Raw genomic sequence first — 72,089 nt, 5'->3', positions numbered from 1 at the left:
TTGTGTCACAGTTCACCTACCCAGATAGGAACTGATGCGATTACTGTATTTTTTGCTCTATAAGACTCACTTTTCCCCTCCTAAAAAGTAAGGGGAAATGTGTGTGCGTCTTATGGAGCGAATGAAGGCTGTGCAGCTATCCCAGAAGGCTGTGCAGCTATCCCCAGAAGCCAGAACAGCAAGAGGGATTGCTGCTTTCACTGCACAGCAATCCCTCTTGCTGTTCTGGCTTCTGAGATTCAGAAAATTATTTTTCTTGTTTTCCTCCTCCAAAAACGAGGTGCATCTTGTGGTCTGGTGCGTCTTATAGAGCGAAAAATACGGTACTTTCGCATGCAAATTGGCTAGGAGAAAGACAGGTGAGTCCCGGCACCGTGGGAAGGTGCATGGCATGCGGTGTTGCCTTTTGGGCACTGATTCCACAGACATATTCAATGTCTATGATATGCATCTGTTTTGAGATGGAGAAACCAGAAGCATGAACAGTACTCTAAAATGTGGCCAAGGCAGAGAGTTTTATAAGGGTGTTAGAGGAAATTCCAGGCATCGTAATCCGTAGCAAGCTCTTTGACATTTTCATAGCTGCTGCACATGTTGTTTTTCATCTACCAACAAGCCCAATGACTATTTTCTAGTTAGTCACTGTTGTTTCAGACCCTACTGACGTTGAAGCAAAATTAGGGGTTGTTTTTAAGTATTGGAGGGGTGCAATTTGAATCACCGAATAAATGTTGAATTTTTTTTTCAAATGGATTAGAGCTGTTCTGGACATTACACAGCTGCACCCAAAAGGTCAATCACTGCTGCTTTACCACCACATCTTTAGGATACACATACCCAAGGTTTTTTTTTCCAGCTGGAACTCAATTCCGGCATCTCCCAGTTGGGCACCATTGCCATTCTAAGAGAACAAGGGTGACTTCTTTTTCTAGAAAATAGCACTGCATAACAATAGCAAACATGCTTTATCGCTGCCTGCTAAAAACACGATTGTTTAGACAAGCCTACCTTTAGAAAGTTGAGATAATTTTTTTTTTGCCATTCTGTAATATTTTTATTCATTTTCAAATACAAATTTATATATAAAGTTGAGATAATTTTGATCTGTTTTCGTATTTTAACTTTTGTATGTTTAAACTAGGGTTGTGTTTTCTCTCTCTTGATTTTACTGTTTCATCCTTTATAAGCCACTTTGGGGACACGGGTGATGCTGTTCTTTAAACCTCTGTGCCGCTTGGACTTGCCAATCAGAAGCTTGGCAGTTCGAATCCCTGCGATGGGGTGAGCCCCCATTGTTTGGTCCCTGCTCCTGCCAACCTAGCAGTTCGAAAGCACGTCAAAGTGCAAGTAGATAAATAGGTACCACTCCAGCGGGAAGGTAAACAGTGTTTCCGTGCGCTGCTCTGGTTCGCCGGAAGCGGCTTAGTCATGCCGGCCACATGACCCAGAAGCTGTGCGCCGGCTCCATCGGCCAGTAAAGCAAGATGAGCGCTGCAACCCCAGAGTCAGTCACGATTGGACCTAATGGTCAGGGGTCCCTTTACCTTTAAGAGATGGGAGTTGCCCCCCCCCCAATCCCATATCATCCCGACCTAGCCAAGGACCTCTGTCTTTGAAGGATTTAACTTCAACCGGCTCCCACGTAACCATCCAGCCACAGCTTCCAAACATCTGATCAGATGCCAGATTAATTGTGTACTTGTGGTTAACATGTCTAGTTTTTGCATTTCAAAAGGAGCCACGGAAACGGGGGAAGAGAGAGAGGCTACATGTTACGAAGGCCTGACAGTATCTAATGGAACCCAAGCATGAAACAAGACAATCTGCTGCAAGGGAAAAGCAGTCACCAAATACTTGAAAGACTATATGCATGCAGAGGGGAGTTTATGCAAAACCTCAAATTAAAATAGATGCTGAATGTGTGTGATAGAGAAACCATTATTTAGGGAGGGAGGTGCACTCTAGAAAAAGGGATTTGCTGCTCTCACACAGGTACTGAGCACTGGAAGGAAAAAATAACACAGAGGAACGTTAGCGAGGAGAGTTAACCAGTTCCTTACAGTGGAGCAGAATGTTAGTGAACAAAAAGAATAGGTGGATGTCAGGGAACTGCCATCAGTGTCCGAGGGAGAGAGCAAGCTCCAAAGGGATCCCAAAGAGCGTCCCGGGAGTGGGAGAGGCAGCCCGTCTTCTGGGGAAGAGAATCAACGTAGCTCCAGTGGAGAAGGGGGGGAGATGGGGGAATCGGCGAGGCGGTCCCATGATTCCTTGCCGGGGACCAGTGGGGAGAGGAAGGGTCCTCCGCTGCCTACGCCCTCCTTGAGCAGAAGGCTTCCGCGCAGGGAAAGTAGGCGAAGACTGGGCGTCAAAGAACTTCTTTGCTGGAAGAAGTTTAAGAAACGCCCACTGACGGATTCTGCCAGCGATTGAGACAGTCAAGGGCGAGTGGCTGCCCGGACAGGAAAGGTTCACTCAGGTAACCCAGCCAGAGGTTGGGACAAGCTTACGCACGAGTAACCCCTAGAACCATTACAGTGGAGCAGTGGCCTTAAAAATTCACCTGCTATCCTTTACCAATGGCTCTCTTATATATAAATGAATGGTTGTTTTAGTATGTATTCCTTACTTCTGAGCACCTGCTTTTCTTTTCTTTTCTTTTCTTTTCTTTTAATATATCAGTTTTATTAGTATTTTTCCACCCAACAACAACAACATGAAAGATATCGAAAAATAACAATACACAAAACACAAAAACTAACATTCAAAAAACAACAACACCAAATCCATATCTTACGAGTTAATAATATAAACACTAAAAAGAAAAACAAACATTGACTTCCACCAATCCCACACCACCTCCTTTATCTCTTATTGTGTTCTCCTGTTTTCATGTTCATCTCTATCATAACATCTAAATATAAATCCCTCTTTCTTGTCCTTTCACTTCACAAGGTTATTCCAGACTCAGCCAGATTTCTGTCCTCAAACCTTGACTTTTAAGGTATTCATTTAGGCACTCCCATTCTTTTTTTAATTCACTTTTTGGTTTTTTGTCATATTATGTCTGAGAATTCGGCTAATTCTAAGTATTCTGAAAGCTTACATAACCACTCTCCCCTAGTGGGTAACTGATTCCCTTTCCAATACTTTTGGAAAAAGCACCTTCTTTCCTACACCTATTCCGTCTTCTCTCCCTTCATGCTTCTCCCTTCTATTCTCTCCCTCTTCTTCTCTTGAACCTTCTGGAGGATTCCTAATCCTTCTTTCCTAGCTCAGCCACACCAGAGTTCCCTGATCCCTTGGTCTGCTACTTTCTGGTCCTGACTCCTTCCCTGGATGCAACTCTCTAGCATCCAGGCAGCTCTGTCAATGGCAGGAACAGAGTCTGACCTCACTCAATAGCAAGCAGTTATCCTAAAAAGGAGGGACGCGGGTTAAGCCACAGAGCCTAGGACTTGCCGATCAGAAGGTCAGCGGTTCGAATCCCTGCGACGGGTGAGCTCCCGTTGCTCAGTCCCTGCTCCTGCCAACCTAGCAGTTCGAAAGCACATCAAAGTGCAAGTAGATAAATAGGTACCGCTCCGGCGGGAAGGTAAACGGCGTTTCCGTGCACTGCTCTGGTTTGCCAGAAGTGGCTTTGTCATGCTGGCCACATGACCCGGAAGCTGTACGCCAGCTCCCTCGGCCAATAAAGCAAGATGAGCGCCACAACCTCAGAGTCGGCCATGACTGGACCTAATGGTCAGGAGTCCCTTTACCTTTACCCTAAAAAGGGGAGAGAGCAGTCCAGCCAGTGGCTGCAGATCTATGGCTGACAGAGCCGAGCCAATCACTGCTAGGTGTTTCACGGCCCAAGAATTTTGCACACCATGAAGTGTCAGTGTACAGAATCTGTTACCCTTTTTTTGTGCTGGGACATCAAATCTCCATAAATTTCCTGCAATCTGGCTTGGATTTGGATTTGGATTTGATATCCTGCTTTATCACTACCCGAAGGAGTCTCAAAGCGGCTAACAATCTCCTTTCCCTTCCTCCCTCACAACGAACACTCTGTGAGGTGAGTGAGGCTGAGAGACTTCAGAGAAGTGTGACTGGCCCAAGGTCACCCAGCAGCTGCATGTGGAGGAGCAGGGAATCAAACCCAGTTCACCAGATTACGAGTCCACTGCTCTTAACCACTACACCACACTGGCTTGTCAGCTCTGAGCGGTCTTGGCATTAAGACAACTCTCCCAAGAACCACCAATGGAGAGGGGAAGTTTTATTTTCCAGACCAACCCCCCCAGTGTTCAAAATTGTCTCTTCAAATGATAACACGAGCCTCCTCTCCAACAAGAAAAGTTATCACATAAAGCTTTCAAAACCTAGTTACTCTGGTTGATTTTTTTTTTATATAATTACAGCAATTTGGATAGGTAAATCAAGTTTCATTGCTAAGACGCGTCTTAAAAGTGGATTCCAAGGAGGCTTAATAACAGGAAAAATATTGCCGCCTAGTTGACAGATTCTGTATGAACTCATCAGCAAATTGACTAAACAAAGCCTTCTTTAAATATTTTTCCTCTGTCACTTCAAGTTGAAGCTTATTTCCTCTAGTGCATGAAGCGATGAAATATTAATTTTAAAGCGTTTCTTTTTCTTTGAATAATCTGCAGGCTTTGCCTCTAGATGGATTTTAGACAACATTTCCCCCTCCTCTCCTCATTTTTTCTCCTAACCACTCCCCTGAGCTACTATTACCTAACTTTTACACAAACAAGCAGAGCTCAGAAGCTCTAACTCAACAGCTGCCTGGAACCTAGACTCGCTTGCTTGTCACCCTTTGCACAAAGAGACTGCACCCAACTGGAAAGTTTTTCGGGAAAACAAATCTTTGCAGAAGGAATCCCGCGCTGAAGGTAGGACGATCGCAATTAATTTTAGAACCAGCTGAGAATGAAAGCAGACATGCATTCTTAGGCTGTGTACACACTCCCATCCACCACTGGTTTGGGAAGCAGTTTGCATTCGATTCAGACTCTATTCTATCGTTTCTTATGAACCACTGAGTTTTTGTGAGTTTCCCCGCCAAAACCAGCTTCAATCTGAATCGAGAAAAAGAGAGTTCTGGTTGTATTTTAAGCCGACAACATGCACACAGCGTTAGTGTAATGAACATCTATTCTCTGCCTACGAAGGCAAGTAGCTTTGAAGGCAGCAAACACATGTTTAGACTACTTCCATTGCACTTAGTCTGTTTGTCTTGTCTTCACTGTGTATTAAACACCACTGGGAAAGTTTTTTTCAACTTTTGGGGAAACTGATGCCGTTTTGGGGAATGCTGAGGAAAACGGGTGATTCAGTGCTGTGATATTTTCCCAGCCATATTCAAGAGGGGTTGTGTTTGGGTTTTTTTAAAATAATAATATGGGACATTGCTAGTTCCATGTCAGAGAATCACAGAATTGTAGCGTTGGAATGGGTTCCCGAGGGTCATCTAGTCCAACCCGCCTGCCCCCCGCAATGGAGTAATCAATCAGGTGGTGATAAATTTTACAACCAAATATATCCTGTAACTAAGCTGCTATAGAGAGGTGGTGAAGGATCCAACCAGGCAAGATGAGGGAAGAATGGAGATTGGGTCTAATGAATACTTTTGTTATTACCTCAGAAAAGACATGGGCATAACGCAGCCACCTAATACGTTTTCGGCTGAGGGATCTGAATTTGAGAAACAATTGGGGTTTTTTAAAAATACCTCACCCCTGTTTTAAAACCAGAACACCCTGTTCCTGTAACATAAACATGACATTCTTGAGATCGCCCAAAGACAGCTCTAAAATGCTGAGCGGTGAACCAGAAAATCTTCCAAGTTCAAATCTCACCTCAGTCATTAATATTATTATCTAGGTCATGGGTAGGCAAACTAAGGCCCAGGGGCCGGATCCGGCCCAATCGCCTTCTAAATCCGGCCGACAGACAGTCCTGGAATCAGCATGTTTTTACATGAGTAGAATGTATCCTTTTATTTAAAATGCATCTCTGGGTTATTTATTGGGCCTGCCTGGTGTTTTTACATGAGTAGAATGTGTCCTTTTATTTAAAATACATCTCTGGGTTATTTGTAGGGCATAAGAATTTGTTCCTCCCCCCCCCCAATATAGTTCCCCCCCCCCACAAGGTCTGAGGGACAGTGGACCTGCCCCCTGCTGAAAAAAATTGATGACCCCTGGTCTAGGTGTCCCTAAACAAGGTGCAGTCTCCTTTACCCCAGTGGAGGAGTGGTAACATCACCTCTGTAATAGCCTTTTAAGGATTGAGATTGCATATGTGAAATAGTTTCAAAGAACCATCGAAAGGTAGAGTTGGAAGGGACTCTAAGGATCATCTAGTCCCAACCCTTTGCAATGCAGGAATCTCAACTAGATTCTACGTGACTGATGGCCAACCAATCGCTGCTTAAAAACCTCCAAACTCCCACTCTTGTGGGAGTCTGTTCCACTGTCAAACAGCTCTTACACAGAAAATCCCTCCTAATGTTTAGTCGGGATCTCCTTTCTTGTAGTTTGATTCCATTGTTGAAACAAAACTAAAAAATTCCTTCCAGTAGCACCTTAAAGGTAAAGGGACCCCTGACCATTAGGTCCAGTCATGGCCGACTCTGGGGTTGCGGCGCTCATCTCGCTTTATTGGCCGAGGGAGCCGGCATACAGTTTCCGGGTCACGTGGCCAGCATGACAAAGCCGCTTCTGGCGAACCAGAGCAGTGCACGGAAACGCCGTTTACCTTCCCACCGGAGTGGTACCTATTCATCTACTTGCACTTGGACGGGCTTTCGAACTGCTAGATTGGCAGGAGCAGGGACCGAGCAACGGGAGCTCACCCCGTCGCGGGGATTTGAACTGCCAATTTTCTGATCGGCAAGTCCTAGGCTCTGTGGTTTAACCCACAGCGCCACCCATGTCCCACCTTAGAGTAGCACCTTAGAGACCAACCAAGTTTGTTGTTGGTATGAGCTTTCGTGTGCATGCACACTTCTTCAGATTCTTGGTTTGAGTCCTACCCTCCAGAGCAGGGGTCAGCAACCTTTTTCAGCTGTGGGCCGGTCCGGCGTCCCTCAGACCATGTGGTGGGCCAGACTATTTTTTTTTGGGGGGGGGAATGAATGAATTCCTATGCCCCACAAATAACCCAGAGATGCATTTTAAATAAAAACACACATTCTACTCATGTAAAAACACGCCGATTCCTGGACTGTCCGTGAGCCCGATTGAGAAGGCGATTGGGCCGCATCCAGCCCACAGGCCTTAGGTTGCTCCATCTTCCATGCTACAGCCCTTTAGATATCTGAAGATGGCCATCATGTTTCCTCTTTACCACACTAAACACGGCCAATTCCCTCCACCATTTCTCATAAGGCTTGGTTTCTAGACCCTTGACCATCTTGGTTGCCCTCCTCAGCGCAATGTTATAAAATGCTATTATTTTTTTTCCTTTGGCGTTGGTGCTCTTACCAAAGCTGTTGACGCCACGTTTCTCTGCATTATTTTCATAGCCCTTTGCAGGAACTCTGCCATGTTCTCGCTGCTGTTTCTCGCCACCGGCGTGGCCCTTTGTGTAACTGACGCCCAGCCTAATGAAGAAAACGCACTCCAGGACATGCAGAAAAAAGTCAACGACCTGTGGCTGAGTTTGCTCTATCCGCAGCTGTACGAAGATATCGTGGCCTCCAACCGGACTGCTTATGCCACCTGCTTGGTGAAACCCAGCCCTAAAGTAGGTGCGGACAAGCCGCAGGTGACAGGACACGTTTTGTTCAGGCAGGCCTACCCAAATGGGAAACTGGAAGCTATTTTCAACTTGGACGGCTTTCCGGCAGGCGCCAACTTATCCGGGAGAGCGATTCATATCCACCAGTACGGAGACCTCAGCGACGGCTGCGACTCCGCAGGCGGACACTACAACCCTTTCAAGGAAAACCACCCTCGTCACCCTGGGGACTTTGGAAACTTCTACTCTAAGGAAGGCAAGATTAAAAAATATAAGGCCAATCTCGTGGCCACCCTGTTTGGCCCGTACAGCATCATAGGGAGATCGGTTGTGATCCACGAGCAAGAAGACGACATGGGGAAAGGGAACAACAAGGCCAGTTTGGAGAACGGCAACGCGGGCAAGCGGCTGGCTTGCTGTGTCATCGGAACGGGCACCAAAAACCTGTGGGAAAGGCAGTTCCCCGAGGTTAAGGAGAAGAGGAAGAAAATGCTCACGACCAAAGAGGCAAGCAGCAGTTCGCATGCCGTTGCTGCTAAACCGTAGGAAAGCCTTCTGGTTCTTTTGAGGAAGTGTAAGATACGCCTTTTGCTCTGTCGTAGTGCTCCGTTCCGTAAGCAGATTAATAATAAAAAGTAGCGGCGTATTATTTAAAGGTTCAGGCTTGCTCCCCACGCCAGCTCTAAAGTTTATCCTTGATATAGTAAGGAGGACTGTACGCTTCGCTACTGAAATCTTGAGCAGTCCTGCTTATTGTGTGCCATATCTCTTAGGGGGGAAATATCGAGAACAAGAAAGCTGGAGGAACAAACGGTAAAAATAAATGTCTCCAACTAAGATGGTGTGCTCTGTTTTCCTATATACCTGAAACGCATAAAGAAAATACTTCCCTTTCAACTGTATGAGGATGGGCTGGCAGAGAGTGATAACAGCTTTCCCCCCCAGAGCTCAGGTAGGAGTTTGTGTGTTATTTGTATTTTAAAACTTCAGATCCATTATTTTATTCTGCTTATATTTGCAGGTTTTACTTCCTAACTCTTTTTAAGCTTCTTAGCTGCTTTGAGTTATCCACAGTCCTGTAGCTGTGTCACACTGTTTATATTTGAAGCAAGTGTTTCCAAAACCATTCCTGACTTTTTCTTAGTCACTGAATAAATATTTGGGAAAGTGTGATTTGAATCACTTCTGGTTAAATTGTGTAATGCTGTTTGTGCAATGTTGATAAATGAAGGGGGATCTTTTTCTGCATGTTTTCCAGAGTGACAAATATGCCATGAACTATGCCACAGAAGCACGGCAATGTAGTTTTGTGCAGCTGTTGAGAGTACTGAACTAATAAAATAGAGCAAAATATATTTTTCATTCCAGTAGTTGTTTTGTTTTAGCAGTTCTGAAAAAAGGTTTCTGACAAGCGTTCAGGGGGCAAAATCTAGGTTTGTTTTTTTAAAAAAATCAACGAGTTTTTCCAGCGACAAATTCAAGGACAAGCAGACTAGAAAAAATATGAACTTTAGTATGCACTGGTGTACGTGTTTATCTCTTAAAACATTTGACCAATGATCTGACAAATACACACATAACCTGACATTTTGTTCTAAGCGATTGTGGTTTACATTTCTTTCTATATACCGTATTTTTCGCTCTATAAGACGCACCAGACCACAAGACGCACCTAGTTTTTGGAGGAGGAAAATAAGAAAAAAAATATTCTGAATCTCAGAAGCCAGAACAGCAAGAGGGATCGCTGCGCAGTGAAAGCAGCAATCCCTCTTGCTGTTCTGGCTTCTGGTATAGCTGCGCAGCCTGCATTCGCTCCATAAGACGCACACACATTTCCCCTTACTTTTTAAGAGGGAAAAAGTGAGTCTTATAGAGCAAAAAATACGGTATTTTTTAACAGAACCACCACATTATTCTAAATATGTGAGGATGCTTGGATAGGTTCTGAATTAGAACCCCACTATTGCCTGGATCTTTTGTGGCCAGAATCCTGCAGTCAAACTATATACCAAGTGAGAGCTGAGGGCAACTAAAAATTGGGTCGATGCTTCAGCATGTGGAATAAATGTCTAAAGAGAACATGTATACTCATAATATTCTCCCCTTGCTATTTGTACTGAAGTTGCACAAAGCACTTCAAAGTACACCAGCAGCTGCCATGCACCAGAGTTTAAGACCAAGTGAGTCACAGTCATGTTATAAAAATGAAGTAAAAACAACACAAAATATAGATAAATATATTAGGAAATGTCTTTATTACAATTGACAAAATATATATATTACTTGATGACAGGGTTGCAATGAAAGCAAGGCCTGCAAATAAATAGAATACACATTTTTAAAGGGAATTATTAACCAGCAGCAGAATTTTATAAAGCAATTAATTTATTGAAGGTTTTTAAAAAACATGATTTCCACCCGATTTATTAAAATACATTCTTGAGAGCTCTTGACTTAAAAAAACTTCTGGTGAATTATATAAAATGCCCTGTACATAAAATTAGCCTCCACTACCAAAAGATTGTTTTTTCCTTCAAAAACAGATGTTGTTTCCATGACCATTGAAAATTTGCACTGTTGAATGATTTATCAAACACCTTTTTAACATAAAAGGAGTCTTAAAATGTAACATTTGGGGTTTCTCCCCTGACATTACAGTGTTCATTGCCTTTTGCAGAAGGATGCGAGGGAATCCTTAAAAAAAATGCTTTAAAGAAACACCTGAACTCATGAAAGGACTCTTAATTTCTGAGAGCCTCCAGAACTGAGAAAAATGAAAAATGAGTCCTAGTGAGAGAAAGAAACAAAAAGCCAAGAAGAACTTTACATAGCAAAATCGTAAGACTAGACTTACAGTGGTGCCTCGCAAGACGAAATTAATTCGTTCTGCAAGTTTTTTCGTCTTGTGAATTTTTTCGTCTTGCGAAGCACCACTGTGCATTGACGGTTTCCCATAGGAATGCATTGCCGGTTTTTTTAAAAAGGCGCAAGCAAAGCCCATAGGGAAATTCGTCTTGCGCAGCAACTCAAAAAACGAAAAACTCTTTCGTCCTGCGAGTTTTTCGTCTTGCGAGGTGCCACTGTATTTCATTTTACAGCTGAAGCCTGATAATCGCAGCCCTGTGCTAGGTTCTGTCACTTTCTTGATCGAACTGGACCTTTGAAACTGGATTTTAATTTTTTCTATCGCGAATGGCAATATTCATGCCACAGCTCCCAGCCCCTGCTGATTGAACGCTCTCAGTGTCCTCATAGTATCCATGTCCCAGTGCGAAGAGCTTATCCCCCCGTGAAAGAGAATGGCAGCTACTCGTTTTATGGGAGAAATAATGGGGGGCATTCAGCAACACTAGGAAGGTTAAGGTGGAGCAGGCTAAAGCTTTCCCCCTTGAGCCAGACACGCTATCTTCATTGCATCCACACTCTCACCGCACACTGGAGGACAAAGCCCTGCAACAGATAGCCTGCTGCAATTCCCAGTGCAAGCTATAAATTGTGCAGGGAGATTTTACAAGTACAGGAGCTCTCCCTTGCAGTCATTTAACTTCCACTGGGAGAAAGACTTCATGGCACGAATGCCGGAATAGGGCTTAGGTTGCAACGGGGACGTTGGGAACTTGGCATGTAAAAATAATACGTAGATCCACTGTGGTGCACTTCCATGTTCAAAGGTGGTTATCATGGAGTTGGAAAGGGGCTCCTGGGATCATCTAGTCCAACCCCCTGCAATTATATACCACAAGTGATAAGGGGAATGGGCACTCTTGTACCCAGACGGCCAGGCTTCATTACCACTGGCACTGACTGTTTTCTGCAACTGGAAAATATATAGATGCAAGTGCAAATTTATGGGGCCACGTACTGGTTTCAACCAGCAGCTAAATGAATATAGCTGCAATGCTATAACCTGTGCAAGTGGCAATCAAAAACAAACAGGAAAGCTCTCTAGGGTTTTTGATAGCAAAGAATTAAGTCCCAACAAGGAAGCACAACTGATACTCGTAAGAGCCTCTGCAATAAATAGCATCAACTGTGCTGCTCTCAGATAAACAAGCCAATGTTTTTGAAACTGAAGGCTGCTGCTATAAGCACAGTAAGAGCACAGGGGGACTTAAAAAGGTAAAGGACCCCTGACAGTTAAGTCTAGTCGCAGACGACTCTGGGGTTGCGGCGCTCATCTCGCTTTACAGGCCGAGGGAGCCGGCGTTTGTCCGCAGACAGTTTTTCCGGGTCATGTGGCCAGCATGACTAAGCCGCTTCTGGTGCAACTGAACACCGAAACCAGACTTGTGAGTGAATATGCGTAGGACTGTAAGTTAGGTCTAAACTAGATGTCGTTGGATGTACCACCACTTTATCAGTCTGCCATCTCTTCTCTGTAAGCGTAAGACATGGAATGTAGCCCACTTGACCTTTAAATGGTTAAGGAAGCCAGCAAATCAAAAATTGGAATCGAAGGAGCAGAAGAACGGAGAGAAAGTAAACCAGGAAGAGTGTTATTGACAAGAATTCAGCTATAACATGGGGCCATCACATTGCCTAATAAAAAACCCCCCAAAATCTGTATCACCAGAAGTCTAAATATAAGATTACACATAGTTACAGTGAGTGGCGACACTGGAAGTAAAGAAAAGAGGGAACGGGCTACTTCATGGATTTGGATAGTGACTGGGTTTCGGAATTTCAATTATCACTTAACCTGCTATATCCCCTGTCGCTCTTTGCAACTGTGTAAGTAGTCACTGAATCACCCCCTGCTCTTTGGATTACTGAAGTTTTTAGATCACGGGGTTGAGGAATGTTTATTTTTAGAGAGCAGCGTATCTGTTACTAATACCTTAATAGCTACATGCATTGTTTAAAAACTTGGCTTGCTTCTTCAGGCTTGTACTTGCTTTTACACATATATGACCTTAATTCAATCTCTCCCTATGATAGCATCATTCCAGCTCACCGGAAGCTACTGAGCTCAAATGCAAACATTTCCACTAGTGCAGCTGGGCTCCAAACTAGACGCTACATAAAAAATGCAAATGGCAGCCCTCACTCCATAATTTAAAGCAATGCAAAACATTGGCCATTCATGGTGTGAACTTGTTTACGTTAAGCTGCCCTCCCTACTTGACTATTTTTTTCTGCGCTAGGACTTCATCAGCATTAGCTGTAGCCCTTATCAAGGCTGTGACAAAACCAGAAAGAAATATATGTCTTGAAATGAACATTGGGATGTGGAATGTCTTATTTATGATGAGCAAAATTCCAGAATTTCATATTCATAAGTTTGGTGCATATTCATTACTCTTCCCACTGTATCAGTTTTGTCATTCCTATAACAACAAATCGAGACAATAAGGCTATCTGTTATTTTACCAATAAAAGCACAAACGCTGTGCTGAGTCGATAACATTGTCAGCTACTCTATCAATAAAAGCAACAGTACCACAAATTCAAGAGATAACGTAATCCTCCCCCTTTTCCTCCGCTGCACTATGAGGAATGAAATTATGCAAACTAATAAATGGTTTCAACTTTTTTTCATATTAATGCAAGAGACAAAAGCATTTAATTTAGAATAAACCAGTGTTGCTCAAAAAGAATGGGATGCAAATAGCAAAGTGGTGCAATGCCCAAGATTAAGGGAGTGTTAAAGGAACACTGCAGAGTCTCCCCCCTCCCCCCTTGGAACAGAGAAACTGAAGGGGTTGAAAAAGTAAAGAAAAATTGAAACAAAACTCTCCGGCTTTGAAAATGCTGTCATTTGTTCTGTGTCCATGTGGAACCATTCCACAATCTTTGGCCTAAAAGAAGTCTCCACGTACTGTAGAAAGACGCCTAATGACTTCCTTGTTCCCTTGCTGTACTGGAAGACGAGCAAGTTGTACAGAGAGCGAGAGCGATCAAAGGGGGTTTTTCTAGCAGCCAAACATTTGTTAGAACCAGTACTTGTTCCATCTGGCTGGAGGATCCTGAAGCTCTTTTCAAGGTTCCTCCCGGTTCAAAGCCTGGGGTGCAATGCTTGTCCAATTGGAGTCCCTTCGTCAAAGCTATCTAGCTCAGTCGACTTTCAAGATTTGGGTCTGCCGCTGCTTCCAGCACGAACCTGCTAACAAGCAGCCTGTAACAATGTGCAGCTGGCAGGTATTTATTTTGTAAAACTAAGGCTCGAATCAGGAAGGATTTCCCTCCTTTCTTATGAACACCATTGTTAAATTTGGATTAATCCCCACTCCAATTGGGTTTAAGTTCTAGGAGTGAGAAATGAACATTTACAGGCAATTAGGTTCCCAAGCCAGCAGGAAAATTGCCTCTACGGCTGGAGGCCCAGACAAGCTCTACAGCTGCTGAGATTGTTTCTTATTGGGGGTGGGGGAAACCAAACCAAAAAACACAAAAATCAGGCCTCCCTTTAGCTCCACAGCTGCAAAATATCCACAATAAATATTACACAGCCATTGTCCTACCAGGAACCGCAAGGAAACACTTCAGAATCAGTGGAAGCAGGCTATGGAAAGCTTTGCTCAGCAGTCCCAGGAAGCCCTAAAGACTCTCTCCCACTGGAAGCTAATTGATTGCCACCACGGGAAGAATTGAAGAGAGAAAATGGCTACGAGAAAAGAGTAATTTCAACTATTATCCACAAGGCTAATGGATCAGAAGGGAAAGAAAAATATATACTTCCCTTCTGCACAGGTGTACCTTTTGAGCTTAAACGCTGCTCAAATGAAAGCAGAGAAGGCATCCGACTTCCAACTCTCCCCTGGTTTAAGCTCAAAAAGACGTCATTCTGACATGGACAAAGTTCAACTTCCATTTCTAGGCCAGATGAACTCCATTTGATACAACCCAAAGTGTGAGCTATAAGAGAGATGGGGGAAGAACTGAAGTTGCAGCAAAGTAGAGAGAGGGGGGAAGGAAGAGGAAGAGAGTGAGAGCTCACAGTTTGCAAGGAAGAGGGGACAGAATAAAGGGAAAGAGGGAGGGGTGGCAGTGCATACATAGCCAGCAAGGCCAGCCTTGTCAATACGCTGTTGTGCCTTAGTACTCACTGGAAAAAGCTCATTCAAAATAGAAACAGCAAAATAGGCTGTGTGTTTGTGTGTCTGTAAGCAATTAATCCGATGACCAGACACGGTGTATGTACAGCCACCAGTTATATCAAGGCAATTTGCTGTTTAGTATTAAACTGTGTGTGCCAGGAAGAATCACCCCCCACCCTGAGAAACCAAAAGCTTGTTCATTGAAGCCTTTATGTTTTACCATTTCTGATTCTGCCGGCTTCACCAAAGACAACTCTCCCCCCCCCCCCCACCCCTTTGACGTTCCAGGCTCTTAAGATACATTCAAACAGGCACTGCACCAAAAATTATACATACTGAAGAGACAGAGATGTAACTGACGTGATAAAGCATAATGATGGGGTGCTAACTCCCATTATTCTCAATTATGTCACTCTATCTAATAACGTTAATCGCAGCAAATAGCAGAGGGCAAAATTCTGAAAGCCATCATTTTAGTCTTGCTCCTTTTTTTTCACATTTCTCTAGGGTATGTTTGTTTGTACATACCAAAGTGTTGGATGTGTGTGTGTGTGTGTGTGTGTGTGTGTTAGGAGATCTTTCTTGACAGACAAACAAGGAAGCAGCTGGGAGAAGCTTGAAGAGACTGGGGACACATCCTTTCTGAAAACAATCCCACGGTCAAAGTGAGTCACGGTGAGCCCAGATCAGGAGCACTGTCTGTAACTGTCACAGCTGCAGGTACATTATCTGGAATGTCACTGAAATCTGGAGTTGGGGGAGTCTGCTTTTCATCACCCTCGGCGTTCCCTGTGTCACCGCTTTCATCCTTTTTGTCACAAAGATTCTCGGTGTCGCTTTCCGAGGTTCCTGTCTCTTCTTCCACGGCCTGCTTCTCGTTCGTGTGTTTGTTCTCCCGGAGGTTGCAGGGCTCTGTGGAGTCAAAGGGAGGAGGGCTGGGCAAGGGGGATTCGCCTTCGGATGAGCTGCTGAGCTCTGGCTGACCTGCTGCCTGGCTCTCTGTCAAACATTCTGCTCTGCTCCCTTCCAGCTCTGCAGCTGCCTGCTCCTCTGTCAGCTTAATGATTTCATTCCCAAACCCATTTGCACCGTCTTCCTCAGAAGGAAACTGGGGTAATGATGGATGAAAATGATTGGTTTTGTTACCGTTGTTTTGGTTTGTGCAGGAATCATCAGAAACTGCAGCTGTTTTTTCTGGGAGTGTCAATTCTGTTTTAACGGCACACGTTTCCTCTTGTTCTCTGGTTTCTTCTAGAAGAGAAAAATGGGGAAACATCACATTTATGTAGATATAAAGCACAGTTCCAGGTTTGGAGGGGACCAAGAAGCAGGCACCTCCATAACACAAGACAGTGAATTGTCTTTAAGCCTGTCCTCAGGCATTACATCCTTTTCAGGAATGCCCTCTTTAGATATTTTGAACTAGGCAGAAAAGGTCTCATCCACAATGAGATGTAGGGGCAAGAGTATAAATCTCAACACAGAGGATTTGAAGAAGATCTCTCCCTTCAGACAATACTCAGAAGAATGAGGAGGGTTACACACTATTCAATCTTTTCTTATTGCTGCCTTTGAATGTCCAAAAAAGTCTCTAAGAATCACCTAGTCCTTAGTCTGCTATTTCACTCAATGGGTGGGTTCAGATGCAACAAGAACAAGTGTTGTGTTCATGCATTTCCTGCTCTTGGATCAGCATCTGGTTTCATATCCTGGTAAGTAGCCTTGAGATTAAACCACAGTTTCCCGGTTCAAATATAACGGTTTAGCAAACTGTGGTTTAACAAACTCCAGGGAGTTTTAAATTGTGACACGCAAGAGAAAGGAGGAAGAAGTGGGTGGGCATATAATTCTCAGTTTAAAACTCTATGGTTTATTAGAGCAATTATCAGCGGCTCACAATGGCATTTCCCATTCAATTCACTTCCCCACTTACACATTACTCTCAGAAGCATCTTCTATGTGGCTCCTTCAAAGTTACTCCACAGAAAACATGTGCCAATGATTTTGTTCCTCATCCCACTACATTGTGATCTCTGTCCTGCCCCATGGAAGCGAAGCATATAACCAACCTTGCCATTCCCAGAAGCGTGGGAAGAAGTGATGAGAGAAGGAACTAGACTAGACCTTAAATTTTCAGGTTGGGGGGAAGTTTAGTATGGAAACAAAGCTGAACTGACACTTACTTGAATTCATGTAACACACTCTTTAAAAAACAAACCCAATTACATTGAGTCTGGAGACAGCCTGAAGTTACAGTCAAGATGTCTGAATCTCTTGAGTGTTAATTAGTATGGCCACCGTTTAAGTACTGTATTTTTAATATTTGGGGGCAGATAAAACAGGGGAGTGTGGAGGAAAAAATGAAAAGGAAAAACAAAGTAGAGGGACAGAAAAAGTATGAGAAATTAAGGGAAGAAAGTTTTATTTCCCATTGGAAATGCTAACTGCAGAACAGAACAACTTAATAAATAATAAGCAAAGGATAGCAAAGAGCATCACAGTGTAATGAGGTGGTTGGGAAGGCTCTATTTCTGCCACTACCTTCTGTATGTTGCTCTTCAAAACAACATGAGAATTCAGAAAGAGCATAGGACAGAGGTTTTCAACCTTTTTGAGACCACAGCTCCTTGAACCAACTACATTCTTTCTGCGGCACTCCTGTGGGGCTCGGGAACTCATTTATGTCATCCCTTGCCTGCAGAGCTGGCAGCCTCTCACCCTTTTTCAAACCCTGGTCTCAGAGATGCCACCCCCCTGCCCTCAAAGAGAGGTGCTTCCCAGAGGCACCATTTGCCTGCGGAGCTTATAGCCAGGGCTCCTGCAATAAAGAGCAGTGCAAACCTTGAGGAGGCAGAGACTTGAAAGGGCATCAGATGAGGGAGGGAAAGAAAGAGGGACAGAGGCCAGTGTTGCCCACAGCACCTCTGGCCATCATTCAAGGCATTCCAGGGTGCCATGGAACACTGGTTGGAAACCACTGGCATAGGATATCAACTCACACACTGTAGCACCTCAGAAAACAAGTGCAGGATCTGCATTTTGAGCCCCCTCTCACAGCATTAACTCTCTCTGTGTGTAAAGCTAACAAACTCCAACTCTGAAAAGTTCTAATTTTCCATATGCAGAGCTGTTTTGAAGGGGGGCGTTTTGATATCTGATCCGTCACCTCAGTTCTGAAGCAGAGAAGGTCTTAGGAGAATTGTGCTGAACCCTAAACCCTCAGGTTTCGTGTTCCCCTTAACAAGTTCTGACGCCTGAAAGCTGCTGAGATTCTCAGCAAGCTGAATTCAAGATCCAACACCTCTGTGCACTCTGGCAGAATGACAGCACACATGACACCGATTTGGGCATTCAGTTCTCCAATGGGATTAGAATCACGTGAGAAAGAGCAAAGAAAGGCTGGCTGGCTGGCTGGCCCCATCCCCTCCGCCCTGTCCCCAATATTTAGCCCTCCTTCTGCTCGCATGCTAAAGGACTGAATACTTGCAGCAGGGAGCCCGCTGTACTCATCAGGGCCGACCCACCAATGAGGCAAGGTGAGGTGACCGCCTCAGGCGGCAGCAGATCTGGCTTCCAAGGGATGCCTCGCCCACTGCTGCTGTGAGTGCACTCCTGCCTTATTCCTAATAAAAAACTTTATCCCCCCACTTGTTCCTGATGTAGGTCTTTGCCTTTCTTCCCTGGCCAGTAGGGCCCTGCCATTTTCTGCTTTGCCTCAGGGGCCAAAATGCCTTGGGCCAGCCCTGGTACTCCACAGGCTTTGCTGTGAATAAGAACCATTATTTTACAGGATTCTAAATCTGGCACAGAAGTTTCCATGAACTACCACAGGCTTCTTCTTTCCAGTGCATGGAGAGAGGTGGACCTGCAGATCTGACAGAAGGAGTAAGGCTAGCAAGTGCATCTCTGCTCTGTCTCATGCACTTTTAATGGAGCAAGTGGACCTGAGCATACACAACACATAGATCTACTATTTGGGTAAGTTCACATGTGATTTATCAACACAGAATAAATTATGATTGCAAAGGTTGATTTGGTTCCATGAACTTGGCTGAGGGCAGCATGGGTAACGGGAACAAGCTGCCTGTGGGATCTCTCTTTATCCACAAGTTCCACTACATTTGTTGTTGTTGTTTAGTCATTTAGTCGTGTCTGACTCTTCGTGACCCCATGGACCAGAGCACGCCAGGCACTCCAGTCTTCCACTGCCTCCCGCAGTTTGGTCAAACTCATATTCGTAGCTTCGAGAACACTGTCCAACCACCTTGTCCTCTGTCGTCCCCTTCTCCTTGTGCCCTCCATCTTCCCCAATATCAGGGTCTTCTCCAGGGAGTCTTCTCTTCTCATGAGGTGGCCAAAGTATTGGAGCCTCAGCTTCACGATCTGTCCTTCTAGTGAGCACTCAGGGCTGATTTCCTTAAGAATGGATAGGTTTGATCTTCTTGCACTCCATGGGACTCTCAAGAGTCCACTACATAGTTGGCTCCAAAAGAATAGCCAAGCCTAACCACTTTTAAGATGAAAATCCAGCCCATTCACGGAATTAAAAAATAAAAATCGTAACTCTGATCAGATCAGAACAGCTACTGAAATGCATAGGAAGTATGTGCTTGTGGACCCTCACTTCCCATTTCTGTGTATCTTCTATTTAATTTAAAACATTTACAATCTACTTATAGTTATTATATGTATAGTCTTATTATACGTATAGTTAAAGCCATGGTTTTCCCAGTAGTGATGTATGGAAGTGAGAACTGGACCACAAATAAGGCTGATCGCCGGAGAATTGATGCTTTTGAATTGTGGTGCTGGAGGAGACTCTTGAGAGTCCCATGGACTGCAAGAAGATCAAACCGATCCATTCTGAAGGAAATCAGCCCTGAGTGCTCACTGGAAGGACAGATCCTGAAGCTGAGGCTCCAGTACTTTGGCCACCTCATGAGAAGAGAAGACTCCCTGGAAAAGACCCTGATGTTGGGAAAGATGGAGGGCACAAGGAGAAGGGGACGACAGAGGACTAGATGGTTGGACAGTGTTCTCGAAGCTACCAGCATGAGTTTGACCAAACTGCGGGAGGCAGTGGAAGACAGGAGTGCCTGATCTGCTCTGGTCCATGGGGTCACGAAGAGTCGGACACGACTAAACAACAACGTAATATACATAATATTTTAAAACTCTCTAAGCAGTGTACAGTATAATATTATGTGAGAAGTATCCTTGAAGATTAATCTTAAAACGAATAAAACAGTGATATAAAGTCATACAAAACAGGATTTAGAATTTATTCATATAAAGGCGTTCTATCCCAAACCTTTCCTGCCACAACATTTCAAATTCCAATACTGTGATCAGAATGGACTATGCAAAACTGAATAGCAGTATGCAAAGTAACCACATGCTCATATTATTAAATGCTGAATTTCTAATTTTCTTAGTGCAAAATGTGTGCTTAATATACGAACAGCCTTGATTATAGCTGATCCAAATGCATTAAGATACATGGGGGACCTCCAGATCAGACTCTGAGAGGGCAGTAAGGTGTGGAGAAAAGTTTGCTTACTTGTTAGTTTGATGGAATGATTGTCCCTGGAGCCTGTTAGATAATTGGGGTTAGTCTGCTTGCAATATTTTATGATGGAATGGTTAATAGGCTACTTCAAATTACGCTTATTTTCAACTAGAGGAGAAAAGAAAATCAGTTTGCCAGGTTCATGGAACTAAATCAACCTTGGAGTCAGATTTTATCTGACATTGCAATAGATTAATAATAAAAAAAAATCAAAGAAAAGCCATGTTCTAATTACTGTGAGGAAGTAGTACGACCTGCGTGAATAAGAATTAGAAAGGAAGGCCAACATTGTATGAACTTTAAATAGTGTTGGCCACATATAAATAAAATATTTGTATTTTCCCATTCAGACTTGCCCATTCCCTTAACTCATGAAGACAATAGCTGAGCTGTGGGAGACAATCAGCTACCACTGCCTGACAAGGCCCTCTCTGCTCCCCAACCCAATCAAACTGGAACTATCATCCCCATGCTAGTGTTTTCCTGTTTGTGCCCGTTTTTGGTACACCCATAATGTGTCTCAACTTCCTCAATTGCTAATTTTAAATTCAAGGAAATTGCAAGTACGGTTGGATGAAAATCTGCTTTATTTACATACTTGGGAGTAGCTAGAATACCTCACCCCTCAAACAATCCGATAAATTCTTGTTCTTTAATCTGACCTAAACCAGTCCTTTTGACCAAACATGGATTTCTAGTGCAAGACATCCTATACATGTCTTGTCAGAAGTAAGTAAGTGGGAACAGGAAGAAATGCCGAAGAGGGAAGAATGGAGAATGAAACTGATGGAATATGCAGAAATGGACAAATTAACGGGGGAAATTCGGAACCAACGCGATCAGAGATTCACCGAGGACTGGAATAAATTTACAGAGTATATCAAAAATGTATGTGAGGAGCAATTAACGCTTCTTGGCTTTCAAGAAGCTCTGTGAAAATGATTGATAGAAATGTTGCTTAAAAGATATGATAAGATTAAGATTGTTAAAGAGCAATATAAATTTAAGAAATGTGAGTAATAGTGATAATATGGGAAATTGTCAGATAGGCTGAGGGAAGTCTAAAAGATGTTTATGTTAGAAGTGGATGTTAAACATGGATGGAATGTATATTGGAAATTGAATAAAAATTAATTATTATATAAAAAAAGAAGTAAGTAAGTGGGACTCAATCCCAGGTAAACATGTATAGGATTTCAGCCTCTGTTAACACACCCCTTTTACACTTTGCACAGAATGAGGTGATACGGTTCTGGATTGCACTACCTCAGACCAGAGATGGGGAGTCAATTTTTATTTTTAAACAGTTATCAACATTAGAAGATTTCTTCTGGGAGAAGCTACCACATCATGGGGAGGGCCATGCCAAACCGTTCTCGCTGATGTGGTGCTTTACTTTGTACAGGGACTTTTCCGAAGTGACGTCCTGCCTCTGGGCTAAAGCAGCATGACTCAGAATTCTACCCCTTCCAGACCGCCATGCCATTGTGCAGAATGCAGTTTCCTTAAACCGCAGTGGCAGCAGGAGAACTGCTACAGCACGGCTACGACAAGATCAGCATGAAAAGCCCCAACCCACATGGGAGGAGTCTGTTCTGCAGTTCCTGCTCTTGCAAGTGATCACCCAAATTCTGGATTGGATCATGCAAAAATTAGGCACTCTGTGTTAGTTTCTGTTCTTATCACCGTGCAGCTGCTTGGAGTCACAAGGCTCTGTTTACATTCCAGAGACCTTCCAGGCTGTTGGAAGCCTCACGGGAGAGGAGACGGGATGGGACGTTAGTGGTTTCCTGTTCCTTTGTTCAGTTGCTCTCTGCTTTCACAGAGAGAGGATGTCTTTTCTGTCTGCGTAGCTTAGAAATAAAACTCTCTGCAATGTAGCCCAAACCTCTCCTCTCTTTCCTGTGCTGGAAACTCTGCTGAAGAATGTGCCTGAGGCCTTATCAAAGGCTCAGGTTGTTAAACACGTTGGGAGGCGATTCCGAAGGACTCGGGGGAAGAAAATGAGCTTTATCAGCTTGGCCAAGCGGAGATCCCGGCACTCTGTTGCTCTCCCATCTTCCCAACACAGTGACTCGCTGCTGCTTACAGAGAGGCGCAAAGTTTGGGAACCTCACTGTGGTACATGGTGACAGGAGCTACAATGCTGCACCATACCTCACCCTCTTGGTAGGTGGCAGTGACCCACGGTGTTGGAAGCCAGGACATAGCTGTCAACTTACAGATTTGAAAATAAGGGACCGGCAGCCTTGAAAATAAGAGATCAGCAGCCAAAATAAGGGATTTTCCAGGCACAGGTATGTTCAACTTCTGAGCCCCTCTGAGCCAAAGGCTTTAGAAAGCCCAGCCAGCAGCCAGATGAAGCCTCATCAATAAGGGGCAGCAGCGGGACATGGCACTGGGATAATAATAATAATAATAATAATTATTATTTTTATTTATACCCCGCCCTCCCCAGCCAAGGCCGGGCTCAGAGCGGCTTACAAGCAATAATAAAAACAAGATGAATGATTACAACTTAAAAACAAAAGTAAAATACATTAAAATAATGGAACATTAAAATATTAAAATGTAGCCTCATCGTAGGAGGAGAAGGAAAAGAAAAAAGAGAGGGAGGGAGGGAAAAAAGAAAGAGAGGGATAAGGGACTGTCCCGCCAAATAAGGGACACTTGACAGCTATGAGCCAGGAGAGTGACAGACACACACACACACACACACACACACACACACACACCAGCCACCACTGAGTATTGTTTCCTGTCCCGTGGCCATGGGCTTGTTTCCCATGCTATTCTGGTGGTGCAAAAATGAGACAATGCAGGTATCTCTAAACAGCTTCATCCTTATTTCCCCTTACACATTTAAACTCGGTGGCACAAGAGACGAATCACCCTACGCCAGCCTTTTGTTATGACTCCAGATGCTTACCTTCTGTCTTCTGCTGTGGTTTATCTGCGAAAGATAGCAATGGTGATCGAGACCTCTGGATAATAGGCATAGCGGGGTCACTGAATGTAATGGTATCCTTGCCACCTGCGAGCAAGAGGGCATGGAAACATTAACTCTCCAACACAACTGAAAAATTTACTAATGCAACGTTTTAAACAGTAAGGCTACATTTAAATAAACACGTTGTATACACCCAACAGGCATATTTTAGTAGCTCTGCTCTATAGAAAAGGAAAAGCTATGCTATGAGCCAAAATATGTACTATAGTTCAACTGCAATAAAACCAATGAGACCATTTTGTATGAGCACATCTGGTTAAAAGATGCGGTTTCCTCATTTGACAATAATTTAAAGAAATAAATCACAAGCTAGATACGTTCAACTGCAACCCAACCCTATCAGAAATTATGGAAGTATCTTCTGTGTAAAGAGTAATACTGATACAGATAATATATCTGTTTAGATCTTAGGCTCACAGAATTCCTCTTCAGGCATTCAACCTACATGATAAGCAAACATGGGGGTGGGGAATGGGAACAAACACTCAGGGTCTGCTTCTCAGTTGCTGCTCTGATTCTCCAGGTTTCTAAAGCACGCAGGGAACCTCCATTAGAAACAGGAAGTTCCTCCCACTGAGTTCCTCCTTGAGTTGGAGGTTGATCAGAATGGTGTTAACATGCTCATTCAATGCCTCCCTCCCACATGTTTACTTAGCATGCCGGAAGAGGAACAGAGAAATGACTTTCCTGAAAAACGAATGTTTTTTGAAGTCAGATCCATGGACAGGAATTCATGCACATATATACAAATGTGTACAAACATATATCTAGGATCCTTTTCTTACAACCATCCTGGAAATGCTGAATTTCCAATATACAGGGCCCATTTTAAACCGGAAACTGGTGCAAAAGCATTATTCCTGTGACAATTAAAGATACTGCTTTGGGGCTGCTCCTATTTTGACCTACCTATGATTTACACATCTTGAGGCACTTGTGTATAGTTCATATAGGGTGGGGGTAGGGAACTGGACAAAAATGTAGCCTTAGGAAAAGGAAAAAGCGGTAATAGGCAACATTTAGACGGGAGGAGTGATCTGGGTATACCTCCAACGGGTATATTTCAATGGGTATTCAGCCAGGGGGCTACTTTGAAAAAGCAAACCAACGAGCACAAGCTGATTTATCAGAAGAGGCCTGAAAAACCAGACTTGCCTTTACAGAAGATTAGAATAAGATACCAATCTGTGTAAGAATATATTGCAAGAGCGTTTTGGGAAATTTCTACCACAGCACCTACTAATACAAGCATCTTAGGCGAAATATACCAGATATTATCAGGATTTATAAAAATCATTTTAATGGACGATGGATATCTGACAACTGCAATATAGATTAGCAAATTCAAGCTGGGGGTGGAGTGTGGATGGGGAACAGCATATGCTATGGATTTCAAGTACAAATATCATATCACCTTTGAACTCGCTGGGTGGGCTTAGGTAATAATGGATTTTCTGGGTTGTTGAAGAGATTACTGAGATAATGGTGCTGTAAGTATTGTTATTTTACTGCTACCACCTATTTATTTAGACCCACTGTCCAATTAATGAGAATTTCTTATTACAGCATTACTTGGACCTTTTTAACTCCTCATTTTTGTAGGATGTTTGACTTTTGCAGGCCATGATTTCTAAAACCAAAAATTGTTTTCTTCTGCTTTTGTCTTGGAGCATTCTGAATTGAGTCCTTCATTAAGTCTGTATTGGACTTTGCCCTCTTAAAAATCAGCTCATTTCATTCCCAAGCCTTCATTCCCAAGCCTTCTAATAGAGAAACAAGAAAATGCCTATGCAGCTGGGGGAGATGGGTCAACAGTATTTTTGTAGCGTGCCAAAACCCTCTAAAACTGACATTCAGTTTTACCTTTTAAAATGTTACTGTTCCTATGTGTCTCCCAATGTGTTGCAAATTTTGTGGTCCCTTAAAGCATGCACCATTTAAACCATGGGTAGGAAAACTAAGGCGCGGGGGCCGGATCCGGCCCAATTGCCTTCTAAATCCAGCCCGTGGACGGTCCGGGAATCAGCGTGTTTTTACATGAGTAGAATGTGTGCTTTTATTTAAAATGCATCTCTGGGTTATTTGTGGGGCATAGGAATGCGTTCATTCCCCCCCCCTCAAAATATAGTCCAGCCCCCCACAAGGTCTGAGGGACAGTGGACCGGCCCCCTGCTGGAAAGGTTTGCTGACCCCTGATTTAAACCATTAAAAAAAACCTGCTTCCATATGCCTCTAACCATGATACTGTACTAGGAGGCCAAAAGTGTGTTTATATATATATATATTCCTCTGCGGAAACTACTTCTTCTTTTTTTAGGAACAAAGTGCACCATCTCTGTTTCATGTGTTTGCATGCAACAGGTAGCTAGTCCCTCAGAATAGCTGTACTACTGTTTCTATATTAAAACAGTGACCCCGAAAGTATTCTAGGGAGAGCTATTGCCTGACAATGCATTATGCCCTCTCTCCATCAATGTTTATTGACTCCAGTAGAGGCTGCTATACCAGGGCGTCACCCCTTCCTGAAAGTGGGGCAATGTTGGCATGGTGTAGAGTCCTACAGGCTTCTCATTTATCAACTCAAAATGAGAGTAGAAGGCTGAGTAGCTTTACTTTTCTGTTGCCTTGTTCATTATGTGTGCCTATTCTGTGTGGTTTAGCGCATGGAAACATAGTTTGGTAACTTCATCAGAAATCTAAAGGGAAATTCCCTCTACATGTGGAGGGGGGGAACGCTGAAGGGCAGGTGTTAATCCTGGTCTGCAAAGAATAACGAGGTTTTTCAGCTTTACTACGTAACACATTATACGGGATGTGGGTGGCGCTATGGTAAGGTTACCAGATGTCCCCGTTTCCCGGGGACAGTCCCCAGATTTACCAATCAGTCCCCATACAAAATCCATTGAAGTTGAAAAGTGTACCCGGATTCATTGAAAAAAATCTGGTAACCTTACACTATGGTCTAAACCACTGAGCCTAGGGCTTGCCGATTGGAAGGTTGGTGGTTTGAATCCCTGCGCTGGAGTGAGCTCCCATTGCTCGGTCCCTGCTCCTGCCAACCTAGCAGTTCGAAAGCACATCAAAGTGCAAGTAGATAAATAGGTACCGCTCCGGCAGGAAGGTAAACGGCGTTTCCGTGTGCTGCTCTGGTTTGCCAGAAGCGGCTTAGTCATGCTGAACACATGACCCGGAAGCTGTTTGCAGACAAACACCGGCCAGTAAAGGAGATGAGCGCCGCAACCCCAGAGCCATCCACGACTGGACTGGTCAGGGGTACCTTTACCTTACATAACACATTTCCTTTACAAGACTGAATGGAGGAACATACAAGAATCTGGTCCTGATTAAAATTAAAGATCTAACAAATGAAAGAGGAAAGCAGGAACCAACTCACGAATCTTCAAAAAGAAAAGTTAAATTGGCTTGATTCAAACGCTTGGATAAAAGGAGACTTTTTGTTTTTATCTACATACTTGCTTAGCATGTGTCGCACTCCAAATATCTGAATCAGTATTTTGAATGGCTAAAATAAGAAACATTTTAACTCAAGTATTAATTAAATTAGGTTCCTCTTATCTCATCTTTGCTATGATCTGTTGTACATTAAGTTCCTGACACAGGGATACTGTCAAAAACGGCATCACCAAAAGGGTGACTTTGCCACCTTCCCTATACAAGCTTTGAAATGCTCCTACTAAAAAAATGTGTACATTAAAAATGTGTACTATATTGAGCAACACCTTTGCTCTATCTACTCTGGTTATTTAATTGGTCGTGCGAGGGATAAATCCTGGAACTTTCTACAGGCAAAGCTTGTTCTCTACCATCCCTGCTGTCCTTCAATGCGTGAGGGATGTAGAAACCCTGAATGGATTTGGCATGTCCGCTTTCTCCATTTACTATCAGTGTCTTTGTGTTCCATGATGTTTGGATCTGAAATGCATAAACCAGATAACAACACTCACGGAATTAAAATGTAAGTAGTAACACTGGGTGATATCCATACTCATAATTGCTGAGTTAAAGGGGGGGAATTGTCTCGACTTACTGCTTGTCATTTTTTTTTTTTAAAAAAAGCTACAAAATCACATCGTTCTGCACAACCCGTGATTATATTCAGAACTAGCTCGTATCCTTCCTTATTACCATTTCTCCCAATTAAAAATAATTTTACAGTGTTCTGTATTTCTCTTGTGGCCATCTAACTTACTCGGTTGAACATCTTAATCTGACAGATATAGAAAAACATTCAGATAACATTTCCATTTATTTACATGCAGTGACAATATTTAATGCACCGCTAAGATTAGTTACTAAAAATACATATGTCAAACAGAACCTACTCCCAAATCCCACTGAGACATTGTAGCTCAGGCCTTCAGGCAGCAAGAAAAAAAAGGAAGGAAAGAAAAGTTATTATATAAATATTAATTTGATGCCTAAACAGAAATAATAGAACAAAGGTATTCTAAAATGATCATCTTTTTTTTGCTAGTGTTCTGTTTTAAAGGCCAAAACACTCTATTTAGTGGATTATGAGCTACTTGAAACAGAAGACCAAACCCTAGAGTGTGAGCAGCAATTGACTACAAGCCAAGATGAAAAACCATAGTTTGAGGTGGGTCTACATACCATGCTCTGCAGTCACCATGTTTAAGCATTGAACCTCTACCAAGCAAACCATGGTTAAGGCATTTTCGCTTGCAAGATACACATACACTGGGAACAGGGCATGTGTGAGCAAGCTCAACTTTGGTTTCAATCCATGTTTGGGATCTTAATCAAGATTCAAGGAACAATGGTTGTCAGGCCATGGAAAAGGTCAAGCTTCAGGAAGACGGGTTCTGGGGTGAGCTAGCTAGCAGACCAAGTGGGCCAGGAAGCAGCTGTGCAGATCAAAATGCACACGGGTTCAAACATGTATCAAAACAGGCAGCAGTCTGGGCAGAATCAGAGGGGTCGGAGGAAGGTATATAATCAAAACCAACCAAGTAAGTTACTGTGTGGGAGGGGTGGCAAAAGTGGTGGTGTGCTCTCACAAAGTTCGTACAGGACATTTTTTTCCTGGCCAGAGATTTCAACTACAAATCCCAGAATCCTCAGGAGGAAACTGATGCCATGTGTGCCATTCTCAACAAGGTTAAGACTCCAAAGGAAATGAAAACACAGTGTCAGTTTTCAGCTGAAGATTCTGGGATGTAGTCTTGGTCCACAGCAAGAAGGGATGATCTGCTGGGGTCACCGAGCAGCTCTGTGTTCCCCTGTCCTGACCTGTTGTTGTGTCTAAATTTGCACCCTGTCTTTCCCCCAAAGGAGCCCAGGTTAACTCCGTTGGCCTTGGGGCAGAGAAAGGTGGAAGCAGGAGTGGTCATTAGAACTGGGTCAAAGTACAGCCCTAATTGCAAGGCTGTCATTGCCCTGATCCCAATCTCAAGCATCCAAGAAGGGGCTCTCACTAATGTGAGCACAACTTCACACTCATTAGCCTAGTTGGAAGCCTCAATCAATGCACAAAGTTCAGTCCAGCAATCTTGCAACGGAAACAAAGAGTATAGATGGTGCAGGAGGCAAGGCACCAGACCCTGGCTGCAAGGAAATGCAATTTCACAAGGCCTGTAGGAGCTGGCACCAAGAAGACCTGGGCTATAATCTACAGACAGGGAAACATGGAGTTTATTAACAAAGATGAAGCTATCTGGAGGAGTGGCACTCTGGTTTACTGGAGGGAGATTATGTCCCTTGTAATCAATTATAAAATGAAGTATAGCAGCAGAAAAGACATAACTAAAGCAAGTGGAGTAGAATTAAAAGCAGAAATATATACTCAAAATGATCACGTGGGCTATCTAAATTTCCTGGTATGTATATTCCAGTCTTCAGGGGAAGATCATAGGTGTGAGTGTGGTCTGAATTTATGTTTTGGGGTTGCTGGTTGTTGTTTCTTTCACTTTTTTTTTTTAAGCAGCAGCAGCAACAGTATCCTAGATGCACATAGAAGACCACAATTCAATCCTGCTTGCTATGGGCACATATCCAGTAGCTGAAATTAGCTGCCTGAATCCTGCATAAATCGAGACTTGAACTCACTGTGCATCAGCTGGTGTGTGGGAAGTTCAATGCTGCTTTATGTAGTTATCACCTCTCTACTCCAGCAGTACAGCTTTGTCAGGTGGATGGGACCCCCAACCTAGCAATTGCCCAATGTCAATATGACAACAGATGCTTGACAGGTGGCTGGTCCCACCCACTTGTCGGTGAGGTGGGGAAGATAAGAGATCTAGTCCACCAGGCCAAAAATATTTCCCACCAGGGCACTGTGGGAAATTCAGAATGGCAGGTGGAAACTAGAGCAGGGGTAGGCAACCCACGGGGGCCGTTTAACCAGCCCACGAGCTGCCCCTGAACCAAGCAGCCTGCTCAGCGAGTCCCCACGTGCTGCACTAAACAGGCGCAGCGTGGCGCCTCACTTCCGTGGCACAGGAAATCACGCCTGCACATGCACAGATGCCAAAAATCACGTCTGCGCAGTCAGAAAATTGCATGCGCATGCACTTAGGCATGCGAACGATCCAGCCCGCGGAGGGATCTCCACTGGAGTTAACCGGCCCAGGCGAGGTAAACCTTGCCAACCCCTGAACTAGAGCATTACCACAGCTACCAGGTAAACCCATAGCCAGGAGACTGAATGGGCTGTTAGGGTTGAAAGCAGCACTGCTGAGTCCTGCCAAGGTACATGTGGGCTGACAAGCTACTGCATGCTGTGTGCCACTGCTAGCCCTATCATTGAGTTCCAGGGTAAGGTTGCTTAGGATTGCTATGGCTTCCTGCTTTCTTTCCTCTAAGCAACTGAACACACATCAAATTAACGATGGGGAGGCTAACACCTAATTTTAATCTTACTCCTGCTCTGAGCATCTATGCTTGCAGAAGAGAGAACATAGTTCAGAAGTGATAACAACCAGTCAGTCCAGTAAAACAAAATTCGTTTACTGGATCTGCATTTCTCAACCTCATCTAAATATTCTTTTTTTTGGATTTATGAAAGCAAGCGGCAGAAGGGATTTACGGATGTCATAGCTTCTGAATAGACCAGGGACAAAACAAAATGCATTCAGGCATGCAATAAAATATGCTAGGTAAGATATTCTTAGTCATATGCTAACTTTTGATATTAAATACCTTAAAGGCAGAGAAAACTGTTTAGGAGTTATGAAAAGAGTCTACAGTTTAGTGAAAGCATTTTCTTGGAGAAAAATGTCAGTTTCAATAGTTTCCAGACTGAAAAGTTCAGCAGTTCCACACTGATAATATTTTATATACCTTATTATAGCTATATTATATGCCCTATTCCATCAATTTGAGTGTTCTTACATAGTCAACCAATAGGCAATTACAGCAAGGCTCTTGATTCTGAGGTCCACTGAGATAGTGCATAAGCAAATTTCTAGACCATTCATTATTTATGCTTGATAACCATCATGGTGATGAACTCGATAGAGGGAAGTTGTGATCAGCCAGTTTGAGATCGCTATCTGACCAGGCCAGAAAGGACTTGACCTCACTCTAAATGACCTCACCCTTCTTTTGTCACTGAGATAAGCACAGAGTTATGTTATCACACCTTCTATATGTTCCCTGTTGGTTGGGGTCATGCTAAAAAAAAAGAAAGTAGTTTTTCTTTTTTTAAAAGAAAAGGACTGAACCTGTAGCTGACCAGAGAAAATGGCTACAAACACAAAAGGTGAATGATTATGGGTGATCTTTCCAAGAAGAAATTTACACACACATAGCCAACATTGCTTTTGTGCTGAAAATCAAGAGTCAAACATTCAGCATAGCCATTAACTGTTAACTGTTCCGTCATGTGAACTAAACACTCCTCAAAATGCTGATGTCCTCCATAGACACGACAATTCTCAAGGATGTGCATACTATGCAGCAAAGTTTATCAAAAAGTCTGTGCCATGAACAATATACATTCTGCAGACTACACTGACTATGCTAGAGGCAGCCAATGTAGCACTCTCCAGACTGCAACAGAATAAAAATAAAAATGTTGATATGCATAGCAAATACATTGTCCTAACAAGAAGGCACAATTTCAAAAGTGAATTTCAGGAATATGTTTAAAGTAGAATAAAATTGTAATAGGGGGGACACACCAAATTTTATTAATAAAATTTCAATTGTGTTATTGAAACGTATCTTTTAAAATAATAGATTTAAGCTGCAATCCTATACAGGCGGTGACCATTTTGCATGGGGATTCCGTTCCTGAGCCCTGTGCATGTCAGCGGGAGGGCTGGGCAATGCCAGGTTTTTGTTGTTTTTTTATAAGGTATTTATTGAAGTTTTCAATATATTACAAAAATTAGAAAAAATAAAAAAAATAAAAAGGAAAGGAAAATACAAAATGGGAACAGTTAAAAACAAATCAGTCTTTCCATGTCTTATCTTTCATTTACTTGTTTCCCTGACCTCCCCACACCTCCCTTTCTTGCATTCCAGTTCAATTGGTTAATTCAGCAAATCCTTTCCCTCTTTAATTTTATCCTATCCTTTATCTTAATATATTATAACTTTAAATTATCACCTGTTAACAATCCCTTTTTTTCATATTCCTTAACACTGCTGCTAAAAAATCCCACTTAACTTCAATCCAGCATCATTCTAACATTCATTAATTTTACAGTGTTTCTGTAAATAGTCTTTAAAGGCAATGCCAGGTTTTCAACATCGCGATCTATCGCCAGCCATCGGGATCTGCGGATACACCGCAATGTTAAAAGAACAAGTTGCATCGGCCGCAGCACGCAAGGTGCGGGGTGAAAACTGCCTCAGCTCTCACGGGGGGGGGGGGGGGCTGAGGTGCTTTCACCCCAATGACTCGTGGGCTGGGAATGGTGCAGCTTTTTTGTGTGGCTCAGGTGGGGAGCAGGAAGGGTCCCCGCCTCCCCAGCTGAGCTTTCCACTGTTCTTGATTTGAGTTTCTACTGAAATGAGGCTGCATTTTAATGTTCTATTTTAATCTTGTTTTTAAGTTGCATTTTAATCAATTGTTTTTATACCTGGTGTTAGCCGCCCTGAGCCCGGTCTTGGCCAGGGAGGGCAGGGTATAAATTATTATTATTATTATTATTATTATTATTCCTGAACCCCAGCTGAGCGAGCTGCATGCCTCTCGAGCTTGCACACAAGGCATCAAGGCTTGCTCACCTGGGGGCTGCGCGATACTGCTTGCTCTTCCCTCTGCGGTATGAGGGGCAGATTGCAATGGCGGCTTCACCTGGCAGTATATTGTGGGTGAAACCACTGCTGCTCCTGTCCCTCTGCTGCTAGAGGCCTGATGTTGAAAGCGGCGCTGATCACAGAGGGAGTCAGGAGTGGTGCTGGTTTCATCTGCAATATACTGCGGTTGCGCTGTGGGTTAAACCACAGAGCCTAGGACTTGCCGATCAGAAGGTCGGCGGTTTGAATCCCTGTGATGGGGTGAGCTCCCGTTGCTCGGTCCCTGCTCCTGCCAACCTAGCAGTTCAAAAGCACGTCAAAGTGCAAGTAGATAAATAGGTACCACTCCGGCGGGAAGGTAAACGGCATTTCCGTGCGCTGCTCTGGTTCGCCAGAAGCGGCTTAGTCATGCTGGCCACATGACCCGGAAGCTGGACGCCGGCTCCCTCGGCTAATAAAGCGAGATGAATGCCGCAACCCCAGAGTCAGCCACGACTGGACCTAATGGTCAGGGGTCCCTTTACCTTTTTTAAAGCTGCCACCGTGGTCTGCCCCTCATACTGGTCCCGGGTGTTGTATCAATACGTCGCACAGGCCTGTTCTGCTCTCTTCCGGGTCCAAAAGGACCTGTGTGTCGGTAGACACGCAAATGGTTGCTGTCTGTAAATACCTGCTGGGAAGTTAAGTCTCACTGAACTCAATGTACTTTGTCCAACCAATTCGCCCTCAGAGCCACTGAAATCAATGGACTTCAGTGAGAAAAGCCTACTGATTACAACGGCTCTACTTTGAGCATCACAACCCGGTGAGATTCAGTTCCAAATGCACATGCGTAGGGACTGCATTGTTAGAATCGTTTTAGCTTTCATTTCCCATGTTCTTACTATGCTTTAGGGACATCTGCATGGTGACGAATTTAAAATAAATCCTAACTCACAGCTCTCCTGAAACTAAACTACTACAGAATTGTATGTTTGAAGTCTTCTGTGTCAAAAAGACCCTTATCCTTGGAAAGCTTTTATTGGAAGGACAAAGTTTTCACATAGAGAGAGAAATCATGGGCAATCTCCTGGTGGCATTCCCAGGTAGTTTTTCTCCTTAAGTCTGAGAAGCCTACATGTTCAGAAAAATTATGTGGCAAGATGTGATTGATAAATGTAACACATCATTAATTATGTTGTCAAAGAACCTTTAAAAGGCTTCCATTTCAGAAAAATCTAACTGTTATGTGTGAAAGAAAACAAAGATTTCTTGTTCAGTAAAAATATTTCCATATTACTTTTCTTATAGAGACTAAAAAAAACAAACCCTGCAGTAAATGAGAACAATGCATTTTCTAATGTAAACAGCAGCTTTCTTATGAAATACACATTTAAAACAGCCCTTATGTTCAGATACTCCCAAATTAAGTACGACTATGAATTCTGACTTACCTGGAAGACTCCACAAACCAGAGACTTCTAAAGTCCTCAACTTTTTCTCCAGTTCTGCTACACGATTGCCTAAGATTCTGAAATGAAGATAAAATATTCCATGAAATGTAATTAAAAGTATAGTAAGCAGGGAACGCACCACAGATGGTCATGTGCCCTGTTTATATTTGATGGGTGATATCCAATGATAGGTGATGTCGTGAGAGAAGACATCCGCTTATGATACACAAATTTACATTTAAACGTATGGGATAGATTAATTCATGTGAAATACATACAGTGGTGCCCCGCAAGACGAATGCCTCGCAAGACGGAAAACCCGCTAGACGAAAGGGTTTTCCGTTTTGGAGGTGCTTCGCAGGACGAATTTGCTATGGGCTTGCTTCGCAAGACGAAAATGCCTTGCGATTCCTGGGGTTTTTTTCCCCTCCCCCCCTTTTTCCCAAGCCCCTAAGCCGCTTAACAGCTGTTCGCTAAGCCGCTTAACAGCTGATTGCTAAGCCGCTTAACACCTGATCTAAGCCGCTTATCAGCTGATCTAAGCCGCTAATAGCCTTTTAGCAGCTAATCCGCTAATCCCTTAAACCTTTAATAGCCGCTAATAGCCGCTAAACCGCTAATAGCGCTAATCCGCTAATGGGCTTGCTTCGCAAGACGAAAAAAACCGCAAGACGAAGAGATTCGCAGAACGGATTCGTTTCGTCTTGCGAGGCACCACTGTATTTTTTTTTCCACATCAGGTTAGAAACGTCTCCAATATATCAGAAATTATTCTGAAATAATATATGTATGACATGCCCATGCAATCCACCCACTCCTGAAATAGGTGTACAATCTCAGGACTTGCTTGTAATCTGCACATTTTCAGACTACATTAAAGGGTTCACTTCTCCTTCATAATTAATCAGAATGCCTTCCTGCATATTTGCCGCAAATCCACTGATCTCTTGTTACCATGCATCCAGTCTACATATGAGCAAATCCTATGGAATCTGCAGTTTACTTGACTTAACTACTGTAACAAGGAATATGTAGTATTATTGCGATATGTATTTACTAGTGACTGTAATTAAGGATGTGTTGAGGAATTCAATTTTTGTGAATTCCAGTGTGCCCTGACCTAATCTATACGTCTCGTGCTAATGTGTACGTCTCACTGCAACTTGATTTTACACTTCCTAAATTGTTTCAATGCAGCTAGTGAGTAAAAAAACAAACCCCTATGGTTTAAAAATTGTGTATTTTGAAAGAAAAGCGTTTTAAAAAATCAGTATTTTGAAATAAAATATCTCTGTGATGCTAATGGAACTGTACAGTACACCTTGAAGGAATGCACATTCGTGTTTATCAAGCCACAATTGTGAGTAACTTTAAAAATGTAACGTCAAGGGTTAACATAATATGTTCTGGTAACATATTATGAAACCATGCTGCTGCGTCAGAGCCACTTAAGTTTCAGCATCCTGCTTGACTTAGCCAGTAGTGAAACCTAAGCACTTCCCTTGAAATACAGTGGTACCTCGTCTTGAGTCCGCCTCATCATGCAGCCATGTTGTTGAACATCCGCAGCACACCTGGAAGTACCGGAACGGGATACTTCCAGGTTTGCCTCTCGCGCATGCGCAGAAGCGCAAACCATTCCGCGTGTCTGTGCAGAGCAGCGCTTTGTCGTGCGTCCTTTTCGTCTAGCGTCCGGGGCTCTGGAACGCATCCCAGTCGCAAAACAAGGTACGACTCTAACAGCATATTCTTTCCTTTATTAACCCTGCCACTGAGTCCTTCCTGTTTCTCTATGTTGGATTTTAGACCATAAGCTTCGTAGGGCACAGACCTGTCTTCTTATGCTTTGCTAATAATGCTGGTGATGTCAGCAATATGTATCTCTCAAAACTGATGAAATTGGGTTAACGGCAAAATAACTACAATTTCACAATTACATAAAGATGCACACCCACATTCACATTGTTTGGCGTTTTTGCTATACCCCAAGATAAAAGCCTTTAAAACGAAATGCAAAACAGATTTTGAACTAAGTCAACTGAAAGTTCAAACCCCGTACGGGACAACCGCATATTCTTGCATTACAGAGGGGACTGGAATAGATGAACCTCAGGATCCCTTACAACTCTGCAATTCTCTGTTTCTGTGAAAGTGCCTACTTGTTGGTTTGCCTTTGATGCTGAATGACCATGTTTTTCTCATGGATTGTCTCCAGCAAAGCAGTAGCCAAAGATTTAAGGTCATAAATGGACTGTGGTGTGGCTGGCAGGCTGCATCCATGATCCTCTGATAACAGCTCTTGGACTGGAAAAATCAAAACAAAAGAAATACTGACTTAGTTTTATGGAGATAGAAGTCTGGAAATGACACATCAATAGACATCGGGGGTGGCGAAAGAATCAAATTCTATTCATTATTACTGCAACCCCGTGATCTGTTTTCATTGAAGCCCCGGAACAGCAGTTCTTAGCTTCCCTCACAGAAATGGTGACTTTTGAGGGTGTTCATTGTATTGCTCAAAGTTATTGCAATATCTCAGAGTGAGAACATGAATACATGAACACAATCTTCGCTGTTTTGCTGAAGTCTCAGAATAGCAGTTCTTAGTTTTCGGAGAGAAAAGGCAAGACAAAAACCAATGCAGTACCTTGCTTAGCAGAAAGGACTCCAGTTAGTGCACTGCTATTTGACTTGCTGTGAGACTTGGAATTTTTCCTCCTCTCTAGTGCATTCTAAAACAAACAGCAATCAAAGAATGGTAATTTGTTTTATTATATAAAAAAGGGTTTTTTGAGTAGAAAATGTCGACGTAACTTTTGATTAGACTGAGAGGTTAAGAAATCAAACTTTGGTCCCTCAAACTGTCCAAATTTATTTCTTTATTTTAAAAAATTGCGTGAATATGTAACCACCAGCAAAGAGTAACTTAACACAGCATCCATGTTGTCTGTAAGGTTTCGCCAAATGGAAGATTATTTTGCTACATATTCACACCCAACTTAAGTAGAAAACAGAGGTACATAGGAAGAGATTTCAGACATCCTGGGCATTAGTCTAAAATAAATATCCCACTATATCACAATAAAAAGTATTTTTGGTGTTTTGATATTGTAAACTACCCTGTGATCCTTGGAAGAAGAGTGGCATATAAATTAAATAATAACAATAAATAGAAGTGTCATTTTCAGAATACATAAGCAATATTAATGGTTGCTTTCAACTGAACACGATGGATAAATCATTTTATTGTTGAAAAAAATCTAAACAGATTTGGGCAGCTGAAGAATTGTACAGAATTCTTTTACAGCAATTTCTTCTGTAGCAATTGCATTCTCGTGGGGGATAAAGCTAATTGAAATCTATCTTTTGTAACAAGCAAATAAAACATGTTTTAATCACTATGGGTATGTGATTAAACCTTCCAATACTAGCAGAATGTATAATGTTGAAAACCTTTATGTAAAAGAAAATAGGTCAATTACAGGTACTAAAATCACCCTGCAGGTCTCTATTAACACAGAAAAGGTGTGGCACTGTATTTTTGTGAATGAATTAATCTTCTAATCAACTCTCTGAATGTGTAACAAGACGGAAAACAAATGCAGGTGCACACCACAAACACATGAGTGAAACTGATTGCATATTATATCATAAAAACAAAATCTACCTTATACTTTACAATATTTGATTTGAGAATGTTGACCTCTTCTTGAATTTGCTTTAATCTCTCATGAAGATATCTGGAAAGTCAGAAAACAGACAATATTACTTTCATGAAGCTGTTTATCCACTGAGCCATTTTAAAAGGTAACAGAAAGTAATGCAGAGATAGTGAAAGAGCTGAAGTTTGCAATTTGCTTATTTAATTAATTAGCAGGATATGTGTACTGGTTAAGCATCAACAATCTCTATGTGGTTTACAAAAAATATACATAAAAAATATAAATAAAACCAAATTTTAAAAACAAGTTGACCTAAACATTTTCAAAGCGTAAGTAAAATCAGCAGCTTTAAAAAAATAATACCATAATAAAATAAAATCTCATGATCAAGTATATGTCAAGTTTACACGGATGGGTAGGCTTGCCCAAAAATGTTTTTTAGCAGACACAGGAAACAATACAGGGCACAATATCAATGGGGAGGCAATTCCAGAGTGTAGAATCAACTCCTTCTAAGTGCAGAGCGGACATTGTGTGGCACTTGTAAATATGCCAGTTCTGCAGAGTGAAGAAGTCAAATGGACAAAAATGGGGGAAGGTCATCCTTCCAGTAAACTGACTGCAAGCTTTAAAAAGTTTTATGCGCTAAAAGCAACATCTTGAACAAACAAGCAGCTCAAAAAATGAGGGGACTCTAGCTGCAATGGTGAACTGAAGGATTCACCCATCCCTTGCTAAGCCCATTATAAAACAAGCCCACCAGGGACCTGGCTCAGTTCATGATGGTCTTGCTACCAGCTAGACCCACCCCTTAAAATTTAATGTTGAATAAAATTGGTGACAGTGGACAACTCTGTCGGGTACCTCACTGGAGTCTGAATTTCTCTAGGTAAAAGTAAAGGTACCCCTGCCCGTACGGGCCAGTCTTGACAGACTCTAGGGTTGTGCGCCCATCTCACTCAAAGAGGCCGGGGGCCAGCACTGTCCGGAGACACTTCCGGGTCACGTGGCCAGCGTGACATCACTGCTCTGGCAAGCCAGAGCCACACACGGAAACGCCGTTTACCTTCCCGCCGGTAAGCGGTCCCTATTTATCTACTTGCACCCGAGAGTGCTCTCGAACTGCTAGGTTGGCAGGCGCTGGGACCGAACAACGGGAGCGCACCCCGCCGCGGGGATTTGAACCGCCGACCTCTTGATCGGCAAGCCCTAGGCGCTGAGGCTTTAACCCACAGCGCCTTTTATTGACCCAAATTGAAGGAGTCAGATTAGTGACAATCAATTTAATCCTTGAGATAAACTTCACGACTAACCCCGTATTTTATAAAACCTGAAAGTATTGCCACACTATTCTATCAAATACCTTTTCCACATAATTAAACATCTGGGTGGGACTTTTTAAGAAACAGAGATAGTATTTAACAGCTTCTTCTACTTGATGGTATGTTACTGGCTTTATTTATTTTATTTTATTTTTATTATTTGTAGTGCAAATTTGGCTCCAAAGTCTCTGGAATATCCTATTGCTTTTAAACTAAAATTTAGAACTGCAAAATACTAGCAATGACTTAATTTTTGAGGTGACCCTTGTGAATGCTATGTGGCCCATTCTCCCGATAACTTATAACAATTTCTAAACAAACTCACCTGTTCTCCATACAAAGAGCATCAATATCGATAATGCGGTTTACATGTCCTCCAAGAACATGGTTAAGCTCCTGGTTTAATCTGTCAGATTTATCTTGGTAAGAAGAGCGCTCCTCTTTTACATCCTGTAGTTCATCCAATGCTGCTTGAAGATCGTGTTGCAGAGTCTCAATCTGACAAAAAGCCAAAACTCAAATGCATCACTGTATTCTGTTGAATATTATATTAACCTATGTGCAAAATAACCTGTTTTTGCAAGCAAAGGTTTTAAAAAGGGAAGCTAATAACCAAATTAAAGGTAAAGGGACCCCTGACCATTAGGTCCGCTCGTGGACGACTATGGGGTTGTGGTGCTCTTTTCGCTTTATTGGCCGAGGGAGCCGGCTTACAGCTTCCAGGTCATGTGGCCAGCATGACTAAGCCGCTTCTGCCGAACCAGAGCAGCGCACGGAAACACTGTTTACCTTCCCGCTGGAGCGGTACCTATTTATCTACTTGTATTTCGTGCTTTTGAACTGCTAGGTTGGCAGAAGCAGGGACCAAGGTATGGGAGCTCACCCCGTTGCGGGGATTCTAACCGCCAACCTTCTGATTGGCAAGCCCTAGGCTCTGTAGCTTAACCCACAGTGCCGGCCGCGTCCCAAATACCCAAATTACATCTCTCCTTATGGTAGGGAGCCTGGCTGAGGCAAGGGAGGAGGCTGAGCAGAAGCAATAGGCAGGAGGGGAATTTAGGCAGCATTTCACCCCCATACCCTTTTAACTATTAAAACTGAATTATGTCCCATAAGGAAATACTGCTTCACACAACACATTTATTTATGAAATTCAAAGCCCAGGTGTAGCGATGGCCATGAGAAAGGAACTAGACAAATTCTGTTAGGAATTTGGAGAGGATTTTGGATTTCATGCTTTGCTTGTGGGCTTCTGGGTAGCATCCAACTAAATGCTACAAGGTAACTGGAAGTCAGACGAGGTGATGTCTGGCCTGATAAAGCAGGCCTCTTTATATGTTTTTACTTCTGCCCTACAAACATCTCAAGATACAAAAATATATTCTAGAGGTACCAGGAATGGATGTACAGTGGTGCCCCGCAAGACGAATGCCTCGCAAGACGGAAAACCCGCTAGACGAAAGGGTTTTCCGTTTTGGAGGTGCTTCACAAAACGAATTTGCTATGGGCTTGCTTCGCAAGACGAAAATGTCTTGCGAGTTCTGCGGGGGTTTTTCCCCTCCCCCCCTTTTCCCCCAGCCTCTAAGCCGCTTAACAGCTGTTCTCTAAGCCGCTTAACAGCTGGTGCTAAGCCGCTTAACAGCTGATCTAAGCCGCTTATCAGCTGATCTACTAAGCCGCTAATCCCTTAATAGTCGCCAATCCCTTAATAGCCGCTAATAGCCGCTAAACCGCTAATAGCGTTAATCCGCTAATGGGCTTGCTTCGCAAGACGAAAAAACCGCAAGACGAAGAGACTCGCAGAACGGATTCTTTTCGTCTTGCGAGGCACCACTGTACAATTATAAGCCAAGCTCATTGGTAAGTACTTGTTCTCGTGCTTTCTCCAATTGCTGGACAAGGTCTTCACGTTCATGTGGTGCGAAGTGGCGTGCCCCAACCTCCTCATCTCCGAGTCTTTGTTTAGCTATTGTCATCCTAAGGAGCTGAAAGAAACACCAGCAAGTTAGTGCTTGAATTAAGGCAGTTTAATGAGGATTAATGAAGGCAGTATAAGGGATGTTCCACATTGTGGCGTTTGCCCTCCTAGGTGGGTCATAAGGGTTACATAAGTGTGAAGTGACTGGCCAGTGGGAACCCAAGGGGAGAAGTTAGAGTTAGAGTTGTTGGGAAGTCAGTTGGGAGTTGGAGAAGGAAGAGGGAGGATAAGTCTGTGGGTTGGTCTAGTTTTGATGTGAGAGAGTGAGTGAAACTGTTAGGAGGAGTCAGACAGACAGTTGGGATAACCAGTTAGAAGTTATTAGGAAGGTATTGGCTGGTATAGAAACTAAGGATAAGAAACTGACAAGAAAAATTATCTGAAACCATAAACCTGTTCATGCTTATAAAATAAACGTGATTATTTGTTTTAATGTTAACAACTGTCTGGACTGGGTGTATACCCGAGAGAAACGGGTTGGTGGCAGCAGGGAACCAATCACAGTGGTGGCACAGGGATTAACAGACCGTCAAACGCCCGGGGACCCTGTGTGATCACCACACACATATACAGAGATAAACCTAGGTTTACCACCAACAATGTATTTAACAGGCAGTTGTAGCCAATCACAGGCCCCCCAAATGGGCTCTTGATCTGTGATATCCATATATGCCATCAGACACATTTCTCTAGCCAGCTATCCTCTTTGGTTGGTAGAAGAGTAAGTGAGAACTGCATAACTCTGCACTACACACTACACACCTCATACATTACCATATGGCTGGGTGCAGGTATAGCCTCATACATTACCATATGGTGCACTGAAGGACTATGTTCATCTACCATACAAAGAAGACTGCTAGGTGGTTAAGTCTGTCCCATTAGGCAACATCAAGCAATGGCTTCCATGTGCAGAGTACCAATCATAGACCGAAGGAATAGCTTTAATATCGTCTCATACAAAATCCTTTTTACATTGTGACAGTTCAGATGTTCTGCTGTGATGAATCAATGCACATTCATGCATGAACTACTCTCAGTTTTGCCACTAATGTCCCTTTTTCTCACTGTTGTAGTGGAAGCAGAACAGTGCGTTTAAAGCCAAATCTGTCTCCAATATGTACAAAGCATGTGTAATATTGTTGGTTTTGTTTAAGCACTTATTTCTATTGTATTTTATTATTGGACTTTCTTTTATTTGTGCTGTTAGGTTATGTGAGTACATCAACAGAAGAACAGGATATAGAAATATATGATGATGATACAGATCGGTATGTCTGTGAGTCCTGTTTTATAACAAATGTGTGCACATGGGAGGGGCAATCTTTTCACCACTTACAACTTCCCTATTCAAATCTTACCTGCCCACTCCCCATTTTCCCCTTGGGTGGGTTACGGTAACAGAAGCAAGCCTGACTACAAGTAAAGCACATGGGGAGAATGGATTCAGTTTGAGGGTTAGGCCAGAGATGGTAACTTGCAGCTCTCCAGATGTTTCTAAACAACAATTCCCATCAGCCCCAGCCATCATCCCAGGAATGATGGGAGTTGTAGTTTAGCATCACCTGGAGGGCTAGATTCCCCTCCCCTGATTCAGGCAATTCTTGTCCATGTGCCCCCCCCCCCTTACACACACTTAGACCATACCCATTGAGTCAATCACCCATCTCCTACTACCCTCCTGAGAAAAACCCCACCCCACCCTCCCACTATATACAGTGGTACCTCAGGTTAAGTACTTAATTCATTCCGGAGGTCCGTTCTTAACCTGAAACTGTTCTTAACCTGAAGCACCAGTTTAGCTAATGGGGCCTCCTGCTGCCACCGCACCGCCAGAGCACGATTTCTGTTCTCATCCTGAAGCAAAGTTCTTAACCTGAAGCACTATTTCTGGGTTAGCGGAGTCTGTAACCTGAAGCGTATGTAACCTGAAGCATATGTAACCTGAGGTACCACTGTATAAGGGTCTGGTGACTTCTGTTTCAGAGTAATTGAAGAAGTGTGCATGCACACAAAAGCTTATACCAAGAACAAACTTAGTTGGTCTCTAAGGTGCTACTGGACATTTTTTTAAACACACACACACACACACACATATATATATTTCGACTGTGTCAGACCAACACGGCTACCTACCTGAATCTAGAACACACTTAAGACACTTATGTGTTTGTCAATGTGTTTTGTCTCAAATAGCCCTCAGGCTTTCTTTCAGTTTTAGCTGGAGGACAATTATGAGAATAACAATTAAACACATATCTAGAACATTTAATTATTTTCTTGAACTTCCCTATCAGTAGTGGCAATAATCTATCCATACTACTACTTTTAAAAAATACCTACAGCCTAAAATATAAAGGTAAATGACCCCTGGACGGTTATCTCGCTTCAGGCTGAGGGAGCTGGCGTTTGTCTACACACAGCTTTCCGAGTCATGTGGCCAGCATGTCTAAACCGCTTCTGGCACAACGGGACACCAGGACGAGTGCCAGAGAGAATGGAAATGTTGTTTACCTTCCTGCTGCAGTGGTACCTATTTATCTACTTGCACTGCCATGCTTTCGAACTGCTAGGTTGGCAGGAGCTGGGACAGAGCAACAGGAGCTCTCCCCACTACACGCATTCGAACCGCCAACCTTCCGATCGGCAAGCCCAAGAGGCTTGGCGATTTAGACCACAGCACCACCCGCTACCCTTAACTCAGAACTAAGTTCCACCAAGTACCTAATTTCAGTGAATGAAGTCCTCAATCTGGGATTGCCTTTTGTACAGCTTTGTTCAGTGCTTCAGACACAGCAATCTGTTCATTTAAAATGAGAATTCTAAAATAGTTTTAGCCCTGTTTAGGCAGCCCTGTTTAGGGAAGCTTTTAATGTTTGATGTATTGCAGTGTTTTAATATATATATTTTTGGAAGCCGCCCAGAGTGGCTGGGGAAGCCCAGCCAGATGGGCGGGGTATAAATAATAAATTATTATTATTATTAAAATACCATTGCAGTTAAAAAGACCTCATCAATCCCCGTGTCAGGCAAGATGTGCCCAATATGAAAAACCAAAATATTTCACCAGTGTTTATGTGATCTCCAATAGCCAAGTATTCAAACTAGCATGAACTCAATTCGGAGCCAACAGTTTTCAAAGCTACCGTCAAAAATGTTTTGAGGAGTGAAAATAAAGTGCGCAAGTTACCTACAAAATGATGAGGCCATAGTGGATGCAACTATTTAACTCCAACCCTCCCCCCTCCACATTCTGCATTGCTGGGAGAGAGAAAGAATTACATCTCAGTGGTCCAATTTGTAGAATTGACGCAGAGGCATGAGAAATCTGCAGTGAAAACTCCCATGACTTAACATTTTGCAGCTGCGCTACAGAATTAATGCACATCATTATATTTCATGAAATAGAAGATCACTCTTCTGAAATTGAGCATCACATATTAAGGCTACCTAAAGCAATTTCAGAATGCCAATCACTTAAGTACCTATGGGCCAATTAAAATATTGCTGATGCAAATGACCCGCGATCCTCTGCTTCAGCCCCATTAAGCCCACGCTGCTGTGGCTGCTATTCTTCATTTGACAAGCTCCACAGGGTGACTGACTTGCAGGCCTCAATGAGGCATTGACCCCCATGTTGCTTTCATTTTGGCAAATTGGGCTGTTTTCGCATTCCCAGCCAGCAAAAATGGTGAAGAAGAGGAAGATGTTATGTGTATGTTTTTAAGCACCAATTTATTTATTTAAAAACAACAACATTTTTACTAATAATAAAGACATGAATGGAAGATGGTTGAAAAGAGGACTAAGAGAAGCTGGTGGTCAAAGAATCAAGCCCCTGAGTTTCAATCTGATAGCAGCAGCCTTACAAGTAGCTGGTATTGCAGATGAAATTCTGGTAAGGTGATTTCTTTAGCCGTTTGTGGGTCAGATCTGGTGTCGTTCTTCCATGTCCAACCGCCCAATTCAACAGCCTACCATGGGGGCCCATCCCTTAGTGTTCCCCCACCCCTAAGCTTTTTGTACTGGTGCGAACCTTGGGGTTCTTCCAACCCTGATGACACTTCCTTCTTCAACGTGCACAGTGCTGTTTCAGCTATGGACCAACACTCAGAAAACTGAGTTCATAATTATTATGGATAATGATTTGTGTTTTTGGTTCCTTTTCTTGTGCATGATTGTGAACAGCTTGAATGTAAGGTATGTGGGGAAAGACTCTCCTCCCTGGAAGAGAGGGGAGTGGTTGTGGGCGGGAGCCCGAGCTTCGCCTCTTGCAGGGGGGCGTGAGCCCCCTGCCTCTTCCGCCCACCTGGCTGGTGCCCACGCCCCCCCACAGCAGGCACCCAATCAGGTGCCTCCGAGGGGGCGTTTACAGCAGCCTTTTGCTGTGGCACCAGCCCCTCCTCTGCCTCATTCACCTTCGTCGTCTCATCGCGAGTCACCCACCCTCCACTCCCCCTTTTAGTTCAGGGTCTTAGTTCATTGGCCTTGCTATGGACCTTAGGTTGGTCGCCCTGGTTGTCCGGGGGGCCTGGTAGGAATTTTTCCATTGGGCATTAGGCTTTTTGGTTTTTTCGCCTACCTCGTAGCAATCGTCACAACTTTTGTGGTATTGGTGGGTAGGTTAGGCATTGGAATTGTGTTGTGGTGTGTCGAAGAGCTAGGTGTGGCCATTGCCTATGCCTTCAATTTTTGGGTATTCCGTTAAAGGAATCTGGCGGTCGTGTATTCTGTCCGATGCCTGCTTGGCGGGAGGCCATGGCACGACCCTCGGTGACATCAGGGGGTGAGCCTTTAGTTGGATTAGCATCAACAGGCTCCACCTACTGGTGAATAAACCCCCCTTGTTTAGAAATCCAATGCCTAAGCCAATACCTTCTCATTGCAGTAATCAATAAAGTTGTGGCCTTTTCTTGCCCATTAACCTTATATCACGTGTCCTTGTGTGTTCATTTCACATCGCGGGGGTCGGGCCCTCGAACCACAAACGACATACAAATGAAGCAACTACAAACCAGGATTTTGGATTCCACGCTCCTCCTGGGTTTCCAAGCTGGCAGCTGTAGCCGGGAGAGTCTTTGCTAAGCCTAGACTGGAAAACCAGCGGCACCTTTTCCCAAATAGGACAGGCCTAGCCACATTCCTGCATGCCTTGCTTACATCTGGGCTGGAGTAGTGTAATGCACTCACATGCACTGTCTTTGTAGACTGTTTGGATGACATTTATTGGGAGAGGTCTCTCTGTGTGTGTGTTTCATCTGAATCAGGAGAGGCGATAGACCAGTGCTTGGAGGCACTGATGCTTTGACTGTTAGCCAATGCTCTAGTAACTTCCAGATTGGATTGTTCCAATGTGCTCTACGTGGAACTGTCCTTGAAGATAACTCGGAAACTTCAACCGGTCCATAACACAGCAGCAAGATTAGGGGCTGGGGTTCCATTTAGGTATCATAGAACCCATTTTAAAATAGCTGCACTGGTTGCCAGTTTGTTTCTGGGCCCAAATCAAAGTGTTCATGTTAGTGTTTAAAGCCCTAAACGACTCAGGCCCCCAAATATCTGAGACGACCTCCTTCCTTACAGACCCTCTCAGGTTATGAGATCAGTAGAGAGTGCTCTTTTACTAGTTCCTCCACCCTCAAGAGGCTCGGGATTAGGGGGTCGGCATTCTCTGTGAAAGCCCCTAAATTGTGAAAGCCCTTAAGCAACTTTAGTATACAATTCCTGGTGAATGCTGAAACTGCACCTCTGGCTTTTGACACTTTAGACGTATATATTTTAGAACCCACCTTATTTTTGCGATTATAAATTGTTTCAAACTGATTTTAATATTGCGCTTTAATGCTGTAACCTGCTCTAGGACCTTAGGGTGAAGGGTGGGTAATTATTTCCTGCCTCAGTAAATTTTTGCTGCTTGGTAGCTTTCAGGGGACCCAAGCTGGAATGAGTACATCTAAAGCAAATCTTTGCTTAAAATTAGAAGAAACTGAGAAGAAGAAGAAGAAGAAGAAGAAGAAGAAGAAGAAGAAGAAGAAGAAGAAAGAACACAAAAGATAGAAACTGTGCTCTGGTGCAGATGCAATGCTGGCTGCCTTCTAACATCAAAGGTGATGTTAGGAGTCAACCATGGAATTCTGCAACCCCTACCTGCACATTTCACCTTCCTCAAGTGAATGTCCATCTTAACTGCAGATAATGAAAGCTTTTTGGGGGTAGGGCTCCAAATGGATTGAGATGAAAAAAGCCAATGTTAAAATGTGGCTTTAAATCCTAGTTAAAAGGGAAACCCTTCTAAGCTTCCCCCAGTAAGCTGTTTATCTTTTTCTCTCACCGTGAAGGTAAGGCCCCTTTAAGAGATGGGGAAGAGGGGAAAACAAAGTCATCAGAACTGAAGAGATGTGTCTAGAAGCAGAGAAAAGAAGCTGGGAAGTAAACTAAGATGCAGTTCTCTTGTATTAAAGCACAATAAATTATTTAATGTTTCCAGCATTGCTTCACAACGCAAGGAACAACACACTCCCTAAAACCAATCTGCCACACCTACTCAAAATAATATTTCACTACGGGTGACTCAGAACTATTGAGCAGTTCTTCCAGAAAACTCCAGATTTTCCTATCTGCTAGCCCAGAAATAGTGGAAACACTTTTATTTCTTTAGTATTTTGCATTTATTGTCCAAAAGGCACATTCTGTCCGTGGTGGCATGAAACAAAGATACCTTTAAACCTCAGGCAAGCTGCATCCAGGAGCAGTTCTGGTGGTGTGTGTCAGGCTTGATAAGAGATTGTGATCGGTCACAAAAATAAACAGCCTTAGAACTCAACTTGCAAACTGCAGTGTGTGCGTGTCACCACAATTCTGTTAACTGCTGCTGCAAATTCTTCAAACAGATTTCCAGAAAATGTTTTTGGGTGCTTTGTAACATTTTTGAGATGCACCAAATAAATGAAAAACCTAGGCTGTTTTTTTAAAGAACATTATGTAATTAATTTGCTTTTGTACTTAATCCACTTGAACTTGGGGTTTTTTGGCCACAACCGAAAAGGTCATTGGCTAAAGCACATTCCTCACTCAGTTCTCGGTTAGTTATTATCAAGTATTTTTAAGCAACTGCACAAAATCCCCCCAAACCCTGTAAAAACCATGCCTCTGCTCCTATTGATAGATATGTCTACTGAAGTATTTTCCCTCCTCCTCCAACTCCTATAGCCCAGTTTGCTTGGAGGGAAAACAACTGTATGAATCACACATCCAGGCAGAGTTCACCCATAAAGCATCTTTTCAGGCTGCAAAAGCAGCTGCTTGCTCATCTCTTGCCAGAGGTGACACTGGCAGAGACCATCTGGGCATTCACTTTGGAACAGATAGAAGCACAACTATCAAAAGGATACAGAAATTATTCTTTGGGGAGTGTGCATGCTTTAATTATTATTACGGTGCTTTTGTCTAATACCCCAACAAAATTAACAATCTGCCAGCGCAGCGGGACTCGCTTTGCTGAACCCAATGGTTCAAGGAACACATTTTAAAATGTAAGAACATAAGAAGAGCCTGCTGTATCAGGTCAACAGCCCATCTAGACCTGGATTCTACTCACACAGTGGCTAACCTGAGGTCCACAGGAAGCTCACATACAGAACACTTGCAATTCCCAGAAAGTCTGACAGTGGAGGCACAACATAGCCATCATCTAGAAACTTCAGGCTGGCACAGGAGAGGGGTCCAAATTGGGCATTCATCTGGCAATGGGATGGCATAGGATCCAGTGGATCTGCAACTGGCCCAGTTCTACCACCTTAGCACCCTGTTTTGTGGTCCTCAACAAGATCCCCTGAGTGTGAAGATTGGTGGCAGTAGCCTCCCATCTGCTCAGGCAGCTATCTGGCCTCCACTGAAGCAGATTTTTTTTCTTTTATGTTCTTTTACTTTTTGGAGCCTGTGTGTGCCCTTCCAACCCAGGAAAGAAGCACATTGATCATTATTTTAAGCAGTCCAAAGGCTATCCCTCCCTGGGATTTCACACTACTGACATCAGATTTCATCACAAAGAATAAAGCCTTTTACTTTCTCGTCGGCAAGGCCTCAAATAAATGAATTAAGATTAGATAGCAAAAGCTAAAGGTGAAAATAAAACAGGCAGGTTTATACAAGCTGGAAGCACTCAAGTATTCAGAGGTTGTGGAAGTCTAAAAGCTTTGTGGGTTTTGCCTCGGGCAAGCACTGCCGATGCTGACAGCTGTTTCTCATCCATTTGTCCTCCTGTTTATAAACATGTAAATAAATAAAAAGATCTGTGCCAAGGCATAAGACCACACTGCTTTCCCCTCCAAAGTTTACTGGCTTCAGGATCTTATACATAGTTCAGAAAAGAAAGAACAAGATGCATCCCAGTTTGCACATAACTATGGTTTGCTGTGAACACTTCTATCTGGGCTTTTTGTCTCCTCTCTGCTAGTATGCTGGGAGGAAAAGATCCCTACCTTAGACATCCAAACCAGGGACTGTAATTTCTTTTGCTCCAACAAACTACAATCAGCAGTACAGTCAGACAAGAACAAAACTTGGCTACAGTTTGTGGTTTGTTGGCTGCAGATCATGGAGTGGGAAGGAGCAAAGTGGATATTCTTCACTCATGCACAGTAAGCCATGGTTTATGGCTTACTGTGATGTGCAAACCCAGCTCCTAGCTACAATCCTTAGAGTTGAATCCGTGAATGCAAATGGGGCATCACTGCGTTTCAGCTGGAGGATTAATGCCAGTGTAAACAAACAAGGTTTTAACTCATGCTGGGACTCTCAGTTTGAAAGATTTTCTAAACAGAACACTCTGCAAGGAAAAACGAATGTGCACAAATCTTGTACATGTGAGATACTGGCAAATATTAAAACCACCACCACAGAAAGCAATTCATTACTGAACATTACATGTTTCTTTTAATTCTATAAAAGTGCTGCACAGCAAGCCTATGATAAATTTAGCCACTGTAAGCTAAAGCATTAATCTTGTTCAGACCTATTGGGAAACAGTGGTTTCCTATTGTTGTTGTTGTATTATTTATTAGATGCTTTTTTCACAAAAAACAGAAGCAACATTAAAACTAAATATAAAAACAGTAATAAGAACCTAAGATGCCCATCCGTAATACATATAAAAGGGCAGATCTAACTCAACCTACCTCACTAAAACGATGAGCAAAAAGGAGGCCACGGATAGACCCAATACTCTCTAAATTAAGGCTCTATAGCCTAAGTGAATAAAAATGTTTTCTCCTGGGTCCTAAAAATAAATAACGGTGAGTCAGGCATACCTCTAAGGGAAAGCAATTCACAAACAGGAAGTTACCACTGAGAACACCATTCTCATGTTGCCAACTTCCACACTTTCTTTGGAGAAGGAGAAGAACATCACATGACAAACACTAGTTCAGGGTTGGTTCTCAAGGAGTGTGGTGGTCCTTGTGGCATAAAGTCCTTAAGTATTTATAGGTCAAAATCAAAACTTTGAATTGACTTCAGTAACTAATTGCCAATGGATTTCTGCCGCATTGTCCCATTCAGCAACCTGGCCACTGAATTCTGCACCAGCTGCGGTTTCCAAACTGTCTTCAAAGGCAACTCCACGTACAACACATTGCAATAATCTAACTAGATGTTACAGAGAATAAACAACAGAAGCTAGGCTCTCTCTGTCCAGATAGGGGCATAGCTGGGCCACCAGCAACATCATGGGAGGAGGGCTTCTAGGAATAAGGTGAAACTGTGAGCCTCCCTTGTTATTTTTGTTAATGGATGATGTATGTCGTTTATACAATCTTGTTATATTTATAGTATTCAATGTTATATTTATAGTATTCAAATGTGGTTGTTTGTATATTATTATATTTGCTACCGTTTGGCGATGTTATTATGAAATTGTTATTACGTTATTGTTTTGTTGTCATTACGAAATTGTTTTTGTAGTGTTTGTTTGAAATTTATTCCTGTTTTCTTTGTTGCAAGCTGTATTGAGCGTAATTTTTTTCTGTGCAGAAAAGCACCACACAAATAGAATGAATGACTGAATGACTGACTGAATGAATGATGAAAGGCACTTTGCACCACTGCAATAGCAGTGAATCCAAAAGTACTCGTAAGCTATGCACCTTCAGGGGGTGTGTAAGCTCCCATTCAAAGCAGGCCCTGCCCTGCCCATGTGGTCTAGGAAACAACCCACCAAGTGCCTCAGTCTGATCTGGAATAAGCTTCAGTTTGTTGGCTCACTGCTGAGGCCAGACGTTGGTTTACCACATCCATTGCCACACATATTGCTCACAATACCCAGCAAAACTCCTGATGATTCCACTCAGCAGTGTCATGTAGATGTTAAGCAGCATGGGGGATAAAATGGATTCTTGTGGCACCCCACATGGGGCTAAATAAGACTGCCCAGGCACTACACTCTGAAAACAGTCATCCAACAAAATGAGGTCTAAACCCTGACTGAAATGGATCGAGAAAATCAGTTTTCCAAGAAAGCTGGGATCTGCCCACAATCAGGTGCTCAAGAACTCAAGAAGGTTTATTAGCAATCTGCTGATAGTTATTTAGGTTTTCTTAATTCTGCAAGGGTTTCTTATGGGCTTACCACTGGCTCCTTTAGGCAAAGAGACATTCATCACCTCCCTGGCCCAGACAGCCATCGCTTCCTTACTAGTTTTATTCAGCCGTAATGGGCAAAGATCAAGAGCACGTGGTGTCCCAGATCAAACCAACTGCCTTGTTCACATCAAACACAACTAGATTAGACAGTGATCTGGTCCCTTCTTGCAATTCATCTGCTCTAACAATGGAGCTGAGGTCCCAGCAGAAACAAGCAATTTTATCCTCAAACAACTCACAGAGATAAGCAACTGCATCACAATGAGGTTGAGACCTTGTACCATCCTTCTTTATGCAACAGGGGAGGAAGTTTAAATCTTCTTATTGCAGTTTGGTACAAACTGGTTTCTTGCTAGACTGAATATGAGAAACTGTGCTTTGTTCAAACCAGTTATAACAAACCAAAATCAAACCAGAGTGTCTCGCTACGTGTGAACCAGGCTACTGGATCTTCCATATACTGTTGGGAATATATATGGCAGCAAAGAATTTTAAACAGGAAGGTATTTTGAACTAAGGCCTAAAAGCTCAGCAGCCACGTTCTCCCCTGCAGGTTGAGACACAAGCGGCTCTTTACATTTCTCCTTCTCAGGATCAACACAGTAATTTGAGCAGGGTCTCCTCTTTACACGCCTCAGATACTTTGTCCCATATGCCTTGAATTGGCTTCCCTGGCATAGGAGCCTGCAGCTGAGAACTCTGCCAAAGCCTCTGCTCTGATGACATGGATGTGAAGGAGATGAGACAGTGGCTGATGTATGTAATTAAAAGACAATGTTTCAGGGAACATGGCGGGGGGGGGGGCGTGTAGATGGGAAGCCTCTGCAGGTCAGATTGGAAGCAATGTTCACCTCTTTCCCTACTTGAGCATTAAACTGTTGAACTTTATGTTGCCTATGCACTAGTGAAGCTTTTCCCCCAGCTATTCCAGGTTACAATTCCCATCAGCCCCGGTCAGTCCAGCCATGAAGGCTGCTGCTATGCTTTAAAATCCTGCTTTTCCTTAATCTTGCACTTTCTGGATTGCACTATTAAATCCTGCTTTTCAACGCTTTGCACATGGATAAAGCTACGACTATTAAATGCATTTGACTTCATATATATTAGTTAACACAGACAAGTGGCATTTGTTTAATACCAAGTGCCAGAATTACGAGTAATGTTCCATATAAACTGCTAAATTTAGGAATGAATTTATAAAGTGGTGATTAGCAGGCAATGTTTTAAAATAAAAAAGTAATATATATGTATATATTTGAACCCTCCCATCTGTCTTTTTAAGCAGCAAAATGTGAATGTATTCCTGATATAATGGACCTTTTAAAATGGTGCCTGCACTTACTGAAAATACTAATTTTCTAGTAAAAGAAAATACTAAATCACAACAGAAAGTGATCTGCCTCTCCTTCCAGTGATAATTTATTATGAAACACTAATTAAAACTATGAAAGCCAGCGATGATTAACTCAAAACAGCAGTATAAAGGGTATGTCAAGCTTCTAAATATTTGGCTTTTAAATCACAATATATAGAAAGTTATTTTGCAAATTGCAGTAGGGGATTAATGGAGCAGGTGGGGGAGTTTATGGCCTCATCCACTTTACAATTCTTAGATTAGCTTTAGATGGAGCCAGGAGCCAGTGCTTCTTACATTCAAGAGAGAAGGAAAACAACAAACCAGAGAAGCCCACTTACCCTTTCTCAGGTATCATCAGAAATGTTTGTGACACTCAGAACCAACTGCATTTTAATATTTTCCTCATTTAATCTTTGAAAGAGAATCATATCATATACAAAAGTATCAGCTCTGCTGTTTGAATTCTCCAACTATAAAATGATATTCTGCAAAAGGAAATAGGCATTTGAAGAGGGAGAATTCTACACAGTAAAGGTAAAGGTACCCCTGCCCGTACGGGCCAGTCTTGACAGACTCTAGGGTTGTGCGCCCATCTCACTCAAGAGGCCGGGGGCCAGCGCTGTCCGGAGACACTTCCGGGTCACGTGGCCAGCGTGACATCGCTGCTCTGGCAAGCCAGAGCCGCACACGGAAACGCCGTTTACCTTCTCGCTGGTAAGCGGTCCCTATTTATCTACTTGCACCCGGGAGTGCTTTCGAACTGCTAGGTTGGCAGGCGCTGGGACCGGACAACAGGAGCGCACCACGCCGCGGGGATTCGAACCGCTGACCTTTCGATCGGCAAGCCCTAGGTGCTGAGGCTTTTACCCACAGCGCCACCCGCATCCCTTATTCTACACAGTACTAGGGTAGAAAAACTGCCAATTAAGAACTTGATTACAAATCGGATATGAGTTGTTAGAGAGTCAACAGATAAAACTCTAGGGGGGAAATGTAATGCCTTTTGAAGAAGTTTTAAGACCTCCTGAAATGTAATACAAACCAAAATGTGAAGGGTCTACCTTAAAGGATCAAAGCTCAAGTACAGCAAACATTTTCCTTTTAACCTGGGCTTTTGGCCCTTAATTTGAAGAGTTTCAAGTATTTGTGATCTCTGTTAGTGGGGAAGGGTTGTCTTTATCTGTATAGTTGTGTTTTTAATTTTTTATTGGTTTTTTTTTTTTTTACACTAGTTTTATTGTTTTCGTAGGTTGCTTTGGGTCACTTTTGTGAGAAAAGTGGCATAATAATTATATAATATATTAAAACCCTTTTGTAATATAATTGTAATATAAGGGACTGCTATTTTTATTCTGGGATTTATGAGTTTTGAATACTGAGCAACTGCTACAAACACATACACAGCACTATGAAAGGCACAGTGCCAAAGTTGCATAGATGTTATCAATTCTTTTTGGATATTTCCAATTTAAATAGCAATAGATCACAATCTGGGAAATTGCAGGCAAAACTGTCTTTGGTTGTGGTTATGCAAATTGAATGGGAGACTAGATTACTTCAAAAGCTATAACCTTTTTACTTTCAAATGCAACTTGTACAATACCTTGTTGTCCCCTTGGACTTCTCCCAGTCTCTGCTCAAGTTCTTTGATTTCATCTCCCAGATGCTTATTTCGATCCCGGGAATCACTCAGGAGTTGGGCAAGATTAGCCTAGGAAAATTGCAAAGTTTCATCAAACAAGAGTGAGTCAAAAGCTGGATTATGAAGATGTGACTCAGAAAAATCATTAAGCTTTATGCAGTGCGACATTTGTATATAGTTTGACTGGTGGCGAGGGGAACCAAACGCTTCATTAGGCCAAAAAGCATCATTCCTATAACTAAAATTACTGCAAAAAATAAAATAAATCAACCATGTGTGCACATAAACCTTGTACATAAACAAAGACAGATGGCAGCACAAATATCGTTTGATACCACAGGGGAAAAATCCTGCCACACTTTGTTTACTACAAGGGATTGAGACCAGTGGTTAAATATCACAAGGCCATAATTAAGATGAGGAAGTTTATGAAAAGAAATGTGATTTACATCGTCACTCACTTACAAGTGCACCTTATCAACTGGTGCAATCCAATGGGAATTTATCCTGGGCAAAGCTCCCTGGAAGTGAATAGGAACTGCACAAGAACATTAAACACATTCTTGCCAAACGTGCCTTGTTACATGCAAAAGGCATCTTCTGCCTCCTAGAGCATTGTGCAAGAAAAGAACGACTTGTGCAAATTCTTATACAAGTGGAAGTATGAGGACTACTATACAGCTTTTTGCTTCTCTTGCAAATCTCAGCCACTTTCTCATTTTCAGAGTGAACCATCTGCACTGGTGATTTGCTAACCGTGGTTAACCCCATACAGCAGTTTGCAAAACTGCTTCTAACCTCTATTGCTTTGGAGCTGGCCATGGTTACCAATAAACCAGTGTTCATTCAAAAAATGAAAGGATGGAGTTGTATTCCTTTCAGCTGTAGTTATTTAGTCAACCTATTATCATTTATAAACAATTGCTGGCAGTAAGTATGAAGAGCTGTTATTAACTCTGCAAGAAAGTCACAAAGCTGTTGTTTAGAAAAGTTATCACATACACCTATTTACAAATAATAGACGGTGGAAGACCTATTTGTCTGTTGCTTTCCCTTAGAATGTCTATTATAACTTCCTGGAAACTGCTTTGATAAAGGAGCTACCTAATGTGACACAATTCCTGCTATGGTTCCAAACTGGTTTGTGCAGCAGTTGGTCCCTTACCTTTCCCGCCCCGACCTGGCCACAGTGATCCATGCGACGGTCATCTCCAGGCTTGACTACTGTAATTCGCTCTACGCAGGGCTGCCCTTGAAGCTGTCCCAGAAACTCCAGCGGGTACAGAATGCTGCAGCGAGGCTCCTCACGGGGTCTCTGCCATGGGAGCATATCCACCCAGTGCTTTTCAAGCTGCACTGGCTCCCGGTGGAGTACAGGGTCAGATTTAAGGTGCTGCTTTTGACCTTTAAAGCCCTTCACAGCCTAGGACCCTCGTACCTACGGGACCGCCTCTCCTGGTATGCCCCACGGAGAGCCTCAAGGTCCATAAATAACAACACCCTAGTGGTCCCAGGCCCTAAGGAAGTTAGATTGGCTTCAACCAGAGCCAGGGCCTTTTCAGCTCTGGCTCCGGCCTGGTGGAACGCTCTGCCTCATGAGACCAGGGCCCTGCAGGATCTGATTTCTTTCCGCAGGGCCTGTAAGACAGAGTTGTTCCGCCTGGCCTTTGGCTTGGAGCCAATTTGATTCCCTCCCTCCCTCCCTTTCTTTTTTCTTTTCCTTCTCCTCCTGCGATGAGGCTACATTTTAATATTTTAATGTTCCATTATTTTAATGTTGTATCTTACTTTTGTTTTTAAGTTGTAATCATTCATCTTGTTTTTATTATTGCTTGTAAGCCGCTCTGAGCCCGGCCTTGGCTGGGGAGGGCGGGGTATAAATAAAAATCATTATTATTATTATTATTATTATTATTATTATCATCTGCTATATGAATTTGGGGGAAAGCACCCACAGGAGTCAATGGGAACTTCAAGCATGGCTTCAAGTTGGCTTGATTCAAATAAATCATTGTTACTAACCAGTCAGTTAGTTCAGATGAAACAAGCTGTACTAAGCAAAACTGGAAAATGAAAATTCCAAACACCCCCCTCTTAGCCATGCGGGGGGAGAGGAAAGAGGAGTGCACAAACCCATCGCTTGCCAAGCCTTGTTCCATTTTTTACACATCACATTGAACTATGGTTTGGCACAGCATTGAACAGCTATCCACTGACACATCTGCAAAACCTTCATTTCCTTTATTTTTTATTTATTTTCATTTCAGTAACTTTTTATTGGGCTTATTGTGACTCTGTCACAAGAGACCAGGGCCCTGCGGGACTTGACATCTTTCCGCAGGGCCTGCAAGACAGAACTGTTCCACCAGGCCTTTGGCCAGGGCACAGCCTGACTCCCTCCCTCGGCAATCTTCGCAGAGCTCTGGCCCAATGGTTGCCAGTGGCTTTAATTAATTAATTTTATAATGAATGATTTTAGAGTGTTGTTTGTGCTGTACTTTTGTACTGTTTTATTGTTGTTAGCCGCCCTGAGCCCGGCTTCGGCTGGGGAGGGCGGGATATAAATAAAAATTTTTATTATTTTTATTATTATTATTATTATTATTATTATTATTATTTATAAGCAGGGATCATAGGAGTAATAAATGATAACCAGAGACAGCTGTGGGCAGAATTCCTGCATTGCAGGGGGTTGAGCTAGATTCCCACTCCACAGTTCTATGGGATTCCATGAGATTCGCATGTCATTCATACATCACCAAAATAGCACAATAAATTTGCAGTAGGATCTACAGCTTATGGTTCATTATTAGCATTCAACGTACAAGTTCTTGGCTCATGGAGTGGTTTAAATAAAAACAGTGACATCAAGGAAACAGGATAGAATAAAATTAAGATTTCATTCAATATCACATAGATAAAATGCCTAATCAAGGGCCCTTGTGGTTGTGTTTAGATTAAGTATGAGTAGTAGTCATTTTTTTCTCTTACCAATGAAACAGTATAAAGTGTTAGTACAGTCGTACCTTGGAACTCAAACACCATAGCTCCCGAACAAATCGGCTCCCAAATGATTGAAACCTGGAAGTGAGTGCTTTGGTTTCCAAACGATTTTCGGATCTGAACGTCCGGCGCGGCTTCTGATTGGCTGCAGGAGCTTCCTGCAGCCAATCAGAAGCCGCGCTTTGGTTTCCGAACGTTTTGGAAGTTGAACGGACTTCCGGAACGGATTCCGTTCAACTTCCAAGGTGCGACTGTATACTGATGAAAATGGGAGGGAATTCCTTCACAAACAAAAATGTCACCAGGACAAAAGCTGCCAAAAGCAAGAGGACCTATGGAGCCATCTGCAGCAGGTGCTCTTTGAAAGCCTCTTTACATAAGCAGAACCAGCCTCAACCTGAATAGTATTCCACCCCCCACCCCCCCGGGCTCCCATGACATAAAGCTTCAAAAGTAAGGTCAGCACAATGAACAGAAGACTTTGGGGAAGGGTAAACCAAAATAAACCAAAGTACACTTGCCATATAGCAATTTAATAAATTCTCTCATTACCCACCCCAAGTAGAAAAAAGCCAGTAACTGAAGTAACATTCTCCCTAAAGCACCCACTACCCTAAAATTCGATTTCCGAAACACAGCTTTTGAAATTCTGCCACAAGTTATTTTGCTCCAGACTACTGAAGGGTGGATAGTAACAAACTTAATGCACCCTTCAGTCCTCTGCAGATAAATCGTAGTTAGCGCACAGAAGTTGTTATCCCATCCCACAGCCGTGCCCTGTAAAGTAGGTTTTTGGATGAAGGGGGGGACAAGAGGGCAAATGTGAGAGACAACAGTACGAAAGCCATTTAGACAGAAATGTTCAAACCATGCTCAAGTCTCTTAGAAGCTTAAATTATTTTCCAGTGTTTAAGCTCACAGCTCAAGTTAGACAACTGGAATAAAGGAGAACAGGTAGAAAAATCTGATGAAACATCAAGTACACTTCAGAAGTGTGATTGATAGCAATTTTTATTGCAATTTCTACTTCAATGGTTTTGTATGATTGTGGCACCCAACTTAATGCAGTAAAACCTGCTTTGCTTAGTAAGAGACCCTAGAGCTCAACACCAACCACAAAAATTGATGATATCTGCTAGCGTTACATTTTTGTTGTAGAAACAAACTTTCATGCATTAATTTTCAAGTGATGAAGGATACCTGTCACAGTCTTTCCACGCAAATAAAATGCTTTTGGAGCTCTAGCAAGGATATTTCCAACAAAATGCACAATCAAACCAATGTGTATTGGAGGGAAAGTAAACTCACCATCAGATTTTATAATAAATATGATTCACCAGAGAAATACTAACACTTCGTTTAACGAAGTGCCCAAATAACATATTCCTAACACCAGGGAGGTGCTGCATAGTAAGAAGAACCAGACAAAGTTTTGTAAAACAAGTTTCCAGCTTTGAACACTTCTAAGAATGTTTTAAGACTAGAATTAAAAAAGCAATGAAAGTGAGGATAGACCCAAGATATTGTTCTGCATTCCCCACTTCCTGGAACAATGATGTGCTCCAGGGCCTTCTTTGATGGAGCACCTAGGGTGTTTGTAAGGACACCATACCTATTTGCTTTATTTACATATATGCCAGCAGAGCAGCTTCTAAACTGACCTGATGCTTAGAAAGTTGGGGTAATTTTCATCTGTTTTAGTATTTTAGCTGTTGTATGTTTTAAATAGGGTTGTGACTTTTTTCATGATTTTACTGTTTTACTTGTTGTAAGCCACTCGGATGGTTTTTGTTTTACAAGCAAGCAGTGTATAAATAAAAGTAGACATCCCCATGGTAGAAAACAACTGGTAGAAACATGGTAGAAAACACACCCTAAATCCAACTGCCAGACCTAGATGTGCTTCATCTTCTGCGTGCCCAGTTCCAACACATCCTCAGTGCCCCAGATAAAAACAGGCTGCAAATTATTTTTCTGCCCCTTCCTGCTGGCCAGAAGCTATTGCCTTCCCAAACTCTAATTAGTACTGCAATCCAGAAGTTAGTGAAAGATTCCTTGGTATAAGGAGCCCTTTTTCCAATGAGCACACAGCTTCGGGGGCGGGGATGCATGTAGAACATCTGCTTGCAGGTTTACTTTGCTTTATATGGATTTTCACCAAACCACCTTGAGAGTCTAATTGGATACAGGTTTGAAATATAAAGTGAGTACAGTGGTACCTCTGGCCACAAACTTAATTTGTACCAGAGGTCCGTTCTTAACCTGAAACCATTCTTAACCTGAGGTACCACTTTAGCTAATGGGGCCTCCCGCTTCTGCCGGCGCGTGATTTCTGTTCTCATCCTGCGGCAAAGTTCTTAATCTGAGGTACTACTTCCAAGTTAGTGGAGTCTGTAACCCGAAGTGTTTGTAACCCAAGGTGTTTGTAACCCGAGGTACCACTGTAAATTGATTAGTGGAATCAAAATAACATAGTTTAGCATTTTTTTTTTAAAAAAAAACAACCAGTGACATAGAGCAGTAAATTATATGTGCATGCAAGCAAAAATGAAACCTACCTGCTTTCTCTTTTCAGGAGGAAGAGATGGGTCCCCGTCCTACAAGAAGGGAGTTTACATGTCACTGGAAAAATAACAGGACTTTATAAAGTAATCTAGTTTGCTTGAAAAAGTAATTTAATGAAGCACTACAGTACTGCAATCAAAGCACTAAGAGGTTTAGACTGTAAGGTCGAAGCTGTTTCTATTTGTGCTTTAAATAGTAGTGAATACATAATTATGAATTAAACAAAAATGAACAAAAACAGCATCATGAACACAGAACCAAAAGGATTACAAGGAAATGATTAATAATGCACAATGCATTACAAGAAGCAAAAGATTTAATATAAGCAGATATTAACAGAAAGTTATCAAACCAGCTACATACAATCAGTTCCCGGTATTTTTTTTTCAGTGATTGGTGCTTCTCCCGTAGCTGATTAGCCATAAGCTTGTACTGGTCTCTTTCTTGTTGACATGTGTCCAGCTCTTTGGAAAGAATTAGCAGTGCTTCCTTCTTACTTTCCAGCTTCCTTTTACACACCAAATACTGCAAGAAAGTCAAGGCAAAAAGTTTGTACATGCCGCTTGAAAACAAAACAAAAGAAAACCAAACCAAACCAACCAGACAAGTGCATTGTGCAAAAGTGCTATTTTAAAGGCAGGGGCACACACATTTAAGTGCTTTAAAGGAACTATGGGCTGTGTCAGTTTCTGGGCTAACATTACAACCTTTAGGATGAAAATAGATTTATTTCTAAGTAAACATACTGAGGATTGTAGTTAGGCTGTGATCCTATATGTACCTACATCGGAGAAAGTCTCACTGAACATAATGGGAATTACTTCTTCATAAACACACACATAATTGAAGTATCAGACCACAGAGTGCTTAATTCAGCTAGCAGAGATGCATTTTCTTTCACTACTCTATAAAAGTAAAAAAAGCTATCCTATTCCCTCCATTTTGATGACACCCTTTTATCCAACGAAGCCCAATATTTTTTCTACTAGCTACTCACGAACTCCATTACAGCCTTCCAAATGCAATATAATCTTACCCACGTGTGAGGTTTTTAGGCCCATCCCTTTAAAAACGACATTTATATGCACCTAAAATATGTACTGTGCTTTAGTGTTTCATATGTGTAAAAAGCTGCAGAATTTCTTTCTGTTCACACTTGGTCTGCAATCAAAAGACCCCTTTTGCTCTGCTCCTTTTTGAAGACTGGGGGAAATGTAGAGAAGGGCTTTCTTGAACCTTACAGCCCTTATTTCTACTGGTCAAGGTGCATTAATATCCCTGCAGGTCATGAAGAAATAATAATGCATTGAGTGGTACCCAAAAGTAGCAAATGCATCCTTTCAAGAGCCCTTTAAAGGGAAGGAGAAATCATTCTAGGGTAATGAACTCTGAAGAGGACACCTCCACCTTGGATTAATTTTATTACTGGCAGCAGCAAAGTTGAATTTCTGCCATAAACCTTCTGGGTTATGATGCCTTGGCACTACCCTCAATAAAGCAACATTATTGTTCTTATACATATAGTGACACTTTAAGAGTGGCCAATTCCCTGATTAAAAAGGCATCTGGAATCTGCAGCTTTTTATGCACCATTGAAATGACATTGGAACCTGGAATAATGATGAACTCTGGATAGGAAACTGCTATATGCTAAAGCGGTTAAGAGTCTGAGCTACAAGGCCCCAGTTCAAGTTTAGACGGTAGCCTTAAGCAAGTAAGTCACTGTTTTCTCAGCCTCAGCTTCCATCTTTAACATGGAGAAATTGAATGCTAGACATAACAGATCCAGGAATTCTGTTTTGGTTTCCCTAGCCCTAAACATAATTAGTCATGAAGTCTGGATTGGCAAACTCCAGTTGGCACTTATTCTCCAAAACCAAATCAGAAACCCATTTCAAACAGTTTTTTATTTTGATTTGGAAGGCAAACACTAACTATGATTTGCCAATTTGGACGCTACGGCTTACTATGGTTAGGGCTAAAGAGGAAACGGAAATGGAAACACAAGCCTCATTTCATACTCCGAGTAACCAAACACAACAACGAAACTTGCAGATAGGCAGATAATAAATATGGTTGTGGAGACCTTATAATATAATAATAATAATAATTTATTATTTATACCCCGCCCATCTGGCTGGGTTTCCCCAGCCACTCTGGGCGGCTTCCAAAAGAATATTAAATACATCAAACATTAAAAGCTTCCCTAAACAGGGCTGCCTTCAGATGTCTTGTTACTATTACCTTGTTACTACTTCAAGAGTTAATGGTTCGCTGTGTATGTGGCGATTGCTCCAACTTCACTCCAAGAACAAGTGGGATCAAATAAACCACAATCCCTGGCTTAGCATTAAATCCAAACCATGTATCCTGGTTTCTTTCAGTCAAACAAACCACACTGGTATGCCAAGAACAATTCCCCTAGACTGAGTGGGAGAAACAACCACAAACCCTGGCTCAGATTTACATCTAAACTGAGGACTGTGGTTTGTTCAGCTCCAAGCAAATCACAACCAAGCATGAATCCCAGTTAAGTCTGAAACATTAAGTCAGGGTTTATGCTTTGTTTCTCCCACTTGCACTAGGAGAGAAGTGTGGAAAAACTGCTTTGAGGGTTTCCTACAATCAAGCGGTAAAAAAATTGTATGAAACAAATAAAGTGGGAGCCATCAACTGCAGCTTACCATGATGTGCAAATGATGCTACTGTGATATACTGCTTTTAAAATACAGTGGGGGTTTTTTTACTTTTAAGATGCAAATAACCACTTTTATTAGATTTCTTTAAAAAAAAAAGAGCCAACATTTACTGCAGAGTTATAGCTTCTGCTAGTTGTTTTTAGGTATTTTTAAAAAAGTGAATCTTCTGAATACATCTTCATGTATTTTTGCAATAATGAACTATTTAATGCTTTCATTAAACAGTTGTTAGATTCAAATTTCATCTGCTTTTCTCTAATTCTAAATACCTTCAAAATAATAGTTTTCATTGCTGTCTATTGACTTTTATCTACCACTAATTTACCATCGTAAGTGGACTATGATGGCTACAAGATCATATTAAGTAAAGACTGATATAATACATTACTGCTTGAACCGTTTTCACATTACTGCTTGAACTGTCTTACTGCCTGCTAACTGCTTTAAACAAAACAGAATGAGAAAGACAACATTACAGAGAGGTGAAACAGCTCTCCCCTCCATCAAATGGTCCCTATTTGTCCATAGCTATTTTTAGTGCCAAATCCGCTTTGATCTCATTAACTCCTGAACAGAAATGACCTCATAATCTGATAATGCCAGGACATTTGTCAAGTTATTGGAGAGGGGAAATCTAAAAAGTGAAAGACACACCATTATAAACTTCGGAAATTCAGATTACGGTGTCACTTATCAGCTTTGGTCCATCTTCATTTAGAGCAGTGGTCTTCAACCAGTCTAGACTCAAGGTACACCATATATTCCTTGCCAGTCACACAGGACTCACTTTTACATTTTCACTTTTGATTTATACTTAATAGTACTAGCGTCTCACCACCTATTACACAGAGGTAGTGGCATACAATTTTCCTAAATGCAAGTGAACCAATCTTTCACGTACTGTTGGGCAAACTTTCGAACCTTTTTAATACATATAGCTTCTCTTTTATTTCTCGGGTTCTTCTCAACCTTGAAACCTGTGGTTGATATTGAGCAAGAGGGCAAGTCACCATCGCTATTTATGCTTGTGTTTTGTTACCAAAAAGGCCCGTCAATTTCACCAGCTCGTCTCTGCCACCTGCTTCCGGCTTTTTCTTCCCTACCTTCTGGTCCTGTATCACCTGTCTTGCCTTTGCTCTTCTCTCTTCTTACCTCTCACATTCTCTTTGCCTCCTCCTTGCACCTCCCAGTTCCTCCTCTGTTATCACTTACTCCCATCTCACCATCTTTCACAATCCTTTCTCTCTCCAGTCTCTTTACCTTCTCAAACTTTTCTATACTTTCTTCCTTCTACTTCATTTCACCTGCTCATTATGGCCTGCCTCCATCACATTTTCCTTTCCTCACTTTCTTCCACCTTGTTCCAAAACAAGTTTTTTTCCCCTTTCAGTTTGCAAAATCTTGCCATTTTATCATTCAAATAAATAAAATTTATTTTCATTCCAAATCAACACTGAAATATTAAAGTGGCATATTTATTTAAGAGTGAGGGACGCGGGTGGCGCTGTGGGCCTCAGCGCCTAGGACTTGCCGATCGCATGGTTGGCGGTTCGAATCCCCGCGGCGGGGTGCGCTCCTGTTGCTCGGTCCCAGCGCCTGCCAACCTAGCAGTTTGAAAGCACCTCCGGGTGCAAGTAGATAGATAGGGACCGCTTACTAGCGGGAAGGTAAACGGCGTTCCGTGTGCTGCGCTGGCTCACCAGATGCAGCTTGTCACACTGGCCACGTGACCCGGAAGTGTCTGCGGACAGCGCTGGCTCCCGGCCTATAGATGAGAGCACAACCCTAGAGTCTGGCAAGACTGGCCCGTACGGGCAGGGGTACCTTTACCTTTACCTAAGTCCTATTAAAATAAAGGATTTGCATATTAATTTAATTAAGATTAACTAATGATATCCTCTCCTTTTCATACAGATTCCTCCTTCTTTCTGTCACCTGTGGACTCTTCTCTCTCTCTCTCTCTCTCTCTCACACACACACACACACACACACACACAGTCAGTCACCTGTCTCTGTCTTCTCCTTGTATCAGTTTGTCTGAAATCAAATGTACAGAAAAGCTGACGTTTCATGACCCTCAGGACCTAATAAAGGCAGCAGTTGTTTGCTGTTTTATTTTACATATTTCCTTTTTTTAAATTACGTATTTTATTCTGTGAACCACCCTGATATTTTCTGATGAGGGGCAGTAGAAAGAAAGAAAGAAAGAAAGAAAGAAAGAAAGAAAGATGATAGATACTAGAAGCCAAACTAGCTGTAAGGATGTGGAATACAACACCACTCCTTGCTACACATGCAGTACCTACTTCCTGCTATGTACTGAGAATTTGTCACTATTTTATTCTCATATGCAAATGTCTGGGCAATAATAATCCTCAGCAGCCAAAAAAATGCAATGCCTTCACAGTTTTAATATCAGAATGGCTAAGGACTGGTTCACACATGGACGTACACATGTTCACTTAACACTTGGTGACTTGCGGTTGAATGTGCAAGCTATGGAGCACTGAATGTTTGTTGACATGAGGTAATAATAGGTAGATACATGGGGAAATTTTTCTGACGATCAAGGTGTGGGTAGGTGGGTGTAAACTAGCTTGTGAGCATTGATGTCCTCCAGCACCAATTCATCCCCTTTAGGGCAGCCCTTTAAACCGCAAGGGAACTTTACAGATACGGTACTGGACTGTATTTGTGTTATCACAGAAAAAGAGTTGAGTGTTAGCCATCTGTAAAGAAGCCCTTTCCTTGCTCGTACCCCAGCTGCAGATCTAAGCTTTAAACAAGAACCATTTCCTCAAAGAGCCCATAAAATCCAATCATCCAGTGCAAAACAGGTTTCAGAGCTGGTTTCCAGGAAGGTTTGCTTTATCACAGTGACATCAAGTGCCAGGTCTTTAGACCAGCAGTACAAATAGACAGGAACACAGGTAGTGGGGAGAAACTGGCAGCATGATCTCATGCACATTAATTCAGGAATAAATCCCAATTAGCAAAACTGAGTTTATTCCCATGTAACCCTGTGCACACTTACTTGGGTGTTATGTCCCATTAAACACAGCAAGACTTACTTCTGAATAAACATTGGTAAGTCTTTACGTCTTTATTTTATGGACCCTTAAAGTTTCCAATAGGTAAAAAGGTAAAGGTACCCCTGCGCATACGGGCCAGTCGTGTCCGACTCTAGGGTTGTGCGCTCATCTCACTTAAGAGGCCAGGAGCCAGCGCTGTCCGCAGACACTTCCGGGTCACGTGGCCAGCGTGACGAAGCTGCTCTGGAGAGCCAGCACCAGCGCAGCACACGAAACGCCGTTTACCTTCCCGCTATAAAGCGGTACCTATTTATCTACTTGCACTTAGGGGTGCTTTCGAACTGCTAGGTGGGCAAGAGTTGGGACCGAAGGACGGGAGCTCACCCCGCCGCGGGGATTCGAACCGCCGACCATACAATCGGCAAGTCCTAGGCACTGAGGTTTAACCCACAGCGCCACCCGCGTCCCCTCCAATAGGTAAAGAAACCCAATAAATATGTGCAGTTCCAGTTTTCCATCTCAGTTCCTATCTTCGCTTCTTCTTTTCAAATAATTATGTTTTCAAATAATTATGTTTTCAAATAATTACACTTGACTAATTTCCTGCTTAATAATATGAAACTGTTTTCTCTTTTTCTTAAAACTAATGGTAAGTTACCAAACAGGATCATATGGTAGCTTTAGATGTATATAATAATATACATAATTGAGCACCGCAAGTGAGGATGAGCAAAATATTATGGATTTGCGAGGGCTGGGGAGGCAAAGAGAAGGAACGACCATTTCTTCTCCCTTTCCATCACCTGCTGCCAATAACTTATCTCTATTTACTTTCCAGCCCACACAACCAAAAATGCATCTTGAACAGGTTATTAGTCCTACATTTTGCATAGGTTCAAGATTAGGGGCCTTTAGAGTCAAAGAGCATCTTACACAAATCATGGCCAAGATTGCAAGGCCTATTTGAAAATACACACCCAAATTCATTGTGTATTGTTGCTTTTCTTACAGAAATCCCCCCCCCGAATGTTTAAATATTTAGCTTCCGACCAGCAGTTACCCTATCCTCATGGTCAACACATGAAAGCAGTCCGCTTTCCTGCTTCATCCTCTGGTATGTAGAGACCAGAGCACACTGAACTGTCACACCAGAGTGAGCAGTTGTAAAGGTAAAAGGCAAAGGACCCCTGGACGGTTGAGTCCAGTCAAAGGGTGTGGCGCTCATTTCACTTTTCAGGCCGAGGGAGCCAGCCTTTGTCCACAGACATTCCCGGTCACGTGGCCAGCATGACTAAACCGCTACTGGTGCACAGAGAACCATGACGAGTGCCAAAGCACACAAAAAGGTACAGCTGCGACAGGAAGGTAAATGGCATTTCTATCTACTTGCACTGGTATGCTTTCGAACTGCTAGGTTGGCAGAAGCTGGGACAGAGCAACAGGAGCTCACCCTGTCACACGGATTCAAACTGCCGACCTTCTGATTGGCATGTCCAAGAGGGTCAGTGGTTTAGACCATAGCACATCCCTAGTTAGCACAAAGCTTCACAGAACATGGAAGGGAATCTCTTGTAGCTAGTCCTCACCTTGGTCTCATAAGGTCACCATCCTTCTGCACCACAAAACATTTAATACCATTACCATTTTTTGCCACATACATTAGTTGTTGTTGTTGTTTTATTCCGGCATTGCAGGGGGCTGGGCTGGAAGGCCCTTGGGATTCCAATTCTATGATTCTAAGTATTAGAATGCTGGTACTCCATATGTGACAATAATCATTCATAATTGCCAATAACTGCCTGTGCCAACATTTTCCGTCATTTCTTAGAAACATTTTCTCAGAGCAGAAGAAACATGGCATGAGAGGTGCTAATGGAAGGGCAAGGAGTAAGATTGGGGTTGAAAGAAGGCACAGCTGCCTGGCACTTGTTTAGGACCCCAAACCTAGTCCAAATTAATATGAATATCATGGAAGTGAAAAGAACCATGGACAGCAATACCCACTTTATAGAAGAGTTGCTGACCCAACGGCTGCTTAGAGAGCTTACTTACACTCTGATTGACACCCTTTCTTATAATCTTAGAGTCTGGCTGTGTTACTCAGCTGTGGGTGTGAGATGCTGGTACAATAATATAGGAATCAAAGTGTTCTATGACTACAGAAGGAAGATGTTATTGAGAACATCAGCAGAGAATTGAAACCTAGGGAAGCAGCCATTTTGAGATACTGTGGCAAACATTAGACAGCGTTTACCAAAGTTGACTAGTTCCAACAACACTTCAATCACCCCTGGTCTTTTTATGAAGTTTACAGCGGCAATTATTACAGTGGGATTGCAAATTTATTTTTTTCTCCTCTTGTACATTGAAAAGCCACTGGGTATAAGCAAATGAAAGATACAGATATGAAATTTGGATGTGTGTTTAAATGTTTTTGTTTTGTTTATGTTGTATTGTTGTATTGTTTTTTTTATTGTTGATGTATTGTTTGTTGAATCTATGTATTGTTTTTCTTTATTGTCTCTCTTTTCATAACTATAAAATATTTAATAAATATTATTTTTTTAAAAAATTAAAAGCCACAGGATAGACAAAATTTAGCAGGTGAATGTGTCATTTCTCCTTCCCTCTCTAACAAGGAAATGATAGGCTCATATTCAACCAACAAAGATTCTGTTAAAAACACACAGAATCCTAGCCAGAAGAAAAATAGTAAGTTGACAACTGAATGAATTAATAGGCACAAGTTAAAAACGGAAAACAGAAAAGAAGGGGGGGGCAACAACAGAATCACAGGGGGTGGAGGAGAATTCAACCCATTAGTCTCACCTATTGTGGTCTCTATGAAAATTATTCCCCTGAAGCTGCAACTTACATCAGGAGGGAAGCCTTCACAGGGTAAATATTCTATGCATAAGCTTACATTAAAAAAAAAAAAAAAACAGCAACAGCACATTAGTTGCAATCAAGCAATGGACATTAAATCTAGTTTGGCCCAGAGTGGCCAGGTCTTTTGAGGGCGAGAATCAAGAAGGCCAAGCCTGATGGGAGATGGACAGATCCTATTAGCATGCAATAATAATAATAATAATTTATTTATACCCTGCCAAGTGGGGGACATTGCCTGACAACAGGCAGAGAATGACAGCAAAATCCCTTGGCATCCATCTGGATCATGCTGCATGTCCACTCCCAACCTAAATATATTTACTTGGATATGGTGATGAATCTAAGAGCATATGGCTGCATATTCACAGACTTCATTTAGACTTTTAACCGAACACCTGCAGCCCTCCCCTTCACCAAAAAAGTTTGTGTTGAGTGAATAGCGCTGCAGAAACCTCTGATCGCACCCCAAGACCTGGCAACTCATTTTGGGGGATTCCTGACTCACAAGGTCTCTCTAAGTAAAAAAAAATTGAGAGATGGGAATAGCAAAAGTTTGCTGCTTTCAGCTTAACAGGGATAAGGGAAGATATATACTTCGCTCCAGACCCTCTCGCCCCCAAAGTGGCATACAGGTAACATCCGTCATACCCCTCCAAGCAACAAGTGCCAACGATCCCTGCGGTGACACGCAACCATCTAGCTTTTAGCATTGGCCACACCTGGAAAAACTGAGTTTTGAGCTTAGCTCAGCTGCTTTGGCGGGCCAGGGAGGTCGTTTGCCCCAGACGCCACCCCAAAAAAATCCCCCACCACTGCAACCCTTATGCACGCTTAACTGGGGGGGGGGGTGAATTCACAAGTGACATGCTGCACAGTAAACACGCATCGGGGGAAGTGGGGCTGCAAACCTTAATTGCACTAAAGAGAGGATAGGGAAGCAAGCCGCTCCGACTGTAGATCGCATATATGTGCACAGCAGGCTGCCGGAAACGCCAGGAAGGAGAGGGATGGGCGACCCAGTGCCGGCTGGCAGGAAAGCCCCATTGCACCAGCAACGCGGGTTTTTGCAGGCCTGTTTGGGGGGGAAATGGCGGGAAAAGGCAGCTCCGCCTTCCAGTCCGCGGCAGGCCTCGTTCCTTCTCCCCCTCTCACCTCGCTCACCAGTCCCTGCCAGTCGCTCTCGGTGCGGTTGCTGGAGTTCATGGCGGCGGCTGGGCGGCTCCAGCAGCTGGCGGCGGCGAGCAGCCGGGTCTCCTCAGCGCCGCCGCCGCTGCTCCTCCTCCTCCGGCTGCTTTTGCGCGACGTGGGCTTCGGGGAACACAGGCCGGCCGCCGAGCCTCGCGTAGAGGCGGGGCCCGCGCTGAGGCGGCCTCGCCCGTCGCCTGCACCTGCTGTTCTTCCAGGGCTCCGACGCCTCTTTTTGGCGCTTTAGAAAGAAAGAAAGAAAAGCAGCCTCTGAGCGTGAGGGAAACTTAAGGCGTGCTTGCTTGTTGGCCAGGTCGGCCTGAGGCATTTTGGTGCCTGAGGTGAACCCCGAGGCCTTTTTGGCGCCTGAGGCGAACCACAAAATGCCGCCTCCTCTCCCGTCTCTCTCTCTCTGAGGGAAGAAAGGTTGAGTGGAGAGGATGTCAGGAACAAGGGTGATGGACTAGATGGTCCTCAGGGTCCCTTTTCAGCTTTAGGATTCTGTGATCTACATCAGGATCTGCCGCCCAAGGCAGTTGCCTCACCTTGCCTGACAGGAGGGCCGGCCCTTCTGTTAGTTGTTAACACGTTTGAAATGCTCATCCCTCGCGTTCACTTCTTCAGTAGCCTGAGGCAAAGCGACTGTAGACGTTAGCAACAAAATCAGGGGAAAATACTGAACTATTATTATTATTATTTGTAACCTATCCATTCTGAAGGAAATCAGCCCTGAGTGCTCACTGGAAGGACAGATCGTGAAGCTGAGGCTCCAATACTTTGGCCACCTCATGAGAAGGGAAGACTCCCTGGAAAAGACCCTGATGTTGGGAAAGATGGAGGGCATAAGGAGAAGGGGACGTCAGAGGACGAGATGGTTGGACAGTGTTCTCGAAGCTACCAGCATGAGTTTGATCAAACTGCGGGAGGCAGTGGAAGACAGAAGTGCCTGGAGTGCTCTGGTCCATGGGGGTCACAAAGAGTCGGACACGACTGAACGACTAAACAACAACAACATCAGGGTCCTCCACCCAAGGCAGTTGCCTCACCTTGCCTGACAGGTGGGCCGGCCCTGCTGTTGGTTGTTAACACATTTGAAATGCTCATCCCTCGCGTTCACTTCTTCAGTAGCCTGAGGCAAAGCAACTGTAGTCATTAGCAACAAAATCAGGGGAAAATACTGAACTATTATTATTTGTAAGCTATCCATTCTGAAGGAAATCAGCCCTGAGTGCTCACTGGGAGGACAGATAGTGAAGCTGAGGCTCCAATACTTTGGCCACCTCATGAGAAGAGAAGACTCCCTGGAAAAGACCCTGATGCTGGGAAAGATGGAGGGCACAAGGAGAAGGGGACGACAGAGGATGAGATGGTTGGACAGTGTTCTCGAAGCTACAAGCATGAGTTTGACCAAACTGCGGGAGGCAGTGGAAGACAGAAGTGCCTGGCGTGCTGTGGTCCATGGGGTCACGAAGAGTCGAACATGACTGAACGACTAAACAACAACAACATCAGGATCCTCCACCCAAGGCAGTTGCCTCACCTTGCCTGACAGGTGGGCCGGCCCTGCTGTTGGTTGTTAACACGTTTGAAATGCTCATCCCTCGCGTTCACTTCTTCAGTCGCCTGAGGCAAAGCGACTGTAGACGTTAGCAACAAAATCGGGGGGAAATAATGAACTATTATCATTATTTGTAACCTCTCCATTCTGAAGGAAATCAGCCCTGAGTGCTCACTGGAAGGACAGATCCTGAAGCTGAGACTCCAAAACTTTGGCCACCTCATGAGAAGAGAAGACTCCCTGGAAAAGATCCTGATGTTGGGAAAGATGGAGGGCACAAGGAGAAGGGGACAACAGAGGACGAGATGGTTGGACAGTGTTCTCGAAGATACCAGCATGAGTTTGACCAAACTGCGGGAGGCAGTGGAAGACAGGAGTGCCTGGCGTGCTCTGGTCTACGAGGTCATGAAGAGTCGGACACGACTAAACAACAACAACAGAATCATCAAATTAGGTTTCTTCTTTCTTATATATTCTAATGACCTCTTTTAACTTCTCAAGTTCATTTATAACAATGACTGCCATCGGAACAG

General features: G+C 42.9%; 2 protein-coding genes across 8 annotated transcripts; one reads left to right on the top strand and one right to left on the bottom strand.

Moving 5' to 3' along the window:
• Positions 1-4,754: 4,754 nt before the first annotated feature.
• On the top strand, positions 4,755-9,102 carry SOD3 (superoxide dismutase 3). Its single transcript, XM_083458524.1, has 2 exons — positions 4,755-4,898; positions 7,535-9,102. The coding sequence occupies exon 2, from the start codon at positions 7,555-7,557 to the stop codon at positions 8,293-8,295; it is 741 nt and encodes a 246-aa protein (XP_083314650.1). The 5' UTR covers positions 4,755-4,898; positions 7,535-7,554; the 3' UTR covers positions 8,296-9,102.
• Positions 9,103-13,268: 4,166 nt separating this feature from the next.
• CCDC149 (coiled-coil domain containing 149) lies at positions 13,269-70,230 on the bottom strand. Of its 7 annotated transcripts, XM_083458315.1 has the most exons (14): positions 69,966-70,104; positions 60,557-60,718; positions 60,187-60,225; positions 54,587-54,694; positions 40,879-40,995; positions 39,336-39,508; positions 37,694-37,766; positions 36,674-36,758; positions 36,186-36,330; positions 34,027-34,103; positions 27,709-27,741; positions 23,285-23,389; positions 15,933-16,037; positions 13,269-15,698 (listed from the first exon to the last, which is right to left on the bottom strand). In XM_083458315.1, exons 1-14 carry the CDS (start codon positions 70,014-70,016, stop codon positions 15,457-15,459), a joined length of 1,515 nt encoding a protein of 504 aa, XP_083314441.1. In that variant the 5' UTR covers positions 70,017-70,104; the 3' UTR covers positions 13,269-15,456. The 7 variants fall into 7 exon arrangements, with proteins under 7 accessions (XP_083314441.1, XP_083314443.1, XP_083314442.1 ...); XM_083458317.1 differs by having other exon boundaries at positions 13,269-16,037; positions 69,966-70,230; XM_083458316.1 differs by lacking the exon at positions 27,709-27,741 and having other exon boundaries at positions 69,966-70,103.
• Between the last annotated feature and the right edge of the window lie 1,859 nt (positions 70,231-72,089).

The sequence above is a fragment of the Podarcis tiliguerta genome (genome assembly GCF_965153285.1).
Source record: "Podarcis tiliguerta genome assembly, chromosome: 9".
Taxonomy (NCBI): Eukaryota; Metazoa; Chordata; class Lepidosauria; order Squamata; family Lacertidae; genus Podarcis; species Podarcis tiliguerta.
Note: the sequence above shows the minus strand (reverse complement) of the source record. Positions and strands in the feature narration are given on the sequence as shown.

Excerpts from the sequence above, each read along its gene's own strand:
- SOD3 (XM_083458524.1), top strand. The coding sequence starts at position 7,555 with ATGTTCTCGCTGCTGTTTCTCGCCACCGGCGTGGCCCTTTGTGTAACT.
- CCDC149 (XM_083458317.1), bottom strand. The coding sequence starts at position 70,016 with ATGAACTCCAGCAACCGCACCGAGAGCGACTGGCAGGGACTGGTGAGC. Across the intron at positions 40,996-54,586 it reads AAGTCCAAGGGGACAACAAG|CTCCTTAGGATGACAATAGC; the intron begins GTATTGTACAAG and ends TGTTTCTTTCAG. Across the intron at positions 37,767-39,335 it reads GCTCTTTGTATGGAGAACAG|ATATCTTCATGAGAGATTAA; the intron begins GTGAGTTTGTTT and ends CTGACTTTCCAG.